We start from the raw sequence: 72089 nt of genomic DNA, 5'->3' as shown, positions 1-72089 counted from the left end.
TGTCCCGAGCCATTAGAGCCGTCCGTCAGTCAGGAGCCGCTAGAGCCGTCCGTCAGTCAGGAGCTGCCAGAGCCGCCAGCCAGTCAGGAGCTGCCAGAGCCGCCAGCCAGTCAGGAGCTGCCAGAGCCGCCAGCCAGTCAGGAGCTGCCAGAGCCGCCAGCCAGTCAGGAGCTGCCAGAGCCGCCAGACAGTCAGGAGCTGCCAGAGCCGCCAGACAGTCATGAGCTGCTCTACAGTCATGAGCTGCCCTACAGTCATGAGCTGCCCTACAGTCATGAGCTGCCCTACAGTCATGAGCTGCCCTACAGTCATGAGCTGCCCTTCAGTCATGAGCTGCCCTTCAGTCATGAGCTGCCCTTCAGTCATGAGCTGCCCTCCAGTCATGAGCTGCCCTCCAGTCATGAGCTGCCCTCCAGTCATGAGCTGCCCTCCAGTCATGAGCTGCCCTCCAGTCATGAGCTGCCCTCCAGTCATGAGCAGCCCTCCAGTCATGAGCTGCCACTCAGTCCGGAGCTGCCACTCAGTCCGGAGCTGCCACTCAGTCCGGAGCTGCCACCCAGTCCGGAGCTGCCACCCAGTCCGGAGCTGCCACTCAGTCCGGAGCTGCCATTAGTACAGAGTTGTCCCTCTGTCCTAAGCTACCTCTCTGTCCGGAGCTACCTCTCTGTCCTGAGCTACCTCTCTGTCCTGAGCTACCTCTCTGTCCTGAGCTACCTCTCTGTCCTGAGCTGTCTCCTCTATGTAGGAGGGGCCTTAGTGAAGGTTCCTGGACCATGGTCGGGGGCGAGGGTCGCCACTCAAAGGACGCTAAGGAGGGGGACAAAGACAGTGGTGGAGTGGTGTCCTCGTCCACCGCCGGAGCCGCCACCGCGGAAAGATGCCCACCCAGACCCTCCCCTTGAGTTGTAGGGGTGCGCCCGGAGTTCGCACCTTGAGGGGGGGGTTCTGTCACGTTCCTGACCTGTTTTCTGTTGTTTTGTATGTGTTTATTGGTCAGGACGTGAGTTTTGGGTGGGCAGTCTATGTTTTCTGTTTCTATGTTGGTTTTGGGTTGCCTGGTATGGCTCTCAATTAGAGGCAGGTGTTTGATGTTTCCTCTGATTGAGAGTCATATTAAGGTAGGTTGTTCTCACTGTTTGTTTGTGGGTGATTGTCGTCCGTGTCAGTGTTTGTCGCGCCACACGGGACTGTCTCGGTTTATGTAGTCTGTTCCTGTTCGTGAGTTCTGCGTGTATTTTATGTAAGTTCCATTTCCAGGTCTGTGTACTCCGTTTTGTTATTTTGTAAAATCCTTCCAAGTGTTTGTTTTCGTGTTTCATCGTTTGATTTAATAAATCATTATGTATTCACAACCCGCTGCACTTTGGTCAAATCCTTGCTACTCCTCTTCGGATGAAGAGAAGGAGGAAGCCCGTTACAATTGGCTTTAAAAAAAAAAAGCCTGAAACTATGTCTAAAGCCTGGTCACAGCCTGAGGAAGCCATTGGGAAATGAATATGGTTGATACCCCTTTAAATGGAGGAGGGGCAGGAAATGGAACAAGGATAAAAAAAAAAAAAGGCACTTCCGGGTTGGATTTCCTCAGGTTTTCGCCTGCAAAATCAGTTCTGTTATACTCACAGACAATATTTTGACAGTTTTGGAAACTTTGGAGTGTTTTCTATCCTAATCTGTAAATTATATGCATATTCTACGACCTGGGCCTGAGAAATAGTCTGTTTACCTTGGGAACGTTATTTTTCCCCCAAAACAAATTCTGCCCCCTAGCTGAAAGAAGTTAATAATGGAACAATGGTCACTTTAATCATGGAACACTGGTCATTTTAATAATGGAACACTGGTCACTTTAATAATGGTACACAGGTCACTTTAATAATGGAACACTGGTCACTTTAATAATGGTACACAGGTCACTTTAATCATGGAACACGGGTCACTTTAATCATGGAACACTGGTCACTTTAATAATGGAACACTGGTCACTTTAATAATGGAACACTGGTCACTTTAATAATGGAACACAGGTCACTTTAATAATGGAACACTGGTCACTTTAATAATGTTTGCATACTGTTTTACCCACTTTATATGTTTATACTGTATAATAGTCACTTTAATAATGTTTACATACTGTTTTACACACTTTATATGTTGATACTGTATTCCAATCACTTTAATAATGTTTACATTGTATTCGAGTCACTTTAGTAATGTTTACATATTGTTTTACCTACTTCATATGTATGTACTACGTTCTAGTCAAGGCCTATACTATTTAACTTTTGCTATACATACAGTATACTATTATATCCATGTTTTCTTCAGATATACTACATATTCTATCCATCAACTGTCCACAATGTCTATACATCCCATCACACACATATATATATATATATACACACACTCCGGCAACTCCGACATTGCTCTATATTTCTTAATTCCATTCTTTTACTTTAAGATTTGTGTATATTTTTGTGAATTGTTAGATACTACTGCACTGTTGGAGCTAGGAACACAAGTCATTTACCACGCCCACAATAACATCTGCTAAATATGTGTATGTGACCAATAGAATTAGATTTTATGTCACAATCAGATCAGAAACATAACACTTTTTCTGCAAGGACATTTAGCTTTTGATGTGATTTGATTGGTGTGAAGCCCCATCATCATTTTATTATCAACTGAGGCGGAATGCTCTTAGACAACATGTCATACTCTTTTTGACCAGACAGCATCAGATACATGAGCTACACACACTGAGACAGAGGGGCGCTGTTTCTGCTCTGATGAATTAAAGGACAATTAAGAAAACACAAGACAAAAGAACAATCTGAGATACTAAAATTATGTTGTGGCTACACTGGCATGGAATCATCAAACTGTCAGAGTAGTAAACCATACTAATCGTCTTCACATACAAATGCGATACAGATTTTCAGTGAATCATAATTTTTGTCAAAGTGAAAGTAGTTTCTGAACTGTAATCAAGAGAGGGCAAAACGTTCATCAGACCTTTCTAATTGATAGAATTTCCATTCAAGGCTTTTCTCAATGCCCTCCCAGCCAATAAAACCCAAGAGTGTGTCAGGATATTTATAGCCCTCAGATTGCGTTGGTCTTTCTACCCTGGGTACTTTGTAGATGTCTGGACAAACCTGACTTGTATCACACGTAGCACGACCCTTCTCTGTCCACCACTGAAGGAACTTCCTGGGGTCAGTGATGTCCAGTCCAGACTGAAGCGAGGTTTCTCTCTTTTTCACATTTGTCTCATGTCTCTTTATTTCAGTCAGATGTTTCTCCATTTTGATGTTGACAAGACCATCCCTCCTGTCTATCTCTCTCATCGCCTCCTCTTCTCTCTGCTTCAGCTTGCTGATTACTTCCTCAAACTGGGTCCTGATTTTCTCCTTGACTTGGCTGGATTTCTCAAATGTCTTAAAGATGCTTCTTTGTTGACTTTCTCTTTTATGTTGCACTTTGTTCAAGTCTTCATTCAGTATAGCTAATGCTGAGAACACCTCTGTCATCAGATCCCCCTGTGCCTCTCTCACAGGTCTGAATGTGTGTCCTCTGTGGTCTCTCCCTTCCCTACAGACCAGACAGATCAGCTTACCGTCTGTCACACAGAACAGCTTCATCGTTTCTCCGTGCTCAGGACACTCATCTCCTGTCTCTCCTGTAGATCTTTGTCCTCTGGTGTTCTCCTGTCTACTCTGCTCCAGTCTCAGCTGGTCCGCCATGTTCCTAGCCAGTCTGTTGATCTGGAAGTTTCTGTCCGTGATCGGAGCTCTACACTCAGGGCAGCGGCGTGGGAGTCCAGCCTCCAGGCTCTGTTCAAGACATCTCTTACAGAAGATGTGCTGGCAGCTGAGAGACACAGGGTCAGTGAAGATCTCTGTACAAATGGCGCAGTAGAGGTGGTCAGACAGGTCAGAGGAAGATGTAGCCATTCTGGAGCTGACTGTGTCGCGTTCACTGTTCACTGAAATAGAATGAGAGAGAGAGAAAGAGAAAGAGAAAGTGTGTGCTTTAGACATGAGGCTTTATGACTACGCCCTCTGTTTGCCTCAGGGGGTGGATACTTTAAAGACACAGTCAAGCTAATATTTGATTTGATGCATTTCTCTTATCTTAAGGGACTGGGTCCTCTCCTGAAGCCAGAGGGCTGGGTCCTCTCCTGAAGCCAGAGGGCTGGGTCCTCTCCTGAAGCCAGAGGGCTGGGTCCTCTCCTGAAGCCAGAGGGCTGGGTCCTCTCCTGAAGCCAGAGGGCTGGGTCCTCTCCTGAAGCCAGAGTGCTGGGTCCTCTCCTGAAGCCAGAGTGCTGGGTCCTCTCCTGAAGCCAGAGTGCTGGGTCCTCTCCTGAAGCCAGAGTGCTGGGTCCTCTCCTGAAGCCAGAGTGCTGGGTCCTCTCCTGAAGCCAGAGGGCTGGGTCTTCTCCTGAAGCCAGAGGGCTGGGTCTTCTCCTGAAGCCAGAGGACTGGGTCCTCTCCTGAAACCAGAGGACTGGGTCCTCTCCTGAAGCCAGAGTGTTAGGTCCTCTCCTGAAACCAGAGTGTTGGGTCCTCTCCTGAAGCCAGAGTGCTGGGTCCTCTCCTGAAGCCAGAGTGCTGGGTCCTCTCCTGAAGCCAGAGTGCTGGGTCCTCTCCTGAAGCCAGAGGGTTGGGTCCTCTCCTGAAGCCAGAGGGTTGGGTCCTCTCTTGAAGCCAGAGGACTGGGTCCTCTCTTGAAGCCAGAGGACTGGGTCCTCTCTTGAAGCCAGAGGGCTGGGTCCTCTCCTGAAGCCAGAGGGCTGGGTCCTCTCCTGAAGCCAGAGTGCTGGGTCCTCTCCTGAAGCCAGAGGGCTGGGTCCTCTCCTGAAGCCAGAGGGCTGGGTCCTCTCCTGAAGCCAGAGTGCTGGGTCCTCTCCTGAAGCCAGAGGGCTGGGTCCTCTCCTGAAGCCAGAGGGCTAGTCATCTGCTTTTACTGTTGAGGATGCTATAACTCTGGATGTCCCAATCCATTGATGAAGTCATAACCCTTCCATTCAGACAGATGGTCTCGATTACTGGCCCTAGTTACTTTGGCTTTGTTTTATTACTTACCAGGTGAATAACACTTGTTCATGATTACAGATTTACAGAATTAGAATTGTCAATATCATGTTGCAGTAAGTTGTTTTGTTCTTGGAAAAAAAAACAATTTGACGTGTGTGTGATCAGAGCAGTGTTCTATAGTAAAACAAAGAGAAACCAAGTTGACGTGTGTGTGATCAGAGCAGTGCTCTATAGTAAAACAAAGAGAAACCAAGTTGACGTGTGTGTGATCAGAGCAGTGCTCTATAGTAAAACAAAGAGACACCAAGTTGACGTGTGTGTGATCAGAGCAGTGCTCTATAGTAAAACAAAGAGACACCAAGTTGACGTGTGTGTGATCAGAGCAGTGCTCTATAGTAAAACAAAGAGAAACCAAGTTGACGTGTGTGTGATCAGAGCAGTGTTCTATAGTAAAACAAAGAGAAACCAAGTTACCTGATAGAATGAGAGAGAGAGAGGTAGTGAAAGAGAAAGTGTGTGCTTTAGACACCAGGCTTTATGACTACGCCCTCTGTTTGCCTCAGGGGGTGGATACTTTAAAGACACAGTCAAGCTAACATTTGGTTTGAAGCCCTTCATAAAAATATTGTGACAAATGCATTTCTCTTATCTTAATTGACTTTGAATCCTTCACATATAAGCGAGATGCACTTCTGAAATTAAATGTAAATTTGACCAAAGGGAGGTGATATGGTATGAGTTGTCAAATGACAATAAGGTGGTAAGAACATACATTAAAATGTATCTCTGTTGGAGAATGAACTGTGATCATATTGCAATGCAGGAAGGTAGCTCTCTAGGAACAGGGTTAGAGAGCCCTGATGTAAACCTACAGGAGGGTAGCTCGCTAGGAACAGGGTTAGAGAGTCCTGATGTAAACCTACAGGAGGGTGGCTCTCTAGGAACAGGGTTAGAGAGCCCTGATGTAAACCTACAGGAGGGTAGCTCGCTAGGAACAGGGTTAGAGAGTCCTGATGTAAACCTACAGGAGGGTAGCTCTCTAGGAACAGGGTTAGAGAGACCTGATGTAAACCTACAGGAGGGTAGCTCTCTAGGAACAGGGTTAGAGAGTCCTGATGTAAACCTACAGGAGGGTAGCTCTCTAGGAACAGGGTTAGAGAGACCTGATGTAAACCTACAGGAGGGTAGCTCTCTAGGAACAGGGTTAGAGAGCCCTGATGTAAACCTACAGGAGGGTTTCTCTCTAGGAACAGGGTTAGAGAGACCTGATGTAAACCTACAGGAGGGTAGCTCTCTAGGAACAGGGTTAGAGAGCCCTGATGTAAACCTACAGGAGGGTAGCTCTCTAGGAACAGGGTTAGAGAGCCCTGATGTAAACCTACAGGAGGGTAGCTCTCTAGGAACAGGGTTAGAGAGCCCTGATGTAAACCTACAGGAGGGTAGCTCTCTAGGAACAGGGTTAGAGAGCCCTGATGTAAACCTACAGGAGGGTAGCTCTCTAGGAACAGGGTTAGAGAGCCCTGATGTAAACCTACAGGAGGGTAGCTCTCTAGGAACAGGGTTAGAGAGCCCTGATGTAAACCTACAGGAGGGTAGCTCTCTAGGAACAGGGTTAGAGAGCCCTGATGTAAACCTACAGGAGGGTAGCTCTCTAGGAACAGGGTTAGAGAGATCTCTTCTAAGTTAATGAACTGGTGCACCTTTCTTCTATCCTGTTGTCAGTCGGGAGAGCTATACTGTATCTCTCTCAGCAAACTAACACCCTTCATTTACCCTCTGTCTATTTTGTATTTGTATTTATTTTATTTCAACTTTATTTAACCTCCAAATGTAATCTATACATGTGGAACAGTGGAGCCTGCTGAGGGGAGGACAGCTCTTTATAATGGCTAGAACAAAGCTAATGGCATCAAACACAAAGAAATTAAACATTTATTAACATACACGTATTGTTATTTCATTTAAAAGCTTAAATTCTTGTTAATCTAACTGCGTTGTCCGATTTACAATAGGATTTACTACGCAAGCATGCCATGAAATTGTTTGAGGACGGTGCCCCATTTCAACATATTTGTCAACAATCACAGGCTTCATAAAATCACAAATAGCAATTAAATATATCACTTACTTTTGAAAATCTTCCTCCGTTTGCAATCCCAAGGGTCCCAGCTACAACATGAATGGTCGTTTTGTTAGATAAAATCCTTCTTTATTACCCAAAAAGTCAGTTTAGTTGGCGACATCGATTTGAGTAATCCACTCGTTCAATATGCAGACAAAGGAATCCAAAAAGCTACCGCTAAACTTTGTTCAAACAAGTCAAACTATGTTTCTATTTAATCCACCTCCTAAAATGTAATTAACCTATAATATTTCATACAGAAAGAAGTATGTTCAATAGAAAAGTTATATTAGCAGGCGCGCGAACAAACTGATTTTCCACTGAGACTCTTGTTACCACAACTACAAATTCTTACTCGTTTTGGAAGAAACAAGCCTGAAGCCTGACTGCTCTCTGTGTGTATACAGTACATTCTGAAAGTATTCAGACCCCTTGACTTATTACACATTTTGTTACGTTACAGCCTTATTCTAAAATTGATTACTTTTTTTCCTTATTCATCATCACACAATACCCAATAATGACAAAGCGAAAACAGGTTTTTAGAAATGTTTGCAAATGTATAAAACCTTAAAAACATACATATCTTATTTACATAAGTATTCAGACCCTTTGCTATGAGACTTGAAATTGAGCTCAGGTGCATCCTGTTTCCATTGATCATCCTTCATGTTTCTACAACTTGATTGTTGTCCACTTGAGTTAAATTCAATTGATTGGACATGATTTGGAAAGGCACACACTTGACAGGTGACAGTTGACAGTTGACAGGTCCCACAGTTGACAGTGCATGTCACAGAAAAAACTAAGCCATGAAGTTGAAGGAATTGTCCGTAGAGCTCCGAGACAGAATTGTGTCGAGGCACAGATCTCTGCAGCATTGAAGGTCCCCAAGATCACAGTGGCCTCCATCATTCTTAAATGGAAGAAGTTTGGAACCACCAAGACTCTTCCTAGAGCTGACCGCCAGGCCAAACTGAGCAATCGGGGGAGAAGGGCCTTGGTCAGGAAGGTGACCAAGAACCCGATGGTCACTCTGACAAAGCTCCAGAGGTCCTCTGTGTAGATGGGAGATGCTTCCAGAAGGACAGCCGTCTCTGCAGCACTCCATCAATCAGGCCTTTATGGTAAAGTGGGAACAAAAACAACTATATACACGGGAACACACACAACTATACATACATACACACACACACACACACACACACACACACACACACACACACACACACACACACACACACACACACACACACACACACACACACACACACACACACACACACACACACACACACACACACACACACACACACACACACACACACACTGCAGTAGATGCGACCATCCCATTGAAGTGCACTACTTTTTACCAGGGCCCATAAGACTCTATATAGGGAATAGTGTTATTTGGGACAGAGTCCTGTCTGATCAGGGGGTCTAACGTACATTATGCTCAAGTCTGGTTAGAGCTAGAGCTGAAGTCTGGCTTAAATTCTGGATGGAGCTAAAGCTCAAGTCTGGTTAGATCTAGTGCTCAATTCTGGCTTAAAGTCTGGCTGGGGCTAGAGCACAAGTCTGGCTGGGGCTAGAGCTAAAGTCTGGCTTAAAGTCTGGATGGAGCTAGAGCTCAAGTCTGGTTAGAGCTAGTGCTCAATTCTGGCTTAAAGTCTGGCTGGGGCTAGAGCACAAGTCTGGCTGGGGCTAGAGCTCAAGTCTGGCTTAATGTCTGGCTGGAGCTAGAGCTCAAGTCTGGATTAAAGTCTGGCTGGAGCTAGAGCTCAAGTCTGGCTAAAGCTCCAGCTCAAGTTTGGCTTAAAGTCTGGCTAGAGTTCAAGTCTGGCTTAAAGTCTGGCTAGAGTTCAAGTCTGGCTTAACGTCTGGCTAGAGCTCAAGTCTGGCTTAAAGTCTGGCTAGAGCTGTTCTTAATTGTTCAGTGATGATCCAGTTGTCAGAATCCTACTGGTTGTTATGAGGGTGAATTGTCATGTATTCATCTACATATAGATACGGTTCTAACAATACTGAGTACTTCCATATTTTGTATAATTATTTGATTGTTAACAATGGGCTTTAACTACAAAAAGACAGTTGCAGCTGAGTTCCATGTTGAAGAACTGAAGCTTCTCTCATTCATCTTCAATGTTTCCAACCTGTAGGCCTGGTGGCAGAAGACTGGCTGTGTTTACATGATACCCTACTCCCTATGTCAGTGTTTATTACATGGTACCCTACTCCCTATGTCAGTGTTTATTACATGATACCCTACTCTCTATGTCAGTGTTTATTACATGATACCCTACTCCCTATGTCAGTGTTTATTACATGGTACCCTACTCCCTATGTCAGTGTTTATTACATGGTACCCTACTCCCTATGTCAGTGTTTATTACATGATACCATACTCCCTATGTCAGTGTTTATTACATGATACCCTACTCCCTATGACAGTGTTTATTACATGGTACCCTACTCCCTATGTCAGTGTTTATTACATGATACCCTACTCCCTATGACAGTGTTTATTACATGGTACCCTACTCCCTATGTCAGTGGTTCCTACATGGAACCCTACTCCCTATGTCAGTGTTTATTACATGATACCCTACTCCCTATGTCAGTGTTTCCTACATGGCACCCTACTCCCTATGTCAGTGTTTCCTACATGATACCCTACTCCCTATGTCAGTGTTTATTACATGATACCCTACTCCCTATGTCAGTGTTTATTACATGATACCCTACTCCCTATGTCAGTGTTTATTACATGGTACCCTACTCCCTATGTCAGTGTTTATTACATGATACCCTACTCCCTATGTCAGTGTTTATTACATGATACCCTACTCCCTATGTCAGTGTTTATTACATGATACCATACTCCCTATGTCAGTGTTTATTACATGATACCATACTCCCTATGTCAGTGTTTATTACATGATACCCTACTCCCTATGTCAGTGTTTATTACATGATACCCTACTCCCTATGTAAGTGTTTATTACATGATACCCTACTCCCTATGTCAGTGTTTATTACATGATACCCTACTCCCTATGTCAGTGTTTATTACATGATACCCTACTCCCTATGCCAGTGTTTATTACATGATACCCTACTCCCTATGACAGTGTTTATTACATGATACCCTACTCCCTATGTCAGTGTTTATTACATGATACCCTACTCCCTATGTCAGTGTTTATTACATGATACCCTACTCCCTATGTCAGTGTTTATTACATGATACCCTACTCCCTATGTCAGTGTTTATTACATGGTACCCTACTCCCTATGTCAGTGTTTATTACATGACACCCTACTCCCTATGTCAGTGTTTATTACATGATACCCTACTCCCTATGTCAGTGTTTATTACATGATACCCTACTCCCTATGTCAGTGTTAATTACATGATACCCTACTCCCTATGTCAGTGTTTATTACATGATACCCTACTCCCTATGTCAGTGTTTATTACATGACACCCTACTCCCTATATCAGTGTTTATTACATGATACCCAACTCCCTATGTCAGTGTTTATTACATGATCCCGTACTCCCTATGTCAGTGTTTATTACAGGATACCCTACTCCCTATGTCAGTGTTTCCTACATGGTACCCTACTCCCTATGTCAGTGTTTAATACATGGTACCCTACTCCCTATGTCAGTGTTTATTACATGATACCCTACTCCCTACGTCAGTGTTTCCTACATGGTACCCTACTCCCTATGTCAGTGTTTATTACATGGTACCCTACTCCCTATGTCAGTGTTTATTACATGATACCCTACTCCCTATGTCAGTGTTTATTACATGATACATTACTCCCTATGTCAGTGTTTACTACATGGTACCCTACTCCCTATGTCAGTGTTTATTACATGATACCCAACTCCATATGTCAGTGTTTATTACATGATACCATACTCCCTATGTCAGTGTTTATTACATGGTACCCTACTCTCTATGTCAGTGTTTATTACATGGTACCCTACTCCCTATGTCAGTGTTTATTACATGGTACCCTACTCCCTATGTCAGTGTTTATTACATGATACCCTACTCCATATGTCAGTGTTTCCTACATGGTACCCTACTCCCTATGTCAGTGTTTTTTACATGGTATCCTACTCCGTATGTCAGTGTTTCCTACATGGTACCCTACTCCCTATGTCAGTGTTTATTACATGATACCCTACTCCCTATGTCAGTGTTTATTACATGATACCCTACTCCCTATGTCAGTGTTTATTACATGATACCATACTCCCTATGGCAGTGTTTATTACAGGATACCCTACTCCCTATGTCAGTGTTTCCTACATGGTACCCTACTCCCTATGTCAGTGTGTATTACATGGTACCCTACTCCCTATGTCAGTGTTTAATACATGGTACCCTACTCCCTATGTCAGTGTTTATTACATGATACCCTACTCCCTACGTCAGTGTTTCCTACATGGTACCCTACTCCCTATGTCAGTGTTTATTACATGGTACCCTACTCCCTATGTCAGTGTTTATTACATGATACCCTACTCCCTATGTCAGTGTTTATTACATGATACATTACTCCCTATGTCAGTGTTTACTACATGGTACCCTACTCCCTATGTCAGTGTTTATTACATGATACCCTACTCCCTATGTCAGTGTTTATTACATGATACCCTACTCCCTATGTCAGTGTTTATTACATGGTACCCTACTCCCTATGTCAGTGTTTATTACATGGTACCCTACTCCCTATGTCAGTGTTTATTACATGGTACCCTACTCCCTATGTCAGTGTTTATTACATGATACCCTACTCCCTATGTCAGTGTTTCCTACATGATACCCTACTCCCTATGTCAGTGTTTATTACATGGTACCCTACTCCCTATGTCAGTGTTTAATACATGGTACCCTACTCCCTATGCCAGTGTTTATTACATGACACCCTACTCCCTATGTCAGTGTTTATTACATGATACCCTACTCCCTATGTCAGTGTTTTCTACATGGTACCCTACTCCCTATGTCAGTGTTTATTACATGATACCCTACTCCCTATGTCAGTGTTTATTACATGATACCCTACTCCCTATGTCAGTGTTTATTACATGATACCCTACTCCCTATGTCAGTGTTTATTACATGGTACCCTACTCCCTATGTCAGTGTTTATTACATGACACCCTACTCCCTATGTCAGTGTTTATTACATGATACCCTACTCCCTATGTCAGTGTTTATTACATGATACCCTACTCCCTATGTCAGTGTTAATTACATGATACCCTACTCCCTATGTCAGTGTTTATTACATGATACCCTACTCCCTATGTCAGTGTTTATTACATGACACCCTACTCCCTATGTCAGTGTTTATTACATGATACCCAACTCCCTATGTCAGTGTTTATTACATGATACCATACTCCCTATGTCAGTGTTTATTACAGGATACCCTACTCCCTATGTCAGTGTTTCCTACATGGTACCCTACTCCCTATGTCAGTGTTTATTACATGGTACCCTACTCCCTATGTCAGTGTTTAATACATGGTACCCTACTCCCTATGTCAGTGTTTATTACATGATACCCTACTCCCTACGTCAGTGTTTCCTACATGGTACCCTACTCCCTATGTCAGTGTTTATTACATGGTACCCTACTCCCTATGTCAGTGTTTATTACATGATACCCTACTCCCTATGTCAGTGTTTATTACATGATACATTACTCCCTATGTCAGTGTTTACTACATGGTACCCTGCTCCCTATGTCAGTGTTTATTACATGATACCCTACTCCCTATGTCAGTGTTTATTACATGATACCCTACTCCCTATGTCAGTGTTTATTACATGGTACCCTACTCTCTATGTCAGTGTTTATTACATGGTACCCTACTCCCTATGTCAGTGTTTATTACATGGTACCCTACTCCCTATGTCAGTGTTTATTACATGATACCCTACTCCCTATGTCAGTGTTTCCTACATGGTACCCTACTCCCTATGTCAGTGTTTATTACATGGTACCCTACTCCCTATGTCAGTGTTTAATACATGGTACCCTACTCCCTATGCCAGTGTTTATTACATGACACCCTACTCCCTATGTCAGTGTTTATTACATGATACCCTACTCCCTATGTCAGTGTTTCCTACATGGTACCCTACTCCCTATGTCAGTGTTTATTACATGATACCCTACTCCCTATGTCAGTGTTTATTACATGATACCCTACTCCCTATGTCAGTGTTTATTACATGATACCCTACTCCCTATGTCAGTGTTTATTACATGGTACCCTACTCCCTATGTCAGTGTTTATTACATGACACCCTACTCCCTATGTCAGTGTTTATTACATGATACCCTACTCCCTATGTCAGTGTTTATTACATGATACCCTACTCCCTATGTCAGTGTTAATTACATGATACCCTACTCCCTATGTCAGTGTTTATTACATGATACCCTACTCCCTATGTCAGTGTTTATTACATGACACCCTACTCCCTATGTCAGTGTTTATTACATGATACCCAACTCCCTATGTCAGTGTTTATTACATGATACCATACTCCCTATGTCAGTGTTTATTACAGGATACCCTACTCCCTATGTCAGTGTTTCCTACATGGTACCCTACTCCCTATGTCAGTGTTTATTACATGGTACCCTACTCCCTATGTCAGTGTTTAATACATGGTACCCTACTCCCTATGTCAGTGTTTATTACATGATACCCTACTCCCTACGTCAGTGTTTCCTACATGGTACCCTACTCCCTATGTCAGTGTTTATTACATGGTACCCTACTCCCTATGTCAGTGTTTATTACATGATACCCTACTCCCTATGTCAGTGTTTATTACATGATACATTACTCCCTATGTCAGTGTTTACTACATGGTACCCTACTCCCTATGTCAGTGTTTATTACATGATACCCAAATCCCTATGTCAGTGTTTATTACATGATACCATACTCCCTATGTCAGTGTTTATTACATGGTACCCTACTCTCTATGTCAGTGTTTATTACATGGTACCCTACTCCCTATGTCAGTGTTTATTACATGGTACCCTACTCCCTATGTCAGTGTTTATTACATGATACCCTACTCCCTATGTCAGTGTTTCCTACATGGTACCCTACTCCCTATGTCAGTGTTTATTACATGGTACCCTACTCCCTATGTCAGTGTTTAATACATGGTACCCTACTCCCTATGCCAGTGTTTATTACATGACACCCTACTCCCTATGTCAGTGTTTATTACATGATACCCTACTCCCTATGTCAGTGTTTTCTACATGGTACCCTACTCCCTATATCAGTGTTTATTACATGATACCCTACTCCCTAAGTCAGTGTTTATTACAGGATACCCTACTCCCTATGTCAGTGTTTATTACATGATACTCTAATCCCTATGTCAGTGTTTATTACATGGTACCCTACTCCCTATGTCAGTGTTTATTACATGACACCCTACTCCCTATGTCAGTGTTTATTACATGATACCCTACTCCCTATGTCAGTGTTTATTACATGATACCCTACTCCCTATGTCAGTGTTTATTACATGATACCCTACTCCCTATGTCAGTGTTTATTACATGATACCCTACTCCCTATGTCAGTGTTTATTACATGGTACCCTACTCCCTGTGTCAGTGTTTATTACATGGTACCCTACTCCCTGTGTCAGTGTTTATTACATGATACCCTACTCCCTATGTCAGTGTTTATTACATGATACCCTACTCCCTTTGTCAGTGTTTATTACATGATACCCTACTCCCTATGTCAGTGTTTATTACATGATACCCTACTCCCTATGTCAGTGTTTATTACATGATACCCTACTCCCTATGTCAGTGTTTATTACATGATACCCTACTCCCTATGTCAGTGTTTCCTACATGATACCCTACTCCCTATGTCAGTGTTTATTACATGATACCCTACTCCCTATGTCAGTGTTTATTACATGATACCCTACTCCCTATGTCAGTGTTTATTACATGATACCCTACTCCCTATGTCAGTGTTTATTACATGATGCCCTACTCCCTATGTCAGTGTTTATTACATGATACCCTACTCCCTATGTCAGTGTTTTCTACATGGTACCCTACTCCCTATGTCAGTGTTTATTACATGATACCCTACTCCCTATGTCAGTGTTTATTACATGATACCCTACTCCCTATGTCAGTGTTTCCTACATGGTACCCTACTCCCTATGTCAGTGTTTCCTAACGCCGGTCCTGGACTATCACCAACAGCAGATAAAATCCCTGACTCAACATGTCAAGGGCTTGTTGATTAGTTAACTTGTAGACTCAGGTCTGTTTCAGTAACAGACTCCGGCTCCAAAGGTTGTGTTCAATCAAATAAAATCAAAATTTATTAGTCACATGCGCGGAATACAACAGGTGTAGACCTTACCGTGAATTGCTGAATACAACAGGTGTAGACCTTACCGTGAAATGCTGAATACAACAGGTGTAGACCTTACCATGAAATGCTAAATACAACAGGTGTAGTAGACCTTACAGTGAAATGCTGAATACAACAGGTGTAGTAGACATTACAGTGAAATGCTTACTAACGAGCCCCTAACCAACAATGCAGTTTTCCCCAAACAATATGGATAAGAATAAGAGATAAACGTAACAAGTAATTAAAGAGCAGCAGTAAAATAACACTATATAGAGGGGGGTGCCGGTACAGAGTCAATGTGCGGGGGCATCGGTTAGTGGAGGTAGTATGTACATGTAGGTAGAGTTATTAAAGTGACTAATCATAAATGACAACAACAGAGAGTAGCAGCGGGGTTAATTGGACACGACAATGCAATAGTCTGGGTAGCAATTTGACTAGATGTTCAGGAGTCTTATGGCTTGGGGGTAGAAGTTGTTTGGAAGCCTCTTGTACCTAGACTTGGCGCTCCAGTATCGCTTGCCGTGCGGTAGCAGAGAGAACAGTCTATGACTAGGGTGGCTGGAGTCTTTGACAGGTTTTAAGGCCTTCCTCCTGACACCGCCTGGTATAGAGTGCTACACAGTTGGTTTTTGTTTCAAGCTTTACCCAAACTTTAACCCTACACTGCCCTAAGAGAATAGGGTGCCATGTAGGAAGGACATAGACATAACTGATGAATAGTTGTGATCCACAGACTAATATTCATGACCAATGCTAGATCGCCATCATCTGGTGAACAAAAGAACTGCACAAAAATGCAAGCCTCATCATTGCATCACTGTCATGTGCTAATGAGTTGGTTACATTGCCATCTACTGGTAGTCATGGGAAGTGCAACCTAAAATGATTACCTTTGCCCTTTTAGATCCCACCACTAGGGGGTGGAATTTACCTTCATATTGAAGACAACACTTATCCAGCAATGAAGAAACCCATAAGGAATATGATGAACTTGCACCTAGAGTGGATCTCATTTTACCACTCACATCCTCCCACCTTGTCTCTTTCTCAGAGCACATTGGAGCAGAAGATTCATTGACTGGTTCCTCCCCTCAGAGTGGGATCTCCTCCTCCAAGGCATTTTGAGAAGGAGGCAAGGAGAGATGATGCAAGGAATTGAGGTGAGAGAATTGAGAGACAGCCAAGGAGAACACGCCCGTTGATGTTGATCTATGGTCATGGGTGTATTTTATCCCTCATGGGTTCAGTAAAGGTTTGGGGAAGGTAAACTGATCCTAGATCTGTGTCTGTGGGTAACAGAGACACCTCCATGTTTTCTCATTAGCACAACACAGCATAGTGTACATTCCCTATATAGTGTACTACTTTTGACCAGGGCTCATAGGACTAATAGGGCTCTGGTCTAAAGTAGTGCACTATATAGGGAATAGGGTGCATAGGGCTAATAGGGATCTGGTCTAAAGTGGTGCACTATGTAGGGAATAGGGTGCCATAGGGCTCTGGTCTACAGTAGTGCACTATATAGGGAATAGGGAGCCATAGGGGGATGCACAATGGTGATCATGTAGGTGATATTTGTATTGATGGGTCATTCCTCCAATTTGCTGCATTTTGAGAAGTTTTGTAACTTGGTAAAAAACTGTATAATAATATTGCTGATTTCTCCACATTGTTACATTCTGTAATTATGTTTAACTTCATACAAAACATAGTTTCCCTATATTGAAACGAGAGTTCAGTTCACCTAACAGGGTTGACCTTAAAATGAGGGACAAACGTAAATTAATCACTAATCACATTAAATAAATAATACTCTTTAGAAATTATTTTGTCAAAGCAACAAAATAACTAGGTCTTTACAATGATGAAAAAAATGAATTTACTTCCGGCGCCGACCGAGATGGCCGCCTCGCTTCGCGTTCCTAGGAAAATATGCAGTATTTTGTTTTTTTATGTGTTATTCCTTACATTGGTACCCCAGGTAATCTTAGGTTTCATTACATACAGTCGGGAGGAACTACTGAACATAAGAGCAACGTCAACTCACCATCGTTACAACCAGGAATATGACTGTCCCGAAGCGGATCCTGTGTTTTGCCTTCCACCCAATACAATGGATCTGATCCCAGCTGGCGACCCTAAACAACGACGCTGAAAAAGGGGCAAACGAAGTGGTCTCCTGGTCAGGCTTCGGAGACGGGCACATCGCGCTCCACTCCCTAGCATACTACTCGCCAATGTCCAGTCTCTTGACAATAAGGTTGATGAAATCCGAGCAAGGGTAGCTTTCCAGAGAGATATCTGAGACTGTAACGTTCTTTGCTTCACGGAAACATGGCTTACTCGAGAGACGCTAACGGAGTCGGTTCAGCCAGCTGGTTTCTTCACGCATCGCGCCGACAGAAACAAACATCTTTCTGGTAAGAAGAGGGGCGGGTGTGTATGCCTTATGATTAACGAGACGTGGTGTGATCATAACAACATACAGGAACTCAAGTCATTCTGTTCACCTGATCTAGAATTCCTCACAATCAAATGTCGACCGCATTATCTACCAAGGGAATTCTCTTCGATTATAATCACAGCCGTATATATTCCCCCCAAGCAGACACATCGATGGCCCTGAACGAACTTTATCTGACTCTTTGTAAACTGGAAACCACACACCCTGAGGCGGCATTCATCGTAGCTGGGGATTTAAACAAGGCTAATCTGAAAACAAAACTCCCTAAATTCTATCAGCATATCGATTGTGATACCAGGGCTGGTAAAACCTTGGATCATTGTTATACTAACTTCCGCGACGCATATAAGGCCCTCCCCCGCCCTCCTTTCGGAAAAGCTGACCACGACTCCATTTTGTTGCTTCCAGCCTACAAACAGAAACTAAAACAGCAAGCTCCCGCGCTCAGGTCTGTTCAACGCTGGTCCGACCAATCTGATTCCACGCTTCAAGACTGCTTCGATCACTGCTTCAACAACAACATTGACGAATACGCTGATTCGGTGAGCGAGTTCATTAGAAAGTGCATTGACGATGTCGTACCCACAGCAACGATTAAAACATTCCCAAACCAGAAACCGTGGATTGATGGCAGCATTCACGTGAAACTGAAAGCGCGAACCACTGCTTTTAACCAGGGCAAGGTGACCGGAAACATGACCGAATACAAACAGTGTAGCTATTCCCTCCGCAAGGCAATCAAACAAGCTAAATCCCAGTATAGAGACAAAGTAGAGTCGCAATTCAACAGCTCAGACACAAGAGGTATGTGGCAGGGTCTACAGTCAATCACGGATTACAAAAAGAAAACCAGCCCCATCGCGGACCAGAATGTCCTGCTCCCAGACAGACTAAATAACTTTTTTGCTCGCTTTGAGGACAATAGAGTGCCACTGACACGGCCCGCTACCAAAACCTGCGGGCTCTCCTTCACTGCAGCCGAGGTGAGTAAAACATTTAAACGTGTTAACACTCGCAAGGCTGCAGGCCCAGACGGCATTCCCAGCCGCGTCCTCAGAGCATGCGCAGACCAGCTGGCTGGTGTGTTTAACTTCTACTTCATCACAATCCCGGATCCGGGAGCACCCCCATCAGTAAAAAAGCTGACTAGCATAGCCTAGCATAGCGTCACAAGTAAATACTAGCATCTAAATATCATTAAATCACAAGTCCAAGACACCAGATGAAAGATACACATCTTGTGAATCCAGCCATCATTTCTGATTTTTAAAATGTTTTACAGGGAAGACACAATATGTATTTCTATTAGCTAACCACGATAGCAAAAGACACAACTTTTTTTTCCCACCATTTTTTTCCTGCATAGGTAGCTATCACAATTTTGACCAAATAAAGATATAATTAGTCACTAACCAAGAAACAACTTCATCAGATGACAGTCTGATAACATATTTATTGTATAGCATATGTTTTGTTAGAAAAATGTGCATATTTCAGGTATAAATCATAGTTTTACATTGCAGCCACCATCACATCCTCACCAAAGCAACTAGAATAACTACAGAGACCAACGTGAATTACCTAAATACTCATCATAAAACATTTATGAAAAATACACAGCGTACAGCAAATGAAAGACAAAGATCTTGTGAATCCAGCTGTAAAGGTTTTCTTCCAGGGGTGAAGGAGAGGACCAAAATGCAGCGCGGCTAGTGTTAAACATGTTTAATACAAACACAAGTGAAACACTACAAACAACCTACAAAATAACAAATGTGCAAAACCGATACAGACCTATCTGGTGCAGAACACAAACACAGAGACAGGTAACAAACACCCACAAAATCCCAACACAAAACAAGCCTCCTATATATGAGTCTCAATCAGAGACAACGACTACCATCTGTCTCTGATTGAGAACCCACACTAGGCTGACATAGAAACAGACAAACTAGACACACAACATAGAATTCCCACCCAGCTCACGTCCTGACCAACTAAACACATACAAAACAACAGAAAACAGGTCAGGAACGTGACAGAACCCCCCCCCTCAAGGTGCGAACTCCGGGCGCACCCCTAAAACTCAAGGGGAGGGTCTGGGTGGGCATCTGTCCGCGGTGGCGGCTCCGGCGGTGGACGAGGGCACCACTCCACCATTGTCTTTGTCCACCTCCTTAGCGTCCCTTGAGTGGCGACCCTCGCCCCCGACCATGGTCCAGGAACCTTCACCAACTCCCCTCTACAATAGAGGAGACAACTCAGGACAGAGAGGTAGTTCAGGACAAAGAGGTAGCTCAGGACAGAGAGGTAGCCCAGGACAGAGAGGTAGCTCAGGACAGAGGGACAACTCCGGACTAGTGGCAGCTCCGGACTGAGTGGCAGCTCATGACTGGAGGGCAGCTCATGACTGGAGGGCAGCTCATGACTGGAGGGCAGCTCATGACTGGAGGGCAGCTCATGACTGGAGGGCAGCTCATGACTGGAGGGCAGCTCATGACTGGAGGGCAGCTCATGACTGGAGGGCAGCTCTGGCGGCTCCTGACTGGCTGGCGTCTCTGGCGGCTCCTGACTGGCTGGCGTCTCTGGCGGCTCCTGACTGGCTGGCGTCTCTGGCGGCTCCTGACTGGCTGGCGTCTCTGGCGGCTCCTGACTGGCTGGCGTCTCTGGCGGCTCCTGACTGGCTGGCGTCTCTGGCGGCTCCTGACTGGCTGGCGTCTCTGGCGGCTCCTGACTGGCTGGCGTCTCTGGCGGCTCCTGACTGGCTGGCGTCTCTGGCGGCTCCTGACTGGCTGGCGTCTCTGGCGGCTCCTGACTGGCTGGCGGCTCTGGCGGCTCCTGACTGACGGACGGCTCTAGCGGCTCCTGACTGACGGACGGCTCTAATGGCTCGGGACAGACGGGCGGCTCTAATGGCGCTGGGCAGACGGATGACTCAGACGGCGCTGGGCAGACGGATGGCTCAGACGGCGCTGGGCAGACGGATGGCTCAGACGGCGCTGGGCAGACGGATGGCTCAGACGGCGCTGGGCAGACGGATGGCTCAGACGGCGCTGGGCAGACGGATGGCTCAGACGGCGCTGGGCAGACGGATGGCTCAGACGGCGCTGGGCAGACGGATGGCTCAGACGGCGCTGGGCAGACGGATGGCTCAGACGGCGCTGGGCAGACGGACGGCTCAGACGGCGCTGGGCAGACGGACGGCTCAGACGGCGCTGGGCAGACGGACGGTTCAGACGGCGTTGGGCAGACGGGCGGTTCAGGCGCCGCTGGGCAGACGGGCAGTTCAGGCGCCGCTGGGCAGACGGGCAGTTCAGGCGCCGCTGGGCAGACGGGCAGTTCAGGCACCGCTGGGCAGACGGGCAGTTCAGGCACCGCTGGGCAGACGGGCAGTTCAGGCACCGCTGGGCAGACGGCAGACTCTGGCCGGCTGAGACGCACTATAGGCCTGATGCGTGGTGCCGGAACTGGAGGTACCGGGCTGAGGGCACGCACCTCAGGGCGAGTGCGGGGAGGAGGAACAGGGCTCTGGAGATGCACTGGAAGCCTGGTGTAGGCACTGGTGATACTGGGCTGGGGCGGGAAGGTGGCGCCGGATATACCGGACCGTGAAGGAGGACACGCGCTCTTGAGCACCGAGCCTCTCCAACCTTACCAGGTTGAATGGTCCCCGTAGCCCTGCCAGTGCGGCGAGGTGGAACAACCCGCACTGGGCTATGCAGGCGAACCGGGGACACCACCTGTAAGGCTGGTGCCATGTACGCCGGCCCGAGGAGACGTACTGGAGGCCAGATACGTTGGGCCGGCTTCATGACATCCAGCTCGATGCCCAACCTAGCCCTCCCAGTGCGGCAAGGTGGAATAGCCCGCACTGGGCTAAGCACGCGTACTGGGGACACCGTGCGCTTTACCGCATAACACGGTGTCTGACCAGTACGACGCCCTCTCACTCCACGGTAAGCCCGGGGAGTTGGCTCAGGTATCCAACCCGGCTTCGCCAAACGCCCCTTTAGCCCCCCCCAAGAAATTTTTGGGTGAGCCTCTCGGGCTTCCAGCCTCTCTTACGTGCTACCTCCTCAATCCAGCGCTCCTGGGCTGTGGCTGCCTCCTTCTCCTCCCAAGAGTGGCGATTCTCTCCCACCTTTGCCCAGGGTCCTTTTCCGTTTATGATTTCTTCCCATGACCATTCCTCCTGGCACCGCTGCTGCTGTTGCCACGCTGCTTGGTCCGGGATTGGTGGGTGTTTCTGTAAAGGTTTTCTTCCAGGGGTGAAGGAGAGGACCAAAATGCAGCGCGGCTAGTGTTAAACATGTTTAATACAAACACAAGTGAAACACTACAAACAACCTACAAAATAACAAATGTGCAAAACCGATACAGACCTATCTGGTGCAGAACACAAACACAGAGACAGGTAACAAACACCCACAAAATCCCAACACAAAACAAGCCTCCTATATATGAGTCTCAATCAGAGACAACGACTACCATCTGTCTCTGATTGAGAACCCACACTAGGCTGACATAGAAACAGACAAACTAGACACACAACATAGAATTCCCACCCAGCTCACGTCCTGACCAACTAAACACATACAAAACAACAGAAAACAGGTCAGGAACGTGACACCAGCCAATATTTCAGATTTTTTAAGTGTTTTACAGCGAAAACACAATATAGCATTATATTAGCTTACTACAATAGCCAACCACACAACAGCATTGATTCAAGCCAACAATAGCGATAACGAATAAACCAGCAAAAGATATTAATTTTTTCACTAACCTTCTCAAACTTCTTCAGATGACAGTCCTATAACATCATATTACACAATACATTTGGAGTTTGTTTCGAAAATGTGCATATTTAGCGGCACAAATCGTGGTTATACAATGAGAATAGTAGCCAAGCTGCCAACAATATGTCGGGAGAAATCTTGGGAGAGGCACCTAATCTAATCAGTAACTAATCATAAACTTGACTAAAAAATACAGGTTGGACAGCAAATGAAAGATACATTAGTTCTTAATGCAACCGCTGTGTTAGATTTTTAAAATTAACGTTACTACGACATACAGCGTGCGTTAAAGCGAGACCGCACCGAAATTAATGGCGGAATATGAGTTTTACATTTTTCAACAGAACAACGAATTAACATCATAAATAGTTCTTACTTTTTGATGAGCTCCCATCAGAATCTTGGGCAAGTTGTCCTTTGTCCAAAAGAATCGTTGCTCGGTTGTAGATTGTCGCCTTCAACTTTGGAATTAGCAGTAAACATTAGCCATGCGGCCCAGACGTGCCCAACTCACTAGAACGCAGCACAAAGAAATATCCGAAAATCGCAATATACTGATATAAACTGATATAACTCGGTTTAAAATAACAACATTATGATGTCTTTAACACCTATATCGAATAAAATCAGAGCCGGATATATCTAAGGGCTATAACGGGAGCTTTCTAAAACGCCATCCTGAGGTCTGTCTTGCGTCATGGCGAATGAAGGAAAGAGTGGACCCCACGTTCCCAGTCCATTTATATGGCCTCAGATCTGCCTAGCAACTCCATTCCAATTCTCACTATTTGCTGACATCCAGGGGAAGGCGTATGCAGTGCATCTCAACCAATAGAAGACATGCAAATGAATAAACTGACCTCAGAACAGCCTGGCTGATTTCAGATTTCTCACTTGCTGACAGGAAGATTGCTCCAACTCGAGTTCTGTTTTACTCACAGATATAATTCAAACGGTTTTAGAAACTAGAGAGTGTTTTCTATCCAATAGTAATAATAATATGCATATTGTACGAGCAAGAATTGAGTACGAGGCAGTTTAATTTGGGAACGAATTTTTTACAAAGTGAAAACAGCACCCCCTATTGAGAAAAGGTTGGACATATTCAATCAATCCTTATCCCAGTCTGCTGTTCCCACATGCTTCAAGAGGGCCACCATTGTTCCTGTTCCCAAGAAAGCTAAGGTAACTGAGCTAAACGACTACCGCCCCGTAGCACTCACTTCCGTCATCATGAAGTGCTTTGAGAGACTAGTCAAGGACCATATCACCTCCACCCTACCTGACACCCTAGACCCACTCCAATTTGCTTACCGACCCAATAGGTCCACAGACGACGCAATCGCAACCACACTGCACACTGCCCTAACCCATCTGGACAAGAGGAATACCTATGTGAGAATGCTGTTCATCGACTACAGCTCAGCATTTAACACCATAGTACCCTCCAAACTCGTCATCAAGCTCGAGACCCTGGGTCTCGACCCCGCCCTGTGCAACTGGGTCCTGGACTTCCTGACGGGCCGCCCCCAGGTGGTGAGGGTAGGTAACAACATCTCCACCCCGCTGATCCTCAACACTGGGGCCCCACAAGGGTGCGTTCTGAGCCCTCTCCTGTACTCCCTGTTCACCCACGACTGCGTGGCCATGCACGCCTCCAACTCAATCATCAAGTTAGCGTACGACACTACAGTGGTAGGCTTGATTACCAACAGCGACGAGACGGCCTACAGGGAGGAGGTGAGGGCCCTCGGAGTGTGGTGTCAGGAAAATAACCTCACACTCAACGTCAACAAAACAAAGGAGATGATTGTGGACTTCAGGAAACAGCAGAGGGAGCACCCCCCTATCCACATCGACGGGACAGTAGTGGAGAAGGTGGAAAGTTTTAAGTTCCTCGGTGTACACATCACGGACAAACTGAATTGGTCCACCCACACAGACAGCGTTGTGAAGAAGGCGCAGCAGCGCCTCTTCAACCTCAGGAGGCTGAAGAAATTCGGCTTGTCACCAAAAGCACTCACAAACTTCTACAGATGCACAATCGAGAGCATCCTGTCGGGCTGTATCACCGCCTGGTACGGCAACTGCTCCGCCCACAACCGTAAGGCTCTCCAGAGGGTAGTGAGGTCTGCACAACGCATCACCGGGGGCAAACTACCTGCCCTCCAGGACACCTACACCACCCGATGTCACAGGAAGGCCATAAAGATCATCAAGGACAACAACCACCCGAGCCACTGCCTGTTCACCCCGCTATCATCCAGAAGGCGAGGTCAGTACAGGTGCATCAAAGCGGGGACCGAGAGACTGAAAAACAGCTTCTATCTCAAGGCCATCAGACTGTTAAACAGCCACCACTAACATTTAGTGGCCGCTGCCAACATACTGACTCAACTCCAGCCACTTTAATAATGGGAATTGATGGAAATTATGTAAAAATGTATCACTAGCCACTTTAAACAATGCCACTTAATATAATGTTTACATATCCTACATTACTCATCTCATATGTATATGTATATACTGTACTCTATATCATCTACTGCATCTTGCCATCTCTATGTAATACATGTATCACTAGCCACTTTAAACTATGCCACTTTATGTTTACATACCCTACATTACTCATCTCATATGTATAGACTGTACACTATACCATCTACTGCATCTTGCCTATGCCGTTCTGTACCATCACTCATTCATATATCTTTATGTACATATTCTTTATCCCTTACACTTGTGTGTATAAGGTAGTAGTTGTGGAATTGTTAGGTTAGATTACTTTTTGGTTATTACTGCATTGTCGAAACTAGAAGCACAAGCATTTCGCTACACTCGCATTAAAACCTGTTGTCAATAGGGGGGCGCTATTTTCACTTTGTAAAAAATCGTGCCCAAATTAAACTGCCTCGTACTCAATTCTTGCTGGTACAATATGCATATTATTATTACTATTGGATAGAAAACACTCTCTAGTTTCTAAAACCGTTTGAATTATATCTGTGAGTAAAACAGAACTCATTTTGCAGCAAACTTCCTGTTAGGAAGTGAAAAATCTGAAATCGAGGCTCTGTTCCAGGGCCTTCCTATTAATTTGCCTGAAATCTATGGATCTACATGCACTGCATACGCCTCCCACTAGATGTCAAAAGGCAGTGAGAGGTGGAATGGGGTGTCTAGCTTGATCTGAGGCCGAACAAGAGCTTTTGGAATGACGTGTCTGGAATTTTCATTTTCTTGGAAGGCGCGAGAAGGAACCCCAGGTTGCGTTCTGAATAGCTTTCGGTATAGACGTTAGATATCTCCGGCTCTGATTTTATTTGATATATGTGATAAAAACATCATAAAGTAGTTCTTTTAAACCGAGTTATATCAGTTTATTGAACGTTTATTGCGATTTTCGACATTTTCTTTTCTTTGCGTTATGTGAAGTTGGGAACGTTTGCGCCACATGTCTAGCTTTGGTTGCTAATTCGACAGGAGAAGAGGACATTCTACAACCAAACAACGATTATTCTGGACAAAGGACAACTTGTACAACATTCTGATGGAAGCTCATCAAAAGTAGGAACCATTTATGATGTTATTTCGTATTTCTGTTGAAAATGTTTAGTCATATTTTCCGCCCTTATTTGGGGGGTTTCTCGCTATAACGTAAGCTGTATATTGTACTAAAGTTATTTTTAAAAATCTAACACAGTGGTTGCATTAAGAACTAGTGTCACACCCTGGCCTTAGTTATCTTTGTTTCCATTATTATTTTAGTTAGGTCAGGGTGTGACATGGTGAAGTATGTGTTTTTTGTATTGTCTAGGGTGTTGTTTGGTTTAGGGGGTTTAGTAGAATAGATGGTTTAGTGTTCAGTGTAGGTGTCTAGGAAAGTCTATGGTTGCCTGAATTGGGTCTCAATTAGAGACAGCTGGTTATTGTTGTCTCTGATTGGGAGCCATATTTAAGGCAGCCATAGGCTTTAGCTGTTTGTGGGTCATTGTCTATGTGTAGTGTTTGTGTCAGCACTATCTGTCTATATAGCTTCACGGTCGTCAGTTTTGTTATTTTGTTAGTTCGTGATTAGTTGTTCGTTTCTTGTTTGTTTTTTCTCTCTTCTTATAATAAAGAAGATGTATTTTGAACACGCTGCATTTTGGTCCTCACTCTCTTCGCAAGACGATCGTGACAGAATGACCCAACAAACCAGGACCAAGCAGCGTGAAAGGATGGAACAGCGCTTAGTGGAGGAATGGACCCGGGAAAAGGAGGAGTGGAGAACAACCTGGGAAGAGATAGACAGGTGGGCGTGCGATCCAGAGAAAGTGCCGGAGCCTGCCTGGGATTCGCTGGAGCAGTGCGAGGAGGGTTACAGGATTATGGAGCTGGAGAAAGGAGCACGAAGGCGCGGTAGGAAGCCCTCGAGGAAACGCAAAACATTTCTTGGGGAGGGGCTCATGGGGAGTGTGGCGAGTCCAGATAGGAGATCTGCGTCAACTTCCCGTGCTACCCGAGAGGACCCTAAGAAGGAACCTGAGCCAGTCGGGCTGATATTGGAGGTGAGCAATGGGAATGATACAGAGACTGTTAAGGATTTATTGGGGAGGTTGGAGGAGAGTGAAATGAGGGAGCTGCTGTGTTGGTGCGTGAGGCACAAAATCCACCCGACAGAGCGTGTGCGGGAAGTGATGTTACCTGAGTCAGCTCTCCATGCTCGTCCTGAGGTGCGTGCTAACCGTCTGGGAATGACAGTCCCACGAACCAGGCCTCCTGTACGCCTCCCTAGTCCTGCACCTCCTGTAGCAGTTCCACGTACTAACTCTCCTGTGGCAGCCCCTCGTACCAGTCCTCCAGTTCCGGCACCACGCACCAAGCCTTTTGTGCGTCTCCAGAGTCCAGTACGTATTGTTTCTCCTTCCCGCACTAGCCCTGAGATGCGTGTCCCCAGTCCGGTACCACCAGTTCCGGCACCACGCACTAGGCCAAATGTGCGTCTCCAGGGTCCAGTATGCCCTGTTCCTCCTCCCCGCACTAGCCCTGAGATGCGTGTCCCCAGCCCGGTACCACCAGTTCCGGCACCACGCACTAGGCCTAATGTGCGTCTCCAGGGTCCAGTATGCCCTGTTCCTCCTCCCCGCACTAGCCCTGAGATGCGTGTCCCCAGCCCGGTACCACCAGTTCCGGCACCACGCACCAGGCCAAATGTGCGTCTCCAGGGTCCAGTATGCACTGTTCCTTCTCCCCGTACTCGCCCTGATGTGCGTGCCCTCAGCCCGGTACCACCAGTGCCGGTACCACGCACCAGGCCTATAGTACGCTTTGAGAGTTCAGTGTGCCCTGTTGTTGTTCCCCGCACTAGCCTGAAGGTGCGTGTCCTTAGCCCGGTGCCTCCAGTTCCGGCACCACGCACCAGGCCTACAGTGCGCCTCATCCGGCCAGAGCCATCCGTCTGCCCAGTGCCATCTGAGCCATCCGTCTCCCCAGCGCCATCTGAGCCATCCGTCTCCCCAGCGCCATCTGAGCCATCCGTCTCCCCAGCGCCATCTGAGCCATCTGTCTCCCCAGCGCCATCTGAGCCATCCGTCTCCCCAGCGCCATCTGAGCCATCCGTCTGTCCCGAGCCATTAGAGCCGCCCGTCTGTCCCGAGCCGTCAGAGCCGTTAGTCAGTCAGGAGCCGCTAGAGCCATTCGTCAGTCAGGATCTGCCAGAGCCGCCAACCAGACAGGATCTGCCAGAGCCGCCAACCAGACAGGATCTGCCAGAGCCGCCAACCAGACAGGATCTGCCAGAGCCGCCAACCAGACAGGATCTGCCAGAGCCGCCAATCAGACAGGATCTGCCAGAGCCGCCAGCCAGACAGGATCTGCCAGAGCCGTCAGCCAGCCATGAGCGTCCAGATCCGTCAGCCAGCCATGAGCGTCCAGATCCGTCAGCCAGCCATGAGCGACCAGATCCGTCAGCCAGCCAGGAGCAGCCAGATCCGTCAGCCAGCCATGAGCAGCCAGATCCGTCAGCCAGCCATGAGCAGCCAGATCCGTCAGCCAGCCATGAGCAGCCAGATCCGTCAGCCAGCCATGTGCAGCCAGATCCGTCAGCCAGCCATGAGCAGCCAGATCCGTCAGCCAGCCATGAGCAGCCAGATCCGTCAGCCAGCCATGAGCAGCCAGATCCGTCAGCCAGCCATGAGCAGCCAGATCCGTCAGCCAGCCATGAGCAGCCAGATCCGTCAGCCAGCCATGAGCAGCCAGATCCGTCAGCCAGCCATGAGCAGCCAGATCCGTCAGCCAGCCATGCGCAGCCAGATCCGTCAGCCAGCCATGAGCAGCCAGATCCGTCAGCCAGCCATGAGCCGTCCAGCCAGGATCCGCCAGAGCCGTCCAGCCAGGATCCGCTAGAGCCGTCCAGCCAGGATCCGCCAGAGCCGTCCAGCCAGGATCCGCCAGAGCCGGCCAGCCAGGATCCGCCAGCCAGCCAGGATCCGCCAGAGCCAGCCAGCCAGGATCCGCCATTCACTCCGGTGCTGCCCTTCAGTCCGGTGCTGTCCCTCAGTCCGGAGCTGCCGTCCCTCAGTCCGGAGCTGCCCCTTATCCTGGTGCTGCCTCTTATCCTGGTGCTGCCTTTTATCCTGGTGCTGCCCCTTATCCTGGTGCTGCCCCTTATCCTGGTGCTGCTCCTTAGTCCGGTACTGCCCCTTAGTACGGTACTGCCCCTTAGTACGGTGCTGCCCCTTAATCCGGTGCTGCCACTTAGTCCGGTGCTGCCCCTTAGTCCGGTGCTGCCCCTTAGTCCGGTGCTGCCCCTTAGTCCGGTGCTGCCCCTTAGTCCGGTGCTGCCCCTTAGTCCGGTGCTGCCCCTTAGTCCGGTGCTGCCCCTTAATCCAGTGGGGTTAATGTGGAGGGTGGCCATTTGGAGGAGGCTACGTAAGCGGGTAGTGACTATGGTGGGGTGGGGACCACGACCAGTGCCAGAGCCGCCACCGTGGACAGACGCCCACCCAGACCCTCCCCTAGACTTTATGCTGGTGCGCCCGGAGTTCGCACCTTAAGGGGGGGGTTATGTCACACCCTGGCCTTAGTTATCTTTGATTTCATTATTATTTTAGTTAGGTCAGGGTGTGACATGGTGAAGTATGTGTTTTTTGTATTGTCTAGGGTGTTGTTTGGTTTAGGGGGTTTAGTAGAATAGATGGTTTAGTGTTCAGTGTAGGTGTCTAGGAAAGTCTATGGTTGCCTGAATTGGGTCTCAATTAGAGACAGCTGGTTATTGTTGTCTCTGATTGGGAGCCATATTTAAGGCAGCCATAGGCTTTAGCTGTTTGTGGGTCATTGTCTATGTGTAGTGTTTGTGTCAGCACTATCTGTCTATATAGCTTCACGGTCGTCAGTTTTGTTATTTTGTTAGTTCGTGATTAGTTGTTCGTTTCTTGTTTGTTTTTTCTCTCTTCTTATAATAAAGAAGATGTATTTTGAACACGCTGCATTTTGGTCCTCACTCTCTTCGCAAGACGATCGTGACAACTAGTGTATCTTTCATTTGCTGTACAACATGTATTTTTTAGTAAAGTTTATGATGAGTTATTTGATTAGATTAGGTGACTCTCCAAGATTTCTCCGGACAGTTTTGTGCATTTTGACTACGTATTCACATTGTAAAACCACGATTTGTACCGCTAAATATGCAAATTTTCGAACAAAACATATATGTATTGTGTAATATGTGTAACGGTCGTCATATTTTTCCTCCTCCTCTGATGAGGAGAGGCGAGAAGGATTGGACCAAAATGCAGCGTAGGTGGAATACATGATGATTTTAATAATAATAACGAAGACGAAAATATACTTGAGCAAACTACAAAACAATAAACGAAGTCAACAGACCTGAACAAACGAACTTACATAATAACACGAAGAACGCACGAACAGGAACAGACTACATACACGAACGAAAACGAAACAGTCCCGTGTGGTGCGACATACACAGACACGGAAGACAATCACCCACAAACAAACAGTGAGAACAGCCTACCTTAATATGGTTCTCAATCAGAGGAAACGTCAAACACCTGCCTCTAATTGAGAACCATATCAGGCAACACATTAGACCCAACATAGAAACACATAACATAGAATGCCCACCCCAACTCACGCCCTGACCAACTAAACACATACAAAAACAATGGAAAACAGGTCAGGAACGTGACAGAACCCCCCCCCCCCCCCTCAAGGTGCGAACTCCGGGCGCACAACCAAAGTCTAGGGGAGGGTCTGGGTGGGCATCTGTCCACGGTGGTGGCTCCGTCTCCGGACGTGGTCCCCACCCCACCATAGTCAATCCCCGCTTCCGTAGCCTCCTCCAAATGGCCACCCTCCAAATTAACCCCACTGGATTAAGGGGCAACACCGGAATGAGGGGCAACACCGGAATGAGGGGCAGCTCCGGAATGAGGGGCAGCTCCGGACTGAGGGGCAGCTCCGGACTGAAGGGCAGCTCCGGACTGAGGGGCAGCTCCGGACTGAGGAGCAGCACCGGACTGGCTGGCGGATCCTGGCTGGCTGGCTCTGGCGGATCCTGGCTGGCTGGCTCTGGCGGATCCTGGCTGGCTGGCTCTGGCGGATCCTGGCTGGCTGGCTCTGGCGGATCCTGGCTGGCTGGCGGCTCTGACTGCTCATGGCTGGCTGGCGGCTCTGGCTGCTCATGGCTGGCTGGCGGCTCTGGCTGCTCATGGCTGGCTGGCGGCTCTGGCTGCTCATGGCTGGCTGGCGGCTCTGGCTGCTCATGGCTGGCTGGCGGCTCTGGCTGCTCATGGCTGGCTGGCGGCTCTGGCTGCTCATGGCTGGCTGGCGGCTCTGGCTGCTCATGGCTGGCTGGCGGCTCTGGCTGCTCATGGCTGGCTGGCGGCTCTGGCTGCTCATGGCTGGCTGACGGCTCTGGCTGCTCATGGCTGGCTGACGGCTCTGGCTGCTCATGGCTGGCTGGCAGCTCTGGCTGCTCATGGCTGGCGGAAGGCTCTGGCTGCTCCTGTCTGGCGGAAGGCTCTGGCTGCTCCTGTCTGGCGGAAGGCTCTGGCTGCTCCTGTCTGGCGGAAGGCTCTGGCTGCTCCTGTCTGGCGGACGGCTCTAGCGGCTCCTGTCTGGCGGACGGCTCTAGCGGCTCCTGTCTGGCGGACGGTTCTGAAGGCTCAGGACAGACGGGCGGCTTAGAAGGCTCAGGACAGACGGGCAGTTCAGGCGGCGTTGGGCAGACGGGCAGTTCAGACGGCGTTGGGCAGACGGGCAGTTCAGGCGCCGCTGGGCAGACGGCAGACTCTGGCCGGCTGAGGCGCACTGTAGGCCTGGTGCGTGGTGCCGGAACTGGAGGTACCGGGCTAAGGACACGCACCTTCAGGCTAGTGCGGGGAGCAGCAACAGGACGCACAGGACTCTGGAGGCGCACAGGAGGCTTGGTGCGTGGTGGAGGCACTGGTGGTAATGGGCTGGAGACACGCACCATAGGGCTAGTGCGTGGAGGAGGAACAGGGCTCTGGAGACGCACAGGAGGCTTAGTGCGTGGTGCCGGAACTGGTGGTACCGGGCTGAAGACACGCACCATAGGGCTAGTGCGTGGAGGAGGAACAGGGCTCTGGAGACGCACTGGAAGCCTGGTGCGTGGTGTAGGCACTGGTGGTACTGGGCTGGGGCGGGGAGGTGGCGCCGGAAATACCGGACCGTGCAGGCGTACTGGCTCCCTTGAGCACTGAGCCTGCCCAACCTTACCTGATTGTATGCTCCCCGTAGCCCGACCAGTGCGGGGAGGTGGAATAACCCGCACTGGGCTATGTGGGCGAACCGGGGAAACCATGCGTAAGGCTGGTGCAATGTATGCCGGCCCGAGGAGACGCACTGGTGGCCAGATGCGTTGGGCCGGCTTCATGACATCCGGCTCAATACTCAATCTAGCCCTGCCAGTGCGGGGAGGTGGAATAACCCGCACCGGGCTAAGCACACGTACAGGAGACACCGTGCGCTTTACCGCATAACACGGTGTCTGCCCGTACTCTCGCTCTCCACGGTAAGCTCGGGGAGTTGGCGCAGGTCTCCTACCTGACTTCGCCACACTCCCTTGTAGCCACCCCCCCAAGAAATTTTTGGGCTTGACTCACAGGCTTCCGTGCTAGTCGCGTACCCTCATAACTCCGGTTCCTCTCTCCGGTTGCCTCTGCTCTCCTAATCGCCTCCAGCTGTTCCCATGGGAGGCGATCCCTTCCAGCCAGGATCTCCTCCCATGTGTAGCAACCCTTGCAGTCCAAAACATCCTCCCATGTCCATTCCTCCTTCGTGCGCTGTTGCTTTCTCCCACGCTGCTTGGTCCTTGGTTGGTGGGTGATTCTGTAACGGTCGTCATATTTTTCCTCCTCCTCTGATGAGGAGAGGCGAGAAGGATTGGACCAAAATGCAGCGTAGGTGGAATACATGATGATTTTAATAATAATAACGAAGACGAAAATATACTTGAGCAAACTACAAAACAATAAACGAAGTCAACAGACCTGAACAAACGAACTTACATAATAACACGAAGAATGCACGAACAGGAACAGACTACATACACGAACGAAAACGAAACAGTCCCGTGTGGTGCGACATACACAGACACGGAAGACAATCACCCACAAACAAACAGTGAGAACAGCCTACCTTAATATGGTTCTCAATCAGAGGAAACGTCAAACACCTGCCTCTAATTGAACCATATCAGGCAACACATTAGACCCAACATAGAAACACGTAACATAGAATGCCCACCCCAACTCACACCCTGACCAACTAAACACATACAAAAACAATGGAAAACAGGTCAGGAACGTGACAATATGATGTTATTGGACTGTCATCTGATGAAGTTTGTCAAGGTTAGTGAATAATTTTATATCTTTTGCTGGTTTTTTCGCTATCGCTACCTTTGCGGTGAATGAATGCGGTTGTGTGGTTGGCTATTGTAGTAAGCTAATATAATGCTATATTGTGTTTTCGCTGTAAAACACTTAAAGAATCTGAAATATTGGCTGGATTTGTCTTTCATTTGCTGTACACCATGTATTTTTCATAAATGTTTTATGATGAGTATTTAGGTATTTCACGTTGCTCTCTGTAGTTATTCTAGCTGCTTTGGTGATATTTGTGATTGTAGCTGCAATGTAAAACTATGATTTATACCTGAAATATGCACATTTTTCAAACAAAACATACATTTATTGTATAAGATGTTATAAGACTGTCATCTGATGAAGTTGTTTCTTGGTTAGTGACTAATTATATCTTTATTTGGTCGAATTTGTGATAGCTACCTATGCGGTAAAAAAATGGTGAAAATATGCGGTTGAGTCTTTTGCTATCGTGGTTAGCTAATAGAAATACATATTGTGTTTTCGCTGTAAAACATAAAAAAAATCGGAAATGATGGCTGGATTCACAAGATGTGTATCTTTCATTTGGTGTCTTGGACTTGTGTTCCTGTACACAAGAAAACGAAGATAACTGAACTTAATGACTACTTCTGTCATCATGAAGTGCTTTGAGAGGCTAGTTAAGAATCATATCACCTCCAACTTACCGGACACCCTATGACCCACTTCAGTTTGCTAACCGCCCCAATAGATCCAAAGATGATGCAATCGCCATCACAATGCCCATTCCCATCTGGAGAAGATGAATACCTATGTAAGAATGCTGTTCATTGACTACAGCTCAGCCTTCAACACCATAGTACCCTCCAAGCTCATCATTGGGCTTGAGGCCCTGGGTCTGAACACCGTCATGTGCAACTGGGTCCTGGCCTTCTTCCCGGGCAGCCCCTGAGGTGGTGAAGATAGGAAACATCTCCACTATGCTGATCCTCAACACGGGGGCACCACAAGGGTGCGTGCTCAGCCTCTTCCTGTACTCTGTTTACCCATGACTGCGTGGCCACACACTCCACCTCAATCATCAACTTTGCAGACAATAAAACAGTAGTAAGCCTGATTACCAACAACGACGAGACAGTCTACAGGGTTGAGGTGAGGGCCTGGCAGGGTGGTAACAGGAAAACAACCATTCCCTCAACGTCAACAAATTGAAGGAGTTGATCGTGGACTTCAGGAGACAGCAGAGGGAGCACGCCTCCATCCACATCGACGGGACCGCAGTGGAGAAGGTGAAAAGCTTCAAATTCCTCGGCGTACACATCACTGACAATCTGAAATGGTCCACCCACACAGACAATGTGGTGACGAAGGCGCAACAGCGCCTCTTCAACCTCAAGAGGCTGAAGAAATGTGGGCTTGGCTCCTAAGACCCTCACAAACTATTACAGATGCACCATTGAGCATCCTGTCGGACTGTATCACCGCCTGGTATGGCAACTGCACCGCACATAACCGCAGGGCTAGGACATCTACATCGACAGCACCCAGTGTCAATGGAAGGCCCAAAAAATCATCAAGGACCACAACCACACGAGCCACGGCATGTTCACCCCGCTATCATCCTGAAGGCGTGGTCAGTACAGATGCATCAACGCTGGGACTGAGAGACAGGGAAAGAGCTTGCATTACAAGGCCATCAGACTGTTAAATAGCCATCACTAGCCGGCCTCCAGCCAGTACCCTGCCTTGAACTTATTCACTGGCACTAGCAGAATACCACTCAGTTACTCACCCCTGCACCTTGAAGACAGCTGCCCTATATATATAGACATGGAACACAGGTCACTTTAATAATGGAACACTGGTCACTTTAATAATGGAACACTGGTCACTTTAATAATGGAACACTGGTCATTTTAATAATGGAACACAGGTCACTTTAATATTGGAACACTGGTCAATTTAATAATGGAACACAGGTCACTTTAATAATGGAACACTGGTCACTTTAATAATGGAACACAGGTCACTTTAATAATGGAACACTGGTCATTTTAATAATGGAACACAGGTCACTTTAATATTGGAACACTGGTCATTTTAATAATGGAACACTGGTCATTTTAATAATGGATCACTGGTCACTTTAATAATGGAACACAGGTCACTTTAATAATGGAACACTGGTCACTTTAATAATGGAACACAGGTCACTTTAATAATGGAACACTGGTCACTTTAATAATGGAACACAGGTCACTTTAATAATGGAACACTGGTCACTTTAATAATGGAACACAGGTCACTTTAATATTGGAACACTGGTCATTTTAATAATGAACACTGGTCATTTTAATAATGGATCACTGGTCACTTTAATAATGGAACACTGGTCACTTTAATAATGGAACACAGGTCACTTTAATAATGGAACACTGGTCATTTTAATAATGGAACACAGGTCACTTTAATATTGGAACACTGGTCATTTTAATAATGGAACACTGGTCATTTTAATAATGGATCACTGGTCACTTTAATAATGGAACACAGGTCACTTTAATAATGGAACACTGGTCACTTTAATAATGGAACACTGGTCATTTTAATAATGGAACACAGGTCACTTTAATATTGGAACACTGGTCACTTTAATAATGGAACACTGGTCATTTTAATAATGGAACACAGGTCACTTTAATATTGGAACACTGGTCATTTTAATAATGGAACACTGGTCATTTTAATAATGGATCACTGGTCACTTTAATAATGTTTTACACATTTTTTATGTTTATACTGTATTCTAGACACTTTAATAACATTGACACTGTATTCGATTCACTTTAATAATGGAACACTGGTCACATTAGTAATGTTTAAATAATGTTTTAACCACTTTACATTCTTATACTGTATTCGAGTCACTTTAGTAATGTTTACATATTGTTTTACCTACTTCGTATGTATGTACTGTGTTCTAGTCAAGGCCAATCCTATTTAACTATTGCTATACATACAGTATACTATTATATCCATGTTTTCTTCAGATATACTACATATTCTATCCATCAACTGTCCATAATGTCTGTACATCACATTATATATATATATATATATATACATACACTCCGGCAACTCCGATATTGCTCTATATTTCTTAATTCCATTATTTTACTTTAAGATGTGTATATTTTTGTGAATTGTTAGATACTACTGCACTGTTGGAGCTAGGAACACAAGTAATTTGCCACGCCCACAATACCATCTGCTAAATATGTGTATGTGACCAATAGAATTAGATTTTATGTCACAATCAGATCAGAAAAATAACACTTTTTCTGCAAGGACATTTTTCATTTGATGTGATTTGATTGGTGTGAAGTCAAATCCAAACTGGCCTCCCTTGTTGTTTTTTGCTGCGCCAGGACCACCAATAGTTGAGCTCAGCTCAATGCTGATTATTTCATCATTTTATTATCAACTGAGGCGGAATGCTCTTAGACAACATGTCATACTCTTTTTGACCAGACAGCATCAGATACATGAGCTACACACACTGAGACAGAGGGGTGCTGTTTCTACTCTGATAAATTATCTGGTGAGATACAGTAGGTTTAGCCACTTGCCATTTAAAAGACAATTAAGAAAACACAAGACAAAAGAACAATCTGAGATACTAAAATTATGTTGTGGCTACACTGGCATGGAATCGTCTAACTGTCAGAGTAGTAAACCATATTAATTGTCTTCACATACAAATGCGATACAGATTGTGAATCATAGTTTTTGTCAAAGTGGAAGTAGTGTCTGAACTGTAATCAAGAGAGGGCACAAAACTCATTAGAAAAAAAATATTTTATAATTAATCCGTTTTTTCTGTAAGTATGCGTCTCAATAAAAAAGGCAAATCATGAAACCAATCATCAGACCTTTCTAATTGATATAATTTCCATTCAAGGCTTTTCTCTATGCCCTCCCAGCCAATCAAACCTAAGAGTGTGTCAGGATCTTTATAACCCTCAGATTGCGTTGGTCTTTCCACCCTGGGTGCTTTGTAGACGTCTGGACAAACCTGCCTTGTATCACACGTAGCACGACCCTTCTCTGTCCACCACTGAAGGAACTTCCTGGGGTCAGTGATGTCCAGTCCAGACTGAAGCGAGGTCTTTCTCTTTTTCACATCTGTCTCGTGTCTCTTTATTTCAGTCATATGTTTCTCCATATTGATATTGACAAGACCATCCCTCCTGTCTATCTCTCTCATCGCCTGCTCTTCTCTCTGCTTCAGCTTGTTGATTACTTCCTCAAACTGGGTCCTGATTTTCTCCTTGACTTGGCTGGATTTCTCTCCTCTCTTAGAGATGTTTCTTTGTTGACGTTCTCTTTTATGTTGCACTTTGTTCAAGTCTTCATTCAGTATAGCTAATGCTGAGACCACTTCTGTCATCAGATCCTCCTGTGCCTCTCTCACAGGTTTGAATGTGTGTCCTCTATGGTCTCTCCCTTCCTTACAGACCAGACAGATCAGCTTACCATCTGTCACACAGAACAGCTTCATAGCTTCTCCGTGCTCAGGACACTCATCTCCTGTCTCTCCTGTAGATCTTTGTCCTCTGGTGTTCTCCTGTCTACTTTGCTCCAGTCTCAGCTGGTCCGCCATGTTCCTAACCGGTCTGTTGATCTGGAAGTTTCTGTCCGTGATCGGAGCTCTACACTCAGGGCAGCGGGGTTGAAGTCCAGCCTCCAGGCTCTGTTCAAGACATCTCTTACAGAAGGTGTGCTGGCAGCTGAGAGACACAGGGTCAGTGAAGATCTCTGTACAGATGGCGCAGTAGAGGTGGTCGGTGAGGGTAGATGAAGATGTAGCCATTCTGGAGCTGACTGTGTGCGTTCACTGTTCACAGAAAGAGAGAGAGAAAGTGAAAGTGAAAGTGTGCGCTTTAGATATGAGGCTTTATGACAACGCCCTCTGTTTGCCTCAGGGAGTGGATACTTTAAAGACACAGTCAAGCTAATATTTGATTTGAAGCCCTCAATTAAAATCTCTTATCTTAATTAAGGGACTTTGAATCATTCAGCAAGATGCACAATATATTTTTCGCTTCTGAAATGAAATGGCAATTTTACCAAAGGGAGGTGAAATGGTATGAAATGACAAATGACAACAAAGTGGTAAGAACATAAATTAACATTTATCTTTGTGTTGGAGAATGTACTGTGACCATATTGTACTGCGACTATAATGTACTGCGTCTTTACTGTACTGTGAATGTATTGCCAACACAAAGAGGACTGGGTCCTCTCCTGAAGCCAGAGGGCTGAGTCCTCTCCTGAAGCCAGAGGGCTGTCTCCTCTCCTGAAGCCAGAGGGCTGGGTCCTCTCCTGAAGCCAGAGGGCTGGGCCCTCTCCTGAAGCCAGAGGGCTGGGCCCTCTCCTGAAGCCAGAGGGCTGGGCCCTCTCCTGAAGCCAGAGGGCTGGGTCCTCTGCTGAAGCCAGAGGGATGGGTCCTCTCCTGATGCCAGAGTGCTGGGTCCTCTCCTGAAGCCAGAGGGCTGGGTCCTCTACTGAAGCCAGAGGGCTGGGTCCTCTCCTGAAGCCAGAGGGCTGGGTCCTCTACTGAAGCCAGAGGGCTGGGTCCTCTCCTGAAGCCAGAGGGCTGGGTCCTCTCCTGAAGCCAGAGGGCTGGGTCCTCTCCTGGAGAGAGAGGGCTGGGTCCTCTCCTGGAGAGAGAGGGCTGGGTCATCTCCTGAAGCCAGAGTGCTGGGTCCTCTCCTGGAGAGAGAGGGTTGGGTCCTCTCCTGAAGCCAGAGGGCTGGGTCCTCTCCTGAAGCCAGAGGGCTGGGTCCTCTGCTGAAGCCAGAGGGCTGGGTCCTCTCCTGAAGCCAGAGGGCTGGGTCCTCTCCTGATGCCAGAGGGCTGGGTCCTCTCCTGAAGCGAGAGGGCTGGGTCCTCTCCTGAAGCCAGAGGGTTGGGTCCTCTGCTGAAGCCAGAGGGCTGGGTCCTCTCCTGAAGCCAGAGGGCTGGGTCCTCTCCTGAAGCCAAAGGGCTGGGTCCTCTCCTGGAGAGAGAGGGCTGGGTCCTCTCCTGAAGCCAGAGTGCTGGGTCCTCTCTTGGAGAGAGAGGGCTGGGTCCTCTCCTGAAGCCAGAGGGCTGGGTCCTCTGCTGAAGCCAGAGGGCTGGGTCTTCTCCTGAAGCCAGAGGGCTGGGTCCTCTCCTGAAGCCAGAGTGCTGGGTCCTCTCCTGAAGCCAGAGGGCTGGGTCCTCTCCTGAAGCCAGAGGGCTGGTTCCTCTCCTGAAGCCAGAGGGCTGGGTCCTCTCCTGAAGCCAGAGGACTGGGTCCTCTCCTGAAGCCAGAGGGCTGGGTCCTCTCCTGATGCCAGAGGGCTGGGTCCTCTCCCGAAGCCAGAGGGCTGGGTCCTCTCCTGAAGCCAGAGGACTGGGTCTTCTCCTGAAGCCAGAGGGCTGGGTCCTCTCCTTCAGCCAGAGTGCTGGGTCCTCTCCTTCAGCCAGAGTGCTGGGTCCTCTCCTTCAGCCAGAGGGCTGGGTCCTCTCCTTCAGCCAGAGGGCTGGGTCCTCTCCTTCAGCCAGATGGCTGGGTCCTTTCCTTCAGCCAGAGGACTGGGTCCTCTCCTGAAGCCAGAGGACTGGGTCCTCTCCTGAAGCCAGAGGACTGGGTCCTCTCCTGAAGCCAGAGGACTGGGTCCTCTCCTGAAGCCAGAGGGCTGGGTCCTCTCCTGAAGCCAGAGGACTGGGTCCTCTCCTGAAGCCAGAGGGCTGGGTCCTCTCCTGAAGCCAGAGGGCTGGTTCCTCTCCTGAAGCCAGAGGGCTGGGTCCTCTCCTGATGCCAGAGGACTGGGTCCTCTCCTGAAGCCAGAGGGCTAGTCATCTCCTTTTACTGTTGAGGACGCTATAACTCTGGATGTCCCAATCCATTGATGACATCAACACCATTCCGTTCAGACAGATGGTCTAGATTACTGACCCGAGTTACTTTGGCTTTGTTTTATTACTTACCAGGTGAATAACACTAGTTCATGATGACAGATTTACAGATTTAGCATTGTCAATATCTGTGTTGTATTAAGTTTTTGTTTTGTTCTTTGAAAACCCCCAAGTTGACGTGTATGTGATCAGAGCAGTGTTCTATAGTAAAACAAAGAGACACCAAGTTACCGGTTTGAAGTAGTGCCTTACAGGGAGTTTTCATACCCCTTGACTTATTTCACATTCTGTTGTATTACAAGCTCAATTCAAAACCATTTAAATAAAAATAATTCTCACCCATCTACACACAATACCACATAATAGCAAATGTATTGAAAATTAAATACAGAAATGTCTAATTAACATAAATATTCACACCCCTGAGTCAACACATTAACATCATCTTTGGCAGCGATTACAGCTGTGAGTTTTTCTCCGTGCTTCACGGTTGGGATGGTGTTCCTCGGCTTGCAAGCCTCCCCCTTTGCACACCTGGATTGTACAATATTAGCAAATTGTTATTTTTAAAATTCTTCAAGCTCTGTCAAGTTGGTTGTTGATCGTTGCTAGACAGACCAATGGCAAGACTTGAAAATGTCTTTAAGATGATTTAAGTCAAAACTGAAACTAGGCCACTCAGAAACATTCAATGTCATCTAGGTGAACAACTCCAGTGTATATTTGTCCTTGTGTTTTCTTTATTGTCCTGTCGAAAGGTGTCTCCCAGCGGCTGTTGGAAAACAGACTTAGCTTTGCTCTATTCCATTTTATATATGTCTTTTTTACATACTTTTATTAGTTTCAAACAGGACAATTAACAGTTACAGAAATACAATTGTATTTCCAACCCCAAAATAACAATATAACTACAACAACAAACAGTAAGAACAGATAAACAGAAAAAACTAAGTCCTCACATTTCCAATGAATCCCAAAATATACAGTCACATATAATGCAGATTATGCTTCAACTTTGGCCAATATTCACATGAACAATGAGATAATTTACAGGTTTACAGTTCCAATGCTCCTACAATGTCACCGGTTTGCAAAAATTCAAAGAACAGACCCGAAATATCATGAAACTCTTTTCACTATATAAGTACATTTTTCAAGAGCCAGGCTTGGCGTCAATTATTTTAACCAATGATTGACTGAGGGGGAGGTGACATACTTCCAGTGGAGAGAAATTAAACATCCAGTGTGTAACAGAGGTCAACCATGTTATTTTCTCTCCTATGTGAAGAGATGTTCTCTGGGTAAAGATTTAGGAGGCATAATTTAGGGATGAGTGGTATAGGGGGTAGAGGTAATCTCAGAGATATAGAGCAGCACTGAGCTCCAAAACGTTTGTATCTCAGCACACTCCCACAGGCAATGATACCAGGTGAATAGATGTGTGTTACATTTAACACACAGTTCTGGGGTTTTAGGGTCAAATGTGTGAAGCATAACAGGGGTGATATATGTTCACATTATCCAACTGTACTGCAACAATCTCAGGTGGGTATTTATTGTCTATATCTGAGCTCTAGAACATATCATACCCCTGTCTTCTTCTGAAATAACTTCCTGCATATCCTGTATCCACTGAAGTCTCAAACTATCAGAGTAGTCTTTAGAGTAGCTAACATATTCCTGTTATAGTAAAATCATCTGACCTCTCCCATAACACAATCATCTGACCTCTCCCACGTTTCTACAGTGGTCAAATGAGGTTGTAGGGCAGATTGTTTTGGACCGGGAAAAGCGCTCCTGGTCTCCAGTACACCTCCTTGGACCAGGATATCCTGCGCCGGCTCTGTGCACTGTGTTTCCGGTGCGTCTGCACAGCCCAGTGCGTCCTATGCCAGCGTCCTGTGCCAGAAAATAAACATCCAGCCAGGACTGGTTGTGCCAGCTCTATGCTCCAGACCTCCAGTGCACCTCCACAGTCCGGTACGTCCTGTGCCTCCTCCCCGCACTCGCCCTGAAGTGCGTGTCTTCAGCCCGGTGCCACCTGTACCGGTCCCACGCACCAGGCCTCCAGTGCGCCTCCATAGTCCAGAGCTTCGAGCGACAGTTCCCAGTCCAGAGATTCCGGCGACAGTTCCCAGTCCAGAGCTTCCGGCGACAGTACCCAGTCCAGAGCTTCCGGCGACAGTACCCAGTCCAGAGCTTCCGGCGACAGTTCCCAGTCCAGAGCTTCCGGCGACGGGCCACATTTCGGAACCTCCAACGACGGGCCACATTTCGGAACCTCCAACGACGGGCCACAGTCCGGAACCTCCAACGACGGGCCAAAGTCCGGGGTCTCCAACGACGGGCCACAGTCCGGAACCTCCAACGATGGGCCACAGTCCGGGGTCTCCAACGACGGTCCCCAGTCCGGGGCCTCCTGCGACGATCCGCAGTCCAGAGACTCCGGCGATGATCCACGGTCTGGTTCTACAAAGGCGGAGGAATCAGCGTAAGGAGGGGAGGCTGCGTCCAGAACCGGAGCCGCCACCGAGGGTAGATGCCCACCCGGACCTTCCCCTATAGGTTCAGGTTTGCGGCCGGGAGTCCGCACCTTTGGGGGGGGTACTGTCACGCCCTGACCTGAGATATCGCTGTTTTCTTTATATTTTGTAGTTTCTGTATTGTCTAGGGTTTTTGTATGTAGGTGATTTGTATGTCTATGGTTGCCTAATATGGTTCCCAATCAAAGGAAGCTGTTTATCGTTGTCTCTGATTGGGGATCATATTTAGGTAGCCATTTCCCTTTTTGTGTTTGTGGGTTCTTGTCTATGTGTAGTTGCCTGTCATCACTTGTTTATATAGCTTCACGTGTCGTTTGTTATTTTGGTTAGTTTGTTCAGTGTTCATTCAGTTAATAAAAATAATGTACGCATACCACGCTGCGCCTTGGTCCGATCCTTATAATGAACGTGACAACAGGGGATTCAGACAGATGTTGGTGTAGTTTGTGCCACATAGTTAGGATGCTTTAACCTGTTTGGCGTGCAAGCCCGACGTCGGTACATTTATGACAACAGCCACTTCAAGTGCAGGGCGCGAAATTCAAAATATATATTTTTTAAATATTTAACTTTCACACATTAACAAGTCCAAGACACCAGATGAAAGGTACACATCTTGTGAATCAAGCCAACATGTCCGATTTTTAAAATGTTTTACAGGGAAGACACAATATGTAAATCTATTAGCTAACCACGTTAGCAAAAGACACCACTATTCTTACTCCATCAGTTTTTTACTCCATCAGTAGCTATCACAAATTCGACCAAATAAAGATATAAATAGCCACTAACCAAGAAACAACTTCATCAGATGACAGTCTGATAACATATTTATTGTATTGTATTGTATTGTATTTATTGTATAGCATATGTTTTGTTCGAAAAATTTGCATATTTCAGGTATAAATCATAGTTTACATTTCAGCTACAATCAGAAATTGCACCGAAAGCAGCCATAATATTTACAGACACCAACGTCAAATACCTAATTACTCATCATAAAACATTTCTGAAAAATACATAGTGTACAGCAATTGAAAGACAGGCATCTTGTGATTCCAGACAATATTTCCGATTTATTAAATGTTTTACAGCGAAAACAAAATGTAGCGTTATATTAGCGTAGCCACAATAGCCAGAAACACTTGGGCGCCCACGACCAGTTCACATGCACGACAGATATTATAAATAGCATCATAAAATGTTTCTTACTTTTGGTGATCTTCCGTCAGAATGTTGGACAAGGTGTCCTTTGTCCAGAACAGTCGTTGTTTTGATCTGGAACGGCAAATATCCCTCTTCATTTAGCATGGGCACTTGCCAAGTGGCACGGATCTCTCCAACGTCAACAAAGTCAGAGAACGGAACACGGCAAAACTCCCGAAAAAATTTCAATAATCTGATTAAACTATATTGAAAAAACATACGTTACGATGATATGGTCACATGTATCAAATAAAATCTAAGACGGAGATGTTAGTCGTCCATAACGAGAGCAAAACAGAAGGCAAATTCATGTCCTCTTTCGCACGCTCCAGAAACAGGAAATGGACGGTCACGTCAAACAAAGAGCTTTAATTCCACCTCAGACCAAGATAGACACGAAATTTCTTCTCTCACCGCCTCTTGACAACCAGGGGAAGGTGTATGAAGTGTACGTAGACTCTTACGTTCATTGCCCATGTATAGGCATGAAGTTGAACAGAGCATCGATTTCTGACATTCCACTTCACTCAGAGAAATAATTCAAACGGTTTTAGAAACTAGAGAGTGTTTTCTATCCAATAGTAATAATAATATGCATATTGTACGAGCAAGAATTGAGTACGAGGCCGTTTGAAATGGGCACGATTTAACTGGCTACTCAATACTGCCCCTTGGAGCCATAAGAAGTTAACAAAAGGTTTAGTTCTGTTCATCTTTAGTTTCTTCAAGGGAGCAGAATACAAATATTCATCCAACGTTAAGCCTTTCATGCACAACATTTCAGTCAACAGCCAGGGTATGAACGGTTCCTTGGAAAACCAAAACATTGCAGCTCTCAGTAGTGCAGCCCTGTAATACCACTGTAGGGTTGGACGTTGTAACCCCCCTCTGTGATAGGGAAAATAACCCTATAACCCTGTCACAGGGAAAATAACCCCTCTCTGCCCTACACGCCGCGCCCACCAGTCTACAGTCCATAGATAGACCCTACTTAAAGATGCTGCATGGTCTATCTGACAATCCTACATCTGCACTGGCCGTGTAGCCTTTACAGTGGTATGGAATCTGCAGAAGTCAGGGCATTCATACATTTCATGCATTTCACCATAGCTGTCGTGAAGGAACTTGTCAAGGAAGTGAGTTTGTGTTTAAACAGGACCTCCCACCCTCACCTAACACCAGCCAATCATGTGGATCTATATGCATCTATATCTCCACATGGCCAGACTGATAGTGGTCTTCTGCACATGGCCAGACTTCTAGTGGTCTTCTGCACATGGCCAGACTTCTAGTGGTCTTCTCCAGGTGGCCAGACTTCTAGTGGTCTTCTCCACATGGCCAGACTTCTAGTGGTCTTCTGCGCATGGCCAGACTTCTAGTGGTCTTCTCCACATGGCCAGACTGATAGTGGTCTTCTCCACATGGCCAGACTGATAGTGATCTTCTCCACATGGCCAGACTTCTAGTGGTCTTCTCCACATGGCCAGACTGATAGTGGTCTTCTCCACATGACCAGACTGATAGTGGATTTCTCCACATGGCCAGACTGATAGTGGTCTTCTCCACATGGCCAGACTGATAGTGGACTTCTCCACATGGCCAGACTGATAGTGATCTTCTCCACATGGCCAGACTGATAGTGATCTTCTCCACATGGCCAGACTTCTAGTGGTCTCCTCCACATGGCCAGACTGATAGTGGTCTTCTCCACATGGCCAGACTTCTAGTGATATTCTCCACATGGCCATACTTCTAGTGGTCTTCTTCACATGGCCAGACTGACAGTGGTCTTCTCCACGTGGCCAGACTGATAGTTGTCTTCTCCACATGGCCAGACTGATAGTGGTCTTCTCCACATGGCCAGACTGATAGTGGTCTTCTGCACATGGCCAGACTTCTAGTGGTCTTCTCCAGATGGCCAGACTGATAGTGGTCTTCTCCACATGGCCAGACTTCTAGTGGTCTTCTGCGCATGGCCAGACTGATAGTGGTCTTCTCCAAATGGCCAGACTTGTAGCGGTCTTCTCCACATGGCCAGACTTCTAGTGGTCTTCTGCGCATGGCCAGACTTCCAGTGGTCTTCTCCACATGGCCAGACTGATAGTGGTCTTCTCCACATGGCCAGACTGATAGTAGTCTTCTCCACGTGGCCAGACTGATAGTGGTCTTCTCCACATGGCCAGACGTCTAGTGGTCTTCTCCACATGGCCAGACTGATAGTGGTCTTCTCCACATGACCAGACTGATAGTGGACCTCTGCACATGGCCAGACTTCTAGTGGTTTTCTCCAGATGGCCAGACTGATAGTGGTCTTCTCCACGTGGCCAGACTTCTAGTGGTCTTCTGCGCATGGCCAGACTGATAGTGGTCTTCTCCAGATGGCCAGACTGATAGTGGTCTTCTCCACATGGCCAGACTTCTAGTGGTCTTCTGCGCATGGCCAGACTGATAGTGGTCTTCTCCAGATGGCCAGACTTGTAGCGGTCTTCTCCACATGGCCATACTTCTAGTGGTCTTCTGCGCATGGCCAGACTTCCAGTGGTCTTCTCCACATGGCCAGACTGATAGTGGTCTTCTCCACATGGCCAGACTGATAGTAGTCTTCTCCACGTGGCCAGACTGATAGTGGTCTTCTCCACATGGCCAGACGTCTAGTGGTCTTCTCCACATGGCCAGACTGATAGTGGTCTTCTCCACATGACCAGACTGATAGTGGACCTCTGCACATGGCCAGACTTCTAGTGGTTTTCTTCAGATGGCCAGACTGATAGTGATCTTCTCCACGTGGCCAGACTTCTAGTGGTCTTCTGCGCATGGCCAGACTGATAGTGGTCTTCTCCAGATGGCCAGACTTGTAGCGGTCTTCTCCACATGGCCAGACTTCTAGTGGTCTTCTCCTCATGGCCAGACTGACAGTGGTCTTCTCCACGTGGCCAGACTGATAGTTGTCTTCTCCATATGGCCAGACTGATAGTGGTCTTCTCCACATGGCCAGACTGATAGTGGTCTTCTTCTGCACATGGCCAGACTTCTAGTGGTCTTCTCCACATGGCCAGACTGATAGTGGACCTCTGCACATGGCCAGACTTCTAGTGGTCTTCTCCACATGGCCAGACTGATAGTGGTCTTCTCCACGTGGCCAGACTTCTAGTGGTCTTCTGCGCATGGCCAGACTGATAGTGGTCTTCTCCAGATGGCCAGACTTGTAGCGGTCTTCTCCACATGGCCAGACTTCTAGTGGTCTTCTGCGCATGGCCAGACTTCTAGTGGTCTTCTCCACATGGCCAGACTGATAGTGGTCTTTTCCACGTGGCCAGACTGATAGTGGTCTTCTCCATGTGGCCAGACTGATAGTTGTCTTCTCCACATGGCCAGACTGATAGTGGTCTTCTCCACATGGCCAGACTTCTAGTGGTCTTCTCCACATGGCCAGACTTCTAGTGGTCTTCTCCAGGTGGCCAGACTTGTAGCGGTCTTCTCCACATGGCCAGACTTCTAGTGGTCTTCTGCGCATGGCCAGACTTCTAGTGGTCTTCTCCACATGGCCAGACTGATAGTGGTCTTCTCCACATGGCCAGACTGATAGTGGTCTTCTCCACATGGCCAGACTTCTAGTGGTCTTCTCCACATGGCCAGACTGATAGTGGTCTTCTCCACATGGCCAGACTGATAGTGGTCTTCTCCACATGGCCAGACTGATAGTGGTCTTCTCCACATGGCCAGACTTCTAGTGGTCTCCTCCACATGGCCAGACTGATAGTGGTCTTCTCCACATGGCCAGACTTCTAGTGATCTTCTCCACATAGCCAGACTTCTAGTGGTTTTCTCCACATGGCCAGACTGACAGTGGTCTTCTCCACGTGGCCAGACTGATAGTGGTCTTCTCCACATGACCAGACTGATAGTGGTCTTCTGCACATGGCCAGACTTCTAGTGGTCTTCTCCACATGGCCAGACTGATAGTGGTCTTCTGCACATGACCAGACTTCTAGTGGTCTTCTCCACATGGCCAGACTTCTAGTGGTCTTCTCCAGGTGTCAAGACTTCTAGTGGTCTTCTCCACATGGCCAGACTTCTAGTGGTCTTCTGCGCATGGCCAGACTTCTAGTGGTCTTCTCTACATGGCCAGACTGATAGTGGTCTTCTCCACATGGCCAGACTGATAGTGGTCTTCTCCACATGGCCAGACTGATAGTGGTCTTCTCCACATGGCCAGACTGATAGTGGTCTTCTCCACATGGCCAGACTGATAGTGGTCTTCTCCACATGGCCAGACTTCTAGTGGTCTTCTCCACATGGCCAGACTGATAGTGGTCTTCTCCACATGGCCAGACTGATAGTGGTCTTCTCCACATGGCCAGACTGATAGTGATCTTCTCCACATGGTCAGACTGATAGTGATCTTCTCCACATGGCCAGACTGATAGTGATCTTCTCCACATGGCCAGACTTCTAGTGGTCTTCTCCACATGGCCAGACTGATAGTGGTCTTCTCCACATGGCCAGACTTCTAGTGATCTTCTCCACATTGCCAGACTTCTAGTGGTCTTCTCCACATGGCCAGACTGATAGTGGTCTTCTCCCCTTTTAATGCTCTTATACTGATCCTTGAAAAACGTCTGAAATAGACACCAAAGTCAACATACTGTACAAACAATTATCTAGGCTAAGTAAAACAAATAATTTTTGATCTACTGCTCTGTTAACTAGCTAGCTGACGTGTAGTCTGTGCCTAGCTGAGACAGAGAAAGGGGAAGAAGCTCACCACTTTATTAATTTCAATACAGCACGTGGATCAATCATGGATTGTGCGCTGGTCTCTGATAACGCTGGTGAACGGTCGCTGACAGTGTCGGCTAGAGATGACGTGCAGGAGCTTCCCGCAGGAATTTGTAGTCTTGCTGAGGTCTTCCCTGTTGCTAATTAGTATTTAGCATTTTTTGTTGTTGTAAATTTATCCAAATGTATTGATAAAACTCACCTTGTCTGAGAGAGAATTACACGGTTATCATAATGTCAGGCCAAGGTAAGCCAAAAGCCAAGTTTTTGTTTACACTATGTGAATGAAAAATTTATGGTGGAAAAATTATTACACCCATTTCTGTGTTTGACGGCTAGGTTCTTAGAGTATTGTGACACGTCCACAGACTTCTGGGATACAACGTATGTCAAAGGATCCTCTAGATGGCGCTTGCATACCAGCTGGTTACAGGACCCTAACTTCCTACATTATGTTGGAATGAATATAGATGTTTATTTTACATTTAACACTGTTCAGCGTGTACCAGATGGAAGGTTTTCAAAGCATTTATAAAGGTCCAAATATACATTTTACCAGTTTCAAATCAATTAAATCAAATATGAAAATGAGAGAGATGGACAGTAAAATCAGAGAATTGGAGAGGGAATCTTTTTTGGATTCGCTCAGCAGAATTAAAAAATATATATATTATTTTACCTTTATTTAAGTAGGCAAGTCAGTTAAGAACAAATTCTTATTTTAAATGACGGCCTAGGAACAGTGCCTTGTTCAGGGGCGGAACGACAGATTTGTCGAATTAAACCTGGAATTATTCACTCTGAAAGGTCAGTATGAAGAACATCCCACCTCGTTAAGCTAACAGTTTAACGAGGCTGAAACAGTCCGATGATCAAGGTGAAAAAAAATGGTAAATTGCTGGCCTGGCACATTAAGAGTTAAATTCAGACCGAGTCATTAATGCAATTCATAATTTACAAAGACTATTATCAATGTATCCCGTAGAACAGAACATAAGCGATTCCAACAACAAAACACTTTATCATTGTGAATCTCCTGAGAACTTAACTAAATCAGACATCATCATTAGATGTACTTGATTTTCCCTCTATTTCAGAAGATACAAAATTGGATCTGGAAAAGGAATTGGAGATGGAGTTGAAATATCCGATGTTATTTTAAATGAAGGGCGTTAAAGAGGTCCGGAAGGACTCCCAGTAGATATAAGATATTTAAGGAGAAACTTCTAGATCCACTATTGGATACGTATGCTGAATCCTTTCAGCAAGGTTGTTTCCCTTCCTCTTTAATTAAGGAGTACTTTAATCACTCTTTTAATCACTTTAATCACTCATTCTGAAGCATAATAAATCCAACAACAAAATGTGAACGTTAAAGACAGATCTCTTCTGAACTCCCATGTCCAACACACAAAGACTAAAATGGCTTTGTGATAAAACGTCAAGGTTTTCCCAATGTGAGGAGAAATACTGAACATAGAGCTTGAATGAAGGATCCCCTGATACTGCCATACTCTCACATGTGTGAAGGGTCCCCTGATACTGCCATACTCTCACATGTGTGAAGGGTCCCCTGATACTGCCATACTCTCACATGTGTGAAGGGTCCCTTGATACTGCCATACTCTCACATGTGTGAAGGGTCCCCTAATACTGCCATACTCTCACATGTGAAACGGGTCTCCTGATACTGCCATACTCTCACATGTGTGAAGGGTCCCTTGATACTGCCATACTCTCACATGTGTGAAGGGTCCCCTGATACTGCCATACTCTCACATGTGTGAAGGATCCCCTTAATACTGCCATACTCTCACACAATGTTCCCTCATATTTGTTTCATGTGAGCTGACCAAGTCATTTGGTGTCACTCTAAAGCGGAAAGGTGGAATAAATGAGTCAGGAGTAGGTTTTCTTAGTTGAACAAAGTTCTCTATTGAGGGATTTCTTTCAACTCAAACACTCCATCACAATCAATGAGAATCTCCCAAGGAAAACATATATCTTATTTTCAAAACCAAAAAAAACACAAGACGATTATCTTTAAACTATAACATAAATCCCGGATTTGTCACCGTCTTAATGGTTCGTTCGTGGATAGCTCCCCTCTCGTGGTGGCCATCCCCCAGAGGTGGTTTGTCTTCTTCCTCTTTTCGTCTTCCGAAAGGTACGTCTCCTCCTTTGGAGGAGCAAACACTCCTTTCTTTCTCCCCCCCCTCCCCTTGCTGCCAGTTCCCTCCTCTCTCTTGCAGGGGAAAGAGAATAGCTCATTAGTACAATCATCTGTGCTTATTTGCTTCTGATCACATTGACTTACATGCCTGGCTGGGTTACTATCCGTGAGCCCAGCCTGCCCTCTGGTGGTCCTTCCACATTCATCACTGAGCAAACTTCAGGTCTGCTGAGCACGTGCCACTTCCAGCAGGCATGTACTGTGAACACTGAGGCTGTACCCACATAAAGATAGTTTTAGTAGGGGCAAAGTACGCTACCATGGCTATTTGATCATAATGTAGGGCCTACCAGAGTGGCCAACCATCAAAAACAATGGAGAAAATGCATCCCATAACATTTTAACATGGAAATAGCTGTTCTATAATCCAGCCAACAGTAGCAGCCAGTGTGTGGTGTTCAATAATGAGGGCTACATTCCATGAGACTTTTGAAATGCACATTAACCTGTTTATCCACTTGTCCTTCAGACAAGGACGTGGCTGAACATGTTGTTGTGTTGTTTGATGCATGAAACCACTTTACAAAATAAAATGTATAATTATTCCCATACCAATATTACAGAGAATCAGACAAATTATACTACCCTCTGCCTATTGGCTACTTAGCTTATTCAAGCCTCTCTCAAAATACAACACTACCCCTTTAACCCTCCTGCTGTGTTCCGGTCGAAATTGACCGATTTAACTTCTTATGGCTGCAAGGGGCAGTATTGAGTAGCCAGATAAAACATGCCCATTTCAAACGGCCTCGTACTCAATTCTTGCTCGTACAATATGCATATTATTATTACTATTGGATAGAAAACACTCTCTAGTTTCTAAAACCGTTTGAATTATATCTGCTAGTAAAACAGAACTCATTTTGCAGCACATTTCCTGACCAGGAAGTGGAATGTCTGAAATCGATGCTAAGCACACCGGGCTAAGCACACGTACAGGAGACACCGTGCGCTTTACCGCATAACACGGTGTCTGCCCGTACTCTCGCTCTCCACGGTAAGCTCGGGGAGTTGGCGCAGGTCTCCTACCTGACTTCGCCACACTCCCTTGTAGCCCCCCCCCCCAATACATTTTTGGGCTTGACTCACAGGCTTCCGTGCTAGTCGCATACCCTCATAACTCCGGTTCCTCTCTCCGGTTGCCTCTGCTCTCCTAATCGCCTCCAGCTGTTCCCATGGGAGGCGATCCCTTCCAGCCAGGATCTCCTCCCATGTGTAGCAACCCTTGCAGTCCAAAACATCCTCCCATGTCCATTCCTCCTTCGTGCGCTGTTGCTTTCTCCCACGCTGCTTGGTCCTTGGTTGGTGGGTGATTCTGTAACGGTCGTCATATTTTTCCTCCTCCTCTGATGAGGAGAGGCGAGAAGGATTGGACCAAAATGCAGCGTAGGTGGAATACATGATGATTTTAATAATAATAATGAAGACGAAAATATACTTGAGCAAACTACAAAACAATAAACGAAGTCAACAGACCTGAACAAACGAACTTACATAATAACACGAAGAACGCACGAACAGGAACAGACTACATACACGAACGAAAACGAAACATTCCCGTGTGGTGCGACATACACAGACACGGAAGACAATCACCCACAAACAAGCAGTGAGAACAGCCTACCTTAATATGGTTCTCAATCAGAGGAAACGTCAAACACCTGCCTCTAATTGAGAACCATATCAGGCAACACATTAGACCCAACATAGAAACACATAACATAGAATGCCCACCCCAACTCACGCCCTGACCAACTAAACACATACAAAAACAATGGAAAACAGGTCAGGAACGTGACAATATGATGTTATTGGACTGTCATCTGATGAAGTTTGTCAAGGTTAGTGAATAATTTTATATCTTTTGCTGGTTTTTTCGCTATCGCTACCTTTGCGGTGAATGAATGCGGTTGTGTGGTTGGCTATTGTAGTAAGCTAATATAATGCTATATTGTGTTTTCGCTGTAAAACACTTAAAGAATCTGAAATATTGGCTGGATTTGTCTTTCATTTGCTGTACACCATGTATTTTTCATAAATGTTTTATGATGAGTATTTAGGTATTTCACGTTGCTCTCTGTAGTTATTCTAGCTGCTTTGGTGATATTTGTGATTGTAGCTGCAATGTAAAACTATGATTTATACCTGAAATATGCACATTTTTCAAACAAAACATACATTTATTGTATAAGATGTTATAAGACTGTCATCTGATGAAGTTGTTTCTTGGTTAGTGACTAATTATATCTTTATTTGGTCGAATTTGTGATAGCTACCTATGCGGTAAAAAAATGGTGAAAATATGCGGTTGAGTCTTTTGCTATCGTGGTTAGCTAATAGAAATACATATTGTGTTTTCGCTGTAAAACATAAAAAAAATCGGAAATGATGGCTGGATTCACAAGATGTGTATCTTTCATTTGGTGTCTTGGACTTGTGTTCCTGTACACAAGAAAACGAAGATAACTGAACTTAATGACTACTTCTGTCATCATGAAGTGCTTTGAGAGGCTAGTTAAGAATCATATCACCTCCAACTTACCGGACACCCTATGACCCACTTCAGTTTGCTAACCGCCCCAATAGATCCAAAGATGATGCAATCGCCATCACAATGCCCATTCCCATCTGGAGAAGATGAATACCTATGTAAGAATGCTGTTCATTGACTACAGCTCAGCCTTCAACACCATAGTACCCTCCAAGCTCATCATTGGGCTTGAGGCCCTGGGTCTGAACACCGTCATGTGCAACTGGGTCCTGGCCTTCTTCACGGGCAGCCCCTGAGGTGGTGAAGATAGGAAACATCTCCACTATGCTGATCCTCAACACGGGGGCACCACAAGGGTGCGTGCTCAGCCTCTTCCTGTACTCTGTTTACCCATGACTGCGTGGCCACACACTCCTCCACCTCAATCATCAACTTTGCAGACAATAAAACAGTAGTAAGCCTGATTACCAACAACGACGAGACAGTCTACAGGGTTGAGGTGAGGGCCTGGCGGAGTGGTAACAGGAAAACAACCATTCCCTCAATGTCAACAAATTGAAGGAGTTGATCGTGGACTTCAGGAGACAGCAGAGGGAGCACGCCTCCATCCACATCGAGAAGGTTTCAGTGGAGAAGGTGAAAAGCTTCAAGATCCCCGGCGTACACATCACTGACAATCTGAAATGGTCCACCCAGACAGAGTGTGGTGACGAATGCGCAACAGCGCCTCTTCAACCTCAAGAGGCTGAAGAAATGTGGGCTTGGCTCCTAAGACCCTCACAAACTGTTACAGATGCACCATTGAGCATCCTGTCGGACTGTATCACCGCCTGGTATGGCAACTGCACCGCACATAACCGCAGGGCTAGGACATCTACATCGACAGCACCCAGTGTCAATGGAAGGCCCAAAAAATCATCAAGGACCACAACCACACGAGCCACGGCATGTTCACCCCACTATCATCCTGAAGGCGTGGTCAGTACAGATGCATCAACGCTGGGACTGAGAGACAGGGAAAGAGCTTGCATTACAAGGCCATCAGACTGTCAAATAGCAATCACTAGCCGGCCTCCAGCCAGTAAACTGCCTTGAACTTAGTCAATAGCCGGCTAACACCCGGTTACTCAAACCTGCACCTTAAAGACTGCTGCCCTATGTACATAGACATGGAACACAGGTCACTTTAATAATGGAACACTGGTCACTTTAATAATGGAACACAGGTCACTTTAATAATGGAACACAGGTCACTTTAATAATGGAACACTGGTCACTTTAATAATGGAACACAGGTCACTTTAATAATGGAACACAGGTCACTTTAATAATGGAACACTGGTCATTTTAATAATGGAACACGGGTCACTTTAATAATGGAACACTGGTCACTTTAATAATGGAACACAGGTCACTTTAATAATGGAACACAGGTCACTTTAATAATGGAACACTGGTCACTTTAATAATGGAACACAGGTCACTTTAATAATGGAACACAGGTCACTTTAATAATGGAACACAGGTCACTTTAATAATGGAACACAGGTCACTTTAATAATGGAACACTGGTCACTTTAATAATGGAACACAGGTCACTTTAATAATGGAACACAGGTCACTTTAATAATGGAACACTGGTCACTTTAATAATGGAACACAGGTCACTTTAATAATGGAACACAGGTCACTTTAATAATGGAACACAGGTCACTTTAATAATGGAACACTGGTCACTTTAATCATGGAACTCTGGTCACTTGAATAATGTTTACATACTGTTTTACACACTTTAAATGTTGATACTGCATTCCAATTACTTTAATAATGTTTACATTGTATTCGAGTCACTTTAGTAATGTTTACATATTGTTTTACCTACTTCATATGTATGTACTTCTAGTCAAGGCCTATCCTATTTAACTATTGCTATACATATAGTATACTATTCTGTCCATGTTTTCTTCAGATATACTACATATTCTTTCCATCAACTGTCCATAATGTCTGTACATCACATTATATATATATATATATATACATACACTCCGGCAACTCCGACATTGCTCTATATTTCTTAATTCCATTCTTTTACTTTAAGATGTATGTATATTTTTGTGAATTGTTAGATACTACTGCACTGTTGGAGCTAGGAACACAAGTAATTTGCCACGCCCACAATAACATCTGCTAAATATGTGTATGTTACCAATAGAATTTGATTTTATGTCACAATCAGATCAGAAACATAACACTTTTTCTGCAAGGACATTTTTCTTTTGATGTGATTTGATTGGTGTGAAGCCAAATCCAAACTGGCCTCCCTTGTTGTTTTTTGCTGCGCCAGGACCACCCATAGTTGAGCTCAGCTCAATGCTGATTATTTCATCATTTTATTATCAACTGAGGCGGAATGCTCTGCGATAAACATGTCATTCTCTTTTTGACCAGACAGCATCAGATACATGGGCTACACACACCGAGCCAGAGGGGCGCTGTTTCTGCTCTGATGAATTAAAGGTCAATTTAGAAGACAAAAGAACAATCTGAGATACTAAAATTATGTTGTGGCTTGACTGGCATTGAATCATAAATCTGTCAGAGTAGTAAACCATATTAATTGTCTTCACATACGAAGGCGATACAGATTTTCAGTGGATCATATTTTTGTCAAAGTGAAAGTAGTGTCTGAACTGTAATCAAAAAAGGGCACAAAACTTATTAGAAATAATACTTTTCTAATTAGAACATGTACTTTGGAAATTTCTGGCTGATCAAAAAACGAAACCCAATATGAAACCCATCATCAGACATTTCTAATTGATATAATTTCCATTCAAGGCTTTTCTCAATGCCCTCCCAGCCAATAAAACCCAAGAGGGTGTCAGGATCATTATAACCCTCAGATTGCGTTGGTCTTTCCACCCTGGGTACATTGTAGACGTCTGGACAAACCTGCCTTGTATCACACGTAGCACGACCCTTCTCTGTCCACCACTGAAGGAACTTCGTGGGGTCAGTGATGTCCAGTCCAGACTGAAGCGAGGTCTCTCTCTTTTTCACATCTGTCTCGTGTCTCTTTATATTAGTCAGATGTTCCTCCATTTTGATGTTGACAAGACCATCCCTCCTGTCTAACTCTCTCATCGCCTGCTCTTCTCTCTGCTTCAGCTTGTTGATTAATTCTTCAAACTGGGTCCTGATTTTCTCCTTGACTTGGTTGGATTTCTCTCCTCTCTTAGAGATGTTTCTTTGTTGACGTTCTCTTTTATGTTGCACTTTGTTCAAGTCTTCATTCAGTAGAGCTAATGCTGAGACCACTTCTGTCATCAGATCCTCCTGTGCCTCTCTCACAGGTTTGAATGTGTGTCCTCTATGGTCTCTCCCTTCCTTACAGACCAGACAGATCAGCTTACCGTCTGTCACACAGAACAGCTTCATAGCTTCTCCGTGCTCAGGACACTCATCTTCTGTCTCACTTGTAGGTCTTTGTCCTCCGGTGTTCTCCTGTCTACTCTGCTCCAGTCTCAGCTGGTCCACCATGTTCCTCACCAGTCTGTTGATCTGGAAGTTTCTCTCCGTGATCGGAGCTCTACACTCAGGGCAGCGGCGTGGGAGTCCAGCCTCCAGGCTCTGTTCAAGACATCTCTTACAGAAGATGTGCTGGCAGCTGAGAGACACAGGGTCAGTGAAGATCTCTGTACAGATGGCGCAGTAGAGGTGGTCGGTGAGGGTAGATGAAGATGTAGCCATTCTGGAGCTGACTGTGTGCGTTCACTGTTCAATGAAATAGAATGAGAGGAAGTGAAAGTGAAAGTGTGTGCTTTAGATATGAGGCTTTATGACTACGCCCTCTGTTTGCCTCAGGGGGTGGATACTTTAAAGACACAGTCAAGCTAATATTTGATTTGACGCCCTTAATAAAAATCTGACAAATGCATTTCTCTTATCTTAAGGGACTTTGAATCATTCAGATATAAGCAAGATGCACAAAATATTTTTCACTTCTGAAATTAAATGTCAATTTTACCAAAGGGAGGTGAAATAATATGAAGTTGCAAACGACAACAAAGTGGTAAGAACATAAATTGACATTTATCTTTGTGTTGGAGAATGTACTGTGACCATATTGCACTGCGACTATAGTGTACTGCGTCTATACTGTACTGTGACTATACTGTACTGTGAATGTAATGCCAAGGTCCTCTCCTGAAGCCAGAGGGCTGGGTCCTCTCCTGAAGCCAGAGGACTGGGTCCTCTACTGAAGCCAGAGGACTGGGTCCTCTCCTGAAGCCAGAGGGCTGGGTCCTCTCCTGAAGCCTGGGGGCTGGGTCCTCTCCTGAAGCCTGAGGGCTGGGTCCTCTCCTGAAGCCAGAGGGCTGGGTCCTCTCCTGAAGCCAGAGGACTGGGTCCTCTCCTGAAGCCAGAGGGCTGGGTCCTCTCCTGAAGCCAGAGGGCTGGGTCCTCTCCTGAAGCCAGAGGGCTGGGTCCTCTCCTGAAGCCAGAGGACTGGGTCCTCTCCTGAAGCCAGAGGACTGGGTCCTCTCCTGAAGCCAGAGGACTGGGTCCTCTCCAGAAGCCAGAGGACTGGGTCCTCTCCTGAAGTCAGAGGGTTGGGTCCTCTCCTGAAGCCAGAGGACTGGGTCCTCTCCTGATGCCAGAGGGCTAGTCATCTCCTTTTACTGTTGATGACATCAACACCATTCGATTCAGACATATGGTCTCGATTACTGGCCCTAGTTACTTTGGCTTTGTTATATTACTTACTAGGTGAAAAATACTAGTTCATGATTACAGATTTACAGAATTAGAATTGTCAATATCATGTTGCAGTATGTTGTTATGTTCTTGGAAGAAAAAAACCAAGTTGACGTGTGTGTGATCAGAGCAGTGCTCTGTAGTAAAACAAAGAGAAACCAAGTTGACGTGTGTGTGATCAGAGCAGTGCTCTGTAGTAAAACAAAGAGAAACCAAGTTGACGTGTGTGTGATCAGAGCAGTGCTCTGTAGTAAAACAAAGAGACACCAAGTTGACGTGTGTGTGATCAGAGCAGTGCTCTGTAGTAAAACAAAGAGAAACCAAGTTGACGTGTGTGTGATCAGAGCAGTGCTCTGTAGTAAAACAAAGAGAAACCAAGTTACCTGATAGAATGAGAGAGAGAGAGGTAGTGAAAGTGAAAGTTTGTGCTTTAGACACGAGGCTTTATGACTACGCCCTCTGTTTGCCTCAGGGGGTGGATACTTTAAAGACACAGTCAAGCTAACATTTGGTTTGAAGCCCTTCATAAAAATATTGTGACAAATGCATTTCTCTTATCTTAATTGACTTTGAATCCTTCACATATAAGCGAGATGCACTTCTGAAATTAAATGTAAATTTGACCAAAGGGAGGTGATATGGTATGAGTTGTCAAATGACAATAAGGTGGTAAGAACATACATTAAAATGTATCTCTGTTGGAGAATGAACTGTGATCATATTGCAATGCAGGAAGGTAGCTCTCTAGGAACAGGGTTAGAGAGCCCTGGTGTAAACCTACAGGAGGGTAGCTCGCTAGGAACAGGGTTAGAGAGTCCTGATGTAAACCTACAGGAGGGTGGCTCTCTAGGAACAGGGTTAGAGAGCCCTGATGTAAACCTACAGGAGGGTAGCTCGCTAGGAACAGGGTTAGAGAGTCCTGATGTAAACCTACAGGAGGGTAGCTCGCTAGGAACAGGGTTAGAGAGTCCTGATGTAAACCTACAGGAGGGTAGCTCTCTAGGAACAGGGTTAGAGAGACCTGATGTAAACCTACAGGAGGGTAGCTCTCTAGGAACAGGGTTAGAGAGTCCTGATGTAAACCTACAGGAGGGTAGCTCTCTAGGAACAGGGTTAGAGAGACCTGATGTAAACCTACAGGAGGGTAGCTCTCTAGGAACAGGGTTAGAGAGCCCTGATGTAAACCTACAGGAGGGTTTCTCTCTAGGAACAGGGTTAGAGAGACCCGATGTAAACCTACAGGAGGGTAGCTCTCTAGGAACAGGGTTAGAGAGACCCGATGTAAACCTACAGGAGGGTTTCTCTCTAGGAACAGGGTTAGAGAGACCTGATGTAAACCTACAGGAGGGTAGCTCTCTAGGAACAGGGTTAGAGAGCCCTGATGTAAACCTACAGGAGGGTAGCTCTCTAGGAACAGGGTTAGAGAGCCCTGATGTAAACCTACAGGAGGGTAGCTCTCTAGGAACAGGGTTAGAGAGCCCTGATGTAAACCTACAGGAGGGTAGCTCTCTAGGAACAGGGTTAGAGAGATCTCTTCTAAGTTAATGAACTGGTGCACCTTTCTTCTATCCTGTTGTCAGTCGGGAGAGCTATACTGTATCTCTCTCAGCAAACTAACACCCTTCATTTACCCTCTGTCTATTTTGTATTTGTATTTATTTTATTTCAACTTTATTTAACCTCCAAATGTAATCTATACATGTGGAACAGTGGAGCCTGCTGAGGGGAGGACAGCTCTTTATAATGGCTAGAACAAAGCTAATGGCATCAAACACAAAGAAATTAAACATTTATTAACATACACGTATTGTTATTTCATTTAAAAGCTTAAATTCTTGTTAATCTAACTGCGTTGTCCGATTTACAATAGGATTTACTACGCAAGCATGCCATGAAATTGTTTGAGGACGGTGCCCCATTTCAACATATTTGTCAACAATCACAGGCTTCATAAAATCACAAATAGCAATTAAATATATCACTTACTTTTGAAAATCTTCCTCCGTTTGCAATCCCAAGGGTCCCAGCTACAACATGAATGGTCGTTTTGTTAGATAAAATCCTTCTTTATTACCCAAAAAGTCAGTTTAGTTGGCGACATCGATTTGAGTAATCCACTCGTTCAATATGCAGACAAAGGAATCCAAAAAGCTACCGCTAAACTTTGTTCAAACAAGTCAAACTATGTTTCTATTTAATCCACCTCCTAAAATGTAATTAACCTATAATATTTCATACAGAAAGAAGTATGTTCAATAGAAAAGTTATATTAGCAGGCGCGCGAACAAACTGATTTTCCACTGAGACTCTTGTTACCACAACTACAAATTCTTACTCGTTTTGGAAGAAACAAGCCTGAAGCCTGACTGCTCTCTGTGTGTATACAGTACATTCTGAAAGTATTCAGACCCCTTGACTTATTACACATTTTGTTACGTTACAGCCTTATTCTAAAATTGATTACTTTTTTTCCTTATTCATCATCACACAATACCCAATAATGACAAAGCGAAAACAGGTTTTTAGAAATGTTTGCAAATGTATAAAACCTTAAAAACATACATATCTTATTTACATAAGTATTCAGACCCTTTGTTGTGAGATTTGAAATTGAGCTCAGGTGCATCCTGTTTCCATTGATCATCCTTCATGTTTCTACAACTTGATTGTTGTCCACTTGAGTTAAATTCAATTGATTGGACATGATTTGGAAAGGCACACACTTGACAGTTGACAGTTGACAGTTGACAGGTCCCACAGTTGATAGTGCATGGCACAGAAAAAACTAAGCCATGAAGTTGAAGGAATTGTCCGTAGAGCTCCGAGACAGAATTGTGTCGAGGCACAGATCTCTGCAGCATTGAAGGTCCCCAAGAACACAGTGGCCTCCATCATTCTTAAATGGAAGAAGTTTGGTACCACCAAGACTCTTCCTAGAGCTGACCGCCAGGCCAAACTGAGCAATCGGGGGAGAAGGGCCTTGGTCAGGGAGGTGACCAAGAACCCGATGGTCACTCTGACAGAGCTCCAGAGGTCCTCTGTGGAGATGGGAGATGTCTCCAGAAGGACAGCCGTCTCTGCAGCACTCCATCAATCAGGCCTTTATGGTAAAGTGGGAACAAAAACAACTATATACACGGGAACACACACAACTATACATACATACACACACACACACACACACACACACACACACACACACACACACACACACACACACACACACACACACACACACACACACACACACACACACACACACACACTGCAGTAGATGCGACCATCCCATTGAAGTGCACTACTTTTTACCAGGGCCCATAAGACTCTATATAGGGAATAGTGTTATTTGGGACAGAGTCCTGTCTGATCAGGGGGTCTAACGTACATTATGCTCAAGTCTGGTTAGAGCTAGAGCTGAAGTCTGGCTTAAATTCTGGATGGAGCTAAAGCTCAAGTCTGGTTAGATCTAGTGCTCAATTCTGGCTTAAAGTCTGGCTGGGGCTAGAGCACAAGTCTGGCTGGGGCTAGAGCTAAAGTCTGGCTTAAAGTCTGGATGGAGCTAGAGCTCAAGTCTGGTTAGAGCTAGTGCTCAATTCTGGCTTAAAGTCTGGCTGGGGCTAGAGCACAAGTCTGGCTGGGGCTAGAGCTCAAGTCTGGCTTAATGTCTGGCTGGAGCTAGAGCTCAAGTCTGGTTTAAAGTCTGGCTGGAGCTAGAGCTCAAGTCTGGCTAAAGCTCCAGCTCAAGTTTGGCTTAAAGTCTGGCTAGAGTTCAAGTCTGGCTTAACGTCTGGCTAGAGCTCAAGTCTGGCTTAACGTCTGGCTAGAGCTCAAGTCTGGCTTAAAGTCTGGCTAGAGCTGTTCTTAATTGTTCAGTGATGATCCAGTTGTCAGAATCCTACTGGTTGTTATGAGGGTGAATTGTCATGTATTCATCTACATATAGATACGGTTCTAACAATACTGAGTACTTCCATATTTTGTATAATTATTTGATTGGTAACAATGGGCTTTAATAACTACAAAAAGACAGTTGCAGCTAAGTTCCATGTTGAAGTACTGAAGCTTCTCTCATTCATCTTCAATGTTTCCAACCTGTAGGCCTGTTGGCAGAAGACTGGCTGTGTTTACATGGTACCCTACTCCCTATGTCAGTGTTTATTACATGGTACCCTACTCCCTATGTCAGTGTTTATTACATGATACCCTACTCTCTATGTCAGTGTTTATTACATGATACCCTACTCCCTATGTCAGTGTTTATTACATGGTACCCTACTCCCTATGTCAGTGTTTATTACATGGTACCCTACTCCCTATGTCAGTGTTTATTACATGATACCCTACTCCCTATGTCAGTGTTTATTACATGATACCCTACTCCCTATGTCAGTGTTTATTACATGGTACCCTACTCCCTATGTCAGTGTTTATTACATGATACCCTACTCCCTATGTCAGTGTTTATTACATGGTACCCTACTCCCTATGTCAGTGGTTCCTACATGGAACCCTACTCCCTATGTCAGTGTTTATTACATGATACCCTACTCCCTATGTCAGTGTTTCCTACATGGCACCCTACTCCCTATGTCAGTGTTTCCTACATGATACCCTACTCCCTATGTCAGTGTTTATTACATGATACCCTACTCCCTATGTCAGTGTTTATTACATGATACCCTACTCCCTATGTCAGTGTTTATTACATGGTACCCTACTCCCTATGTCAGTGTTTATTACATGATACCCTACTCCCTATGTCAGTGTTTATTACATGATACCCTACTCCCTATGTCAGTGTTTATTACATGATACCCTACTCCCTATGTCAGTGTTTATTACATGATACCATACTCCCTATGTCAGTGTTTATTACATGATACCCTACTCCCTATGTCAGTGTTTATTACATGATACCCTACTCCCTATGTAAGTGTTTATTACATGATACCCTACTCCCTATGTCAGTGTTTATTACATGATACCCTACTCCCTATGTCAGTGTTTATTACATGATACCCTACTCCCTATGCCAGTGTTTATTACATGATACCCTACTCCCTATGACAGTGTTTATTACATGATACCCTACTCCCTATGTCAGTGTTTATTACATGATACCCTACTCCCTATGTCAGTGTTTATTACATGATACCCTACTCCCTATGTCAGTGTTTATTACATGATACCCTACTCCCTATGTCAGTGTTTATTACATGGTACCCTACTCCCTATGTCAGTGTTTATTACATGACACCCTACTCCCTATGTCAGTGTTTATTACATGATACCCTACTCCCTATGTCAGTGTTTATTACATGATACCCTACTCCCTATGTCAGTGTTTATTACATGATACCCTACTCCCTATGTCAGTGTTTATTACATGATACCCTACTCCCTATGTCAGTGTTTATTACATGACACCCTACTCCCTATGTCAGTGTTTATTACATGATACCCTACTCCCTATGTCAGTGTTTATTACATGATCCCGTACTCCCTATGTCAGTGTTTATTACAGGATACCCTACTCCCTATGTCAGTGTTTCCTACATGGTACCCTACTCCCTATGTCAGTGTTTAATACATGGTACCCTACTCCCTATGTCAGTGTTTATTACATGATACCCTACTCCCTACGTCAGTGTTTCCTACATGGTACCCTACTCCCTATGTCAGTGTTTATTACATGGTACCCTACTCCCTATGTCAGTGTTTATTACATGATACCCTACTCCCTATGTCAGTGTTTATTACATGATACATTACTCCCTATGTCAGTGTTTACTACATGGTACCCTACTCCCTATGTCAGTGTTTATTACATGATACCCAACTCCATATGTCAGTGTTTATTACATGATACCATACTCCCTATGTCAGTGTTTATTACATGGTACCCTACTCTCTATGTCAGTGTTTATTACATGGTACCCTACTCCCTATGTCAGTGTTTATTACATGGTACCCTACTCCCTATGTCAGTGTTTATTACATGATACCCTACTCCATATGTCAGTGTTTCCTACATGGTACCCTACTCCCTATGTCAGTGTTTTTTACATGGTATCCTACTCCGTATGTCAGTGTTTCCTACATGGTACCCTACTCCCTATGTCAGTGTTTATTACATGATACCCTACTCCCTATGTCAGTGTTTATTACATGATACCCTACTCCCTATGTCAGTGTTTATTACATGATACCATACTCCCTATGTCAGTGTTTATTACAGGATACCCTACTCCCTATGTCAGTGTTTCCTACATGGTACCCTACTCCCTATGTCAGTGTGTATTACATGGTACCCTACTCCCTATGTCAGTGTTTAATACATGGTACCCTACTCCCTATGTCAGTGTTTATTACATGATACCCTACTCCCTACGTCAGTGTTTCCTACATGGTACCCTACTCCCTATGTCAGTGTTTATTACATGGTACCCTACTCCCTATGTCAGTGTTTATTACATGATACCCTACTCCCTATGTCAGTGTTTATTACATGATACATTACTCCCTATGTCAGTGTTTACTACATGGTACCCTGCTCCCTATGTCAGTGTTTATTACATGATACCCAACTCCCTATGTCAGTGTTTATTACATGATACCATACTCCCTATGTCAGTGTTTATTACATGGTACCCTACTCTCTATGTCAGTGTTTATTACATGGTACCCTACTCCCTATGTCAGTGTTTATTACATGGTACCCTACTCCCTATGTCAGTGTTTATTACATGATACCCTACTCCCTATGTCAGTGTTTCCTACATGGTACCCTACTCCCTATGTCAGTGTTTATTACATGGTACCCTACTCCCTATGTCAGTGTTTAATACATGGTACCCTACTCCCTATGCCAGTGTTTATTACATGACACCCTACTCCCTATGTCAGTGTTTATTACATGATACCCTACTCCCTATGTCAGTGTTTCCTACATGGTACCCTACTCCCTATGTCAGTGTTTATTACATGATACCCTACTCCCTATGTCAGTGTTTATTACATGATACCCTACTCCCTATGTCAGTGTTTATTACATGATACCCTACTCCCTATGTCAGTGTTTATTACATGGTACCCTACTCCCTATGTCAGTGTTTATTACATGACACCCTACTCCCTATGTCAGTGTTTATTACATGATACCCTACTCCCTATGTCAGTGTTTATTACATGATACCCTACTCCCTATGTCAGTGTTAATTACATGATACCCTACTCCCTATGTCAGTGTTTATTACATGATACCCTACTCCCTATGTCAGTGTTTATTACATGACACCCTACTCCCTATGTCAGTGTTTATTACATGATACCCAACTCCCTATGTCAGTGTTTATTACATGATACCATACTCCCTATGTCAGTGTTTATTACAGGATACCCTACTCCCTATGTCAGTGTTTCCTACATGGTACCCTACTCCCTATGTCAGTGTTTATTACATGGTACCCTACTCCCTATGTCAGTGTTTAATACATGGTACCCTACTCCCTATGTCAGTGTTTATTACATGATACCCTACTCCCTACGTCAGTGTTTCCTACATGGTACCCTACTCCCTATGTCAGTGTTTATTACATGGTACCCTACTCCCTATGTCAGTGTTTATTACATGATACCCTACTCCCTATGTCAGTGTTTATTACATGATACATTACTCCCTATGTCAGTGTTTACTACATGGTACCCTACTCCCTATGTCAGTGTTTATTACATGATACCCAAATCCCTATGTCAGTGTTTATTACATGATACCATACTCCCTATGTCAGTGTTTATTACATGGTACCCTACTCTCTATGTCAGTGTTTATTACATGATACCCTACTCCCTATGTCAGTGTTTCCTACATGGTACCCTACTCCCTATGTCAGTGTTTATTACATGGTACCCTACTCCCTATGTCAGTGTTTAATACATGGTACCCTACTCCCTATGCCAGTGTTTATTACATGACACCCTACTCCCTATGTCAGTGTTTATTACATGATACCCTACTCCCTATGTCAGTGTTTTCTACATGGTACCCTACTCCCTATATCAGTGTTTATTACATGATACCCTACTCCCTAAGTCAGTGTTTATTACAGGATACCCTACTCCCTATGTCAGTGTTTATTACATGATACTCTAATCCCTATGTCAGTGTTTATTACATGGTACCCTACTCCCTATGTCAGTGTTTATTACATGACACCCTACTCCCTATGTCAGTGTTTATTACATGATACCCTACTCCCTATGTCAGTGTTTATTACATGATACCCTACTCCCTATGTCAGTGTTTATTACATGATACCCTACTCCCTATGTCAGTGTTTATTACATGATACCCTACTCCCTATGTCAGTGTTTATTACATGGTACCCTACTCCCTGTGTCAGTGTTTATTACATGGTACCCTACTCCCTGTGTCAGTGTTTATTACATGATACCCTACTCCCTATGTCAGTGTTTATTACATGATACCCTACTCCCTTTGTCAGTGTTTATTACATGATACCCTACTCCCTATGTCAGTGTTTATTACATGATACCCTACTCCCTATGTCAGTGTTTATTACATGATACCCTACTCCCTATGTCAGTGTTTATTACATGATACCCTACTCCCTATGTCAGTGTTTCCTACATGGTACCCTACTCCCTATGTCAGTGTTTATTACATGATACCCTACTCCCTATGTCAGTGTTTATTACATGATACCCTACTCCCTATGTCAGTGTTTATTACATGATACCCTACTCCCTATGTCAGTGTTTATTACATGATACCCTACTCCCTATGTCAGTGTTTATTACATGATACCCTACTCCCTATGTCAGTGTTTTCTACATGGTACCCTACTCCCTATGTCAGTGTTTATTACATGATACCCTACTCCCTATGTCAGTGTTTATTACATGATACCCTACTCCCTATGTCAGTGTTTCCTACATGGTACCCTACTCCCTATGTCAGTGTTTCCTAACGCCGGTCCTGGACTATCACCAACAGCAGATAAAATCCCTGACTCAACATGTCAAGGGCTTGTTGATTAGTTAACTTGTAGACTCAGGTCTGTTTCAGTAACAGACTCCGGCTCCAAAGGTTGTGTTCAATCAAATAAAATCAAAATTTATTAGTCACATGCGCGGAATACAACAGGTGTAGACCTTACCGTGAATTGCTGAATACAACAGGTGTAGACCTTACCGTGAAATGCTGAATACAACAGGTGTAGACCTTACCATGAAATGCTAAATACAACAGGTGTAGTAGACCTTACAGTGAAATGCTGAATACAACAGGTGTAGTAGACATTACAGTGAAATGCTTACTAACGAGCCCCTAACCAACAATGCAGTTTTCCCCAAACAATATGGATAAGAATAAGAGATAAACGTAACAAGTAATTAAAGAGCAGCAGTAAAATAACACTATATAGAGGGGGGTGCCGGTACAGAGTCAATGTGCGGGGGCATCGGTTAGTGGAGGTAGTATGTACATGTAGGTAGAGTTATTAAAGTGACTAATCATAAATGACAACAACAGAGAGTAGCAGCGGGGTTAATTGGACACGACAATGCAATAGTCTGGGTAGCAATTTGACTAGATGTTCAGGAGTCTTATGGCTTGGGGGTAGAAGTTGTTTGGAAGCCTCTTGTACCTAGACTTGGCGCTCCAGTATCGCTTGCCGTGCGGTAGCAGAGAGAACAGTCTATGACTAGGGTGGCTGGAGTCTTTGACAGGTTTTAAGGCCTTCCTCTGACACCGCCTGGTATAGAGTGCTACACAGTTGGTTTTTGTTTCAAGCTTTACCCAAACTTTAACCCTACACTGCCCTAAGAGAATAGGGTGCCATGTAGGAAGGACATAGACATAACTGATGAATAGTTGTGATCCACAGACTAATATTCATGACCAATGCTAGATCGCCATCATCTGGTGAACAAAAGAACTGCACAAAAATGCAAGCCTCATCATTGCATCACTGTCATGTGCTAATGAGTTGGTTACATTGCCATCTACTGGTAGTCATGGGAAGTGCAACCTAAAATGATTACCTTTGCCCTTTTAGATCCCACCACTAGGGGGTGGAATTTACCTTCATATTGAAGACAACACTTATCCAGCAATGAAGAAACCCATAAGGAATATGATGAACTTGCACCTAGAGTGGATCTCATTTTACCACTCACATCCTCCCACCTTGTCTCTTTCTCAGAGCACATTGGAGCAGAAGATTCATTGACTGGTTCCTCCCCTCAGAGTGGGATCTCCTCCTCCAAGGCATTTTGAGAAGGAGGCAAGGAGAGATGATGCAAGGAATTGAGGTGAGAGAATTGAGAGACAGCCAAGGAGAACACGCCCGTTGATGTTGATCTATGGTCATGGGTGTATTTTATCCCTCATGGGTTCAGTAAAGGTTTGGGGAAGGTAAACTGATCCTAGATCTGTGTCTGTGGGTAACAGAGACACCTCCATGTTTTCTCATTAGCACAACACAGCATAGTGTACATTCCCTATATAGTGTACTACTTTTGACCAGGGCTCATAGGACTAATAGGGCTCTGGTCTAAAGTAGTGCACTATATAGGGAATAGGGTGCATAGGGCTAATAGGGCTCTGGTCTAAAGTGGTGCACTATGTAGGGAATAGGGTGCCATAGGGCTCTGGTCTACAGTAGTGCACTATATAGGGAATAGGGTTCCATTTGGGATGCTCAATGGTGATCATGTAGGTGATATTTGTATTGATGGGTCATTCCTCCAATTTGGTGCATTTTGAGAAGTTTTGTAACTTGGTAAAAAACTGTATAATAATATTGCTGATTTCTCCACATTGTTACATTCTGTAATTATGTTTAACTTCATACAAAACATAGTTTCCCTATATTGAAACGAGAGTTCAGTTCACCTAACAGGGTTGACCTTAAAATGAGGGACAAACGTAAATTAATCACTAATCACATTAAAATAAATAATACTCTTTAGAAATTATTTTGTCAAAGCTACAAAATAACTAGGTCTTTAAAATGATGAAAAAAATGAATTTACTTCCGGCGCCGACCGAGATGGCCGCCTCGCTTCGCGTTCCTAGGAAAATATGCAGTATTTTGTTTTTTTATGTGTTATTCCTTACATTGGTACCCCAGGTAATCTTAGGTTTCATTACATACAGTCGGGAGGAACTACTGAACATAAGAGCAACGTCAACTCACCATCGTTACAACCAGGAATATGACTCTCCCGAAGCGGATCCTGTGTTTTGCCTTCCACCCAATACAATGGATCTGATCCCAGCTGGCGACCCTAAACAACGACGCTGAAAAAGGGGCAAACGAAGCGGTCTCCTGGTCAGGCTTCGGAGACGGGCACATCGCGCTCCACTCCCTAGCATACTACTCGCCAATGTCCAGTCTCTTGACAATAAGGTTGATGAAATCCGAGCAAGGGTAGCTTTCCAGAGAGATATCTGAGACTGTAACGTTCTTTGCTTCACGGAAACATGGCTTACTCGAGAGACGCTAACGGAGTCGGTTCAGCCAGCTGGTTTCTTCACGCATCGCGCCGACAGAAACAAACATCTTTCTGGTAAGAAGAGGGGCGGGTGTGTATGCCTTATGATTAACGAGACGTGGTGTGATCATAACAACATACAGGAACTCAAGTCATTCTGTTCACCTGATCTAGAATTCCTCACAATCAAATGTCGACCGCATTATCTACCAAGGGAATTCTCTTCGATTATAATCACAGCCGTATATATTCCCCCCAAGCAGACACATCGATGGCCCTGAACGAACTTTATCTGACTCTTTGTAAACTGGAAACCACACACCCTGAGGCGGCATTCATCGTAGCTGGGGATTTAAACAAGGCTAATCTGAAAACAAAACTCCCTAAATTCTATCAGCATATCGATTGTGATACCAGGGCTGGTAAAACCTTGGATCATTGTTATACTAACTTCCGCGACGCATATAAGGCCCTCCCCCGCCCTCCTTTCGGAAAAGCTGACCACGACTCCATTTTGTTGCTTCCAGCCTACAAACAGAAACTAAAACAGCAAGCTCCCGCGCTCAGGTCTGTTCAACGCTGGTCCGACCAATCTGATTCCACGCTTCAAGACTGCTTCGATCACTGCTTCAACAACAACATTGACGAATACGCTGATTCGGTGAGCGAGTTCATTAGAAAGTGCATTGACGATGTCGTACCCACAGCAACGATTAAAACATTCCCAAACCAGAAACCGTGGATTGATGGCAGCATTCACGTGAAACTGAAAGCGCGAACCACTGCTTTTAACCAGGGCAAGGTGACCGGAAACATGACCGAATACAAACAGTGTAGCTATTCCCTCCGCAAGGCAATCAAACAAGCTAAATCCCAGTATAGAGACAAAGTAGAGTCGCAATTCAACAGCTCAGACACAAGAGGTATGTGGCAGGGTCTACAGTCAATCACGGATTACAAAAAGAAAACCAGCCCCATCGCGGACCAGAATGTCCTGCTCCCAGACAGACTAAATAACTTTTTTGCTCGCTTTGAGGACAATAGAGTGCCACTGACACGGCCCGCTACCAAAACCTGCGGGCTCTCCTTCACTGCAGCCGAGGTGAGTAAAACATTTAAACGTGTTAACACTCGCAAGGCTGCAGGCCCAGACGGCATTCCCAGCCGCGTCCTCAGAGCATGCGCAGACCAGCTGGCTGGTGTGTTTAACTTCTACTTCATCACAATCCCGGATCCGGGAGCACCCCCATCAGTAAAAAAGCTGACTAGCATAGCCTAGCATAGCGTCACAAGTAAATACTAGCATCTAAATATCATTAAATCACAAGTCCAAGACACCAGATGAAAGATACACATCTTGTGAATCCAGCCATCATTTCTGATTTTTAAAATGTTTTACAGGGAAGACACAATATGTATTTCTATTAGCTAACCACGATAGCAAAAGACACAACTTTTTTTTCCCACCATTTTTTTCCTGCATAGGTAGCTATCACAATTTTGACCAAATAAAGATATAATTAGTCACTAACCAAGAAACAACTTCATCAGATGACAGTCTGATAACATATTTATTGTATAGCATATGTTTTGTTAGAAAAATGTGCATATTTCAGGTATAAATCATAGTTTTACATTGCAGCCACCATCACATCCTCACCAAAGCAACTAGAATAACTACAGAGACCAACGTGAATTACCTAAATACTCATCATAAAACATTTATGAAAAATACACAGCGTACAGCAAATGAAAGACAAAGATCTTGTGAATCCAGCTGTAAAGGTTTTCTTCCAGGGGTGAAGGAGAGGACCAAAATGCAGCGCGGCTAGTGTTAAACATGTTTAATACA

Source organism: Salvelinus namaycush, chromosome 7 (genome assembly GCF_016432855.1).
Source record: "Salvelinus namaycush isolate Seneca chromosome 7, SaNama_1.0, whole genome shotgun sequence".
Lineage (NCBI taxonomy): Eukaryota > Metazoa > Chordata > Actinopteri > Salmoniformes > Salmonidae > Salvelinus > Salvelinus namaycush.
Note: the sequence above shows the minus strand (reverse complement) of the source record.